Source organism: Chiroxiphia lanceolata, chromosome 4 (assembly GCF_009829145.1).
Source record: "Chiroxiphia lanceolata isolate bChiLan1 chromosome 4, bChiLan1.pri, whole genome shotgun sequence".
In the NCBI taxonomy this organism is placed as follows: domain Eukaryota; kingdom Metazoa; phylum Chordata; class Aves; order Passeriformes; family Pipridae; genus Chiroxiphia; species Chiroxiphia lanceolata.
In genome coordinates, this window is record NC_045640.1 from 67180367 (window position 1) to 67252455 (window position 72089).

The 72089-nt window shown below is 40.2% G+C and overlaps 1 protein-coding gene across 3 annotated transcripts; it reads right to left on the reverse strand.

The window, feature by feature from the left end:
• Positions 1–20665: 20665 nt before the first annotated feature.
• On the reverse strand, positions 20666–58046 carry PCDH10 (protocadherin 10). 3 transcript variants are annotated; one of them, XM_032684937.1, is made up of 7 exons: positions 54394–58046; positions 52794–52852; positions 52112–52218; positions 42958–43263; positions 29783–29878; positions 27782–27856; positions 23885–25492 (listed from the first exon to the last, which is right to left on the reverse strand). In XM_032684937.1, the coding sequence occupies exons 1-6, from the start codon at positions 56989–56991 to the stop codon at positions 27822–27824; spliced, it is 3201 nt and encodes a 1066-aa protein (XP_032540828.1). In that variant the 5' UTR covers positions 56992–58046; the 3' UTR covers positions 23885–25492; positions 27782–27821. The 3 variants fall into 3 exon arrangements, with proteins under 3 accessions (XP_032540830.1, XP_032540828.1, XP_032540829.1); XM_032684938.1 differs by lacking the exon at positions 29783–29878; XM_032684939.1 differs by lacking the exons at positions 27782–27856; positions 29783–29878 and having other exon boundaries at positions 20666–25492.
• Between the last annotated feature and the right edge of the window lie 14043 nt (positions 58047–72089).

The window sequence follows — 72089 nt, forward strand, 5'->3', positions numbered from 1 at the left end:
TAATTCAAACTTATACCAGAAATGAAACACTGAACTTCAAATTTAATATACAAAGTAATAGTATGCAGGATCAGGTTCTTCAGATGTCTAGAGAGTTAAGAATAAACTGTGAATGAATATAAGACAACTTTTTTCTTACACTCTGAAATCCACATTATCTTACTGAATGACACAGAATACTCTTGTCACTCTCTTTCTGTTTTGCTATTTTGCTAGCACTGCTAGTTACAGTTTAGATTCAATATTGCAGGGAAGGAAGCTTACCACTTTTTTCCTCCTTTCAAGGAAAACACTATTCTTAAAGTTTAGTCCCTTCCATGTTAATCAAAATCCAGTTGACCAAATATAAAAAAAAAAAAAAGTGTTATCTTCTCATTTTTCATCCGGTATGTAATGCAACCCATGAAAAAGACTTTAGTATTTATCTGGTTAGCTTTCATGTTTTCTCCAATTCTTCCTAAAGTCAATCTGGAATAGTCACTGTGAAAAACTTCACTTTTAATGTTTTATAAATTTTATCTTTGTAAACTGAGAGTTTTAAAAGATTATATATCATAGAAAAGCCTTTTAAAAACAAACTCTTCAAACTACCACCATTAACTTTTACAGAAACTATGTATCAAGTCACCCAAAGTCTTGCTGGTACTGATGAGCTTCTCAGGTCCTCCTTGCTCATGGAATTAAACAATGTAAATGATCCACAGGCAGATGCTACTCGTTCACCTCACTAGTAGCAACAGAGGAAGAAACAGAATGTACTTCCCCATCTAGACTAACAATTTTCTTCCATCTGTCTCCTAGCTGTACAATAATTGCTAATCATATTTATTGCAAATCTCAGAAGTAATTCTTCACTGTCATGCCCAAATTTGTGCATGAAAAGTCAATTTGGTCATCAATTGAAACCCAGCTCACCCCAAGAAGCGCCGAAGAGCAATCACCACCCAGCCATGCACAAGTGTGAAATACTGAGGGAAGACAGGCTTTCAAAGGAGTGACAGATCTTGAAGGCAATGTCATCCCAGACAGACATGTGAGAGATTCAAAAAGAGGGCAGGGGATGATTTAACCCCCAGCAGTCACAGAGTAGCAGGTAGGGTTGCCTATTTTAGGGACTGATGAAACAGACTCCTCTAAGCCCATAATTCCTGGGTGAAAAGCATGTGGTTCCAAGAGAATCGAGATTCGGTGTGATGAGGAATGCTCCTAACAGCATCTGGAAGTCTGTCCTGTACTGTTCTGAATGCTGTACAATTCATAGCATGTAACCTAATTTATTAAGTAGCATTTTAGTCCAATTTCTTCAGGGAACAGTTATGAGTGAAACATCCTAAATCACGTAACTCACGCGCAAACACATGAACACTCTTTCAAATGGTTGTAGCCCAGGATCTGAATCACTAAGTACCACAGTTTACCGTGGTATCCTGAGATACCAAAAATCAACAAAACTAGTGGATCCCAACCTACAAAAGGATGAAGCTAAGTAAGTTGTAGGCATTTCACAACCTTGAATGCTTCTGGATAAGTCTGCAGAGGGTACCTTGTTAACCTACACAGCTGTGTTTCAAAGGAATGCTGGTTTGTGGATCAGTGGAGGCATGAACCTGCCTCTCGCCTCTCACTAGAGAAAGAGCTTTCATGTCAAAGATAATCTAGTCTTATGACTCAAAGTGGAAGGAAGGATGGTTTCTCAAAAGCAAATGAAGACAGGAGAGAGACAAAAGGAATTTAAGCAGAGGGGGTCAAGACTTCAGATTTAGATATGTTTATTGTTGCTAAAAAAACAGTAAGAAAGGATCAGATTGTAAGCTTGAGAGCTTACATATCTATTTCTTCTACCTAAAAAAAAAAAATCAGTCTAATATAAAATTACTGTGGTGTCATTTCAGTCACCAAAATCCAACGTTTGCTCATTTATTCTACTGCATCTGTAAGAAACAGGAAGAGGTTCAAGGGATGAAGAGCATCCCATGTGCTACAGGTCAGCATCTTAAGCCTCAGGTGCATTACAAAATTAATTACCTGCAGGCCTTGGGACTGAGCCCATTGGAGACATCACTCTGCAAGGGGCACTTACCAGCCCACCTGCTAGTATTTTCTTGTAAGAGGGCAAGCAATGAAGAGCTTCAGTCTTGGCATCTGCCTTCATTTATACACAGACAGCTCTCAAGCACTGATTTTCAAAGAAATAAATCACTGAAGAGTGAAATGCAGTACACTAGCCCACATAGCCATCAGTGTAGCATCCCCAAAATATAAATATAGTCTTAACCATCAAAAGGGTGGATAAGGGCTGCAATCATTAAATAGCTTCTTGAACTGTCCAATGGCATGTTTGTTTATGCACATTTGCCTCACAAAAGTAGTGGAGAAGATAAATATTAAGCAAGAAGTGAGCACTAGGGAAAATAATTTTCTCCCCAGCATGATTAAAGGCATTTTCACAGAAAAAGACTTTTAAGCAGCAGTTTTATTGTATGCAACCATGATAACCAGGTGCTTTAAAAACAGCAGTATGAAATGCAATTTCTTTCAAATTAAGTGAGGTTATTTTGATCAGACAAGTTCAGAAACCTTACCCTCTATGAATGGAAAAGAAACCTGTAGGCAATTTAAAAGTAGCCTTTTTCTTAAATAAAGAAAAACAAGACTTTTATGCACCAGAAGACATAACCCCCCCTACATAACAAGAATTAAATGTCCAAGTATCTCTAACTTAAATTTCAAAGTATGCATCTTTGCTATTGAAAGAAATTATCTCCCATTCCTCCATTCAAATTTCTTCTCCACTTTAAAGGAAAGAGATTAGGTTGAAACAAAATCCAGAACCATACTCAGACTTGAGCTCAACAAAACTTGGAGAGGGGGCTGCCTAAGCCTTTCATACTTCTTCAAAGAGAACAGGCTCAGAGACTCAAACAGTATTGTATCAGAATGCACCAAGATAACATTTTACAAGAGAGCACAAAAGCAGGAAAAAAATTAAATCCAGTGGGTTATCAGATTAACAAAGTGCTGAGGTGCTGGGAACATTTCTCTCCCTCTACTCACATCCCTGAAATAAGGGAAGGGTTCCCTCACAGTCCTGATTACTAGCCCAACAGCTTTCAGCCCTTTCTCAAGTTGAGCAGACATCAGACAACCCTCTCTTAGGTCTTTAAAATCTGTCCCTGCTCCTTAAGTTGGCCATGGCCAGCAGCTCCCTCCCAAAAGCAGGATTTCCTCTTGCTACCTGTCTCACTAGCTGACTACTTCACTGTTTACCAGAGCCTTCCCCAGTCTGAGCACATTAGGATAGGAGACATTTCTCCCTCTCTCTCTTGCCAGGGAAAGTAAAATATGTCCTAGAGTGCAGCAGCTTCCAGGACACCACACACAGTTTCCCTTCCCTGTGCAGCCACAACTTAATATTACATACACTTAATGTTACATTCAGCTTGCCTCATCAGCACAACATTTGTCATACACCCTGACTGCCCTACTTCAAACACCAAGACTTAACCTCTTTTCTGAAATTTTACCTCTTACAATTTACACCATCTGAACTCAATTATGCCAAGTTTGCATAATTGCCTAAATGAGAACCTTGTTTTCCAGATTTCCGATGTAATGAATAAATAAAAAATTGACACTGGCATCCTCTTTTCGGTCAGCATTCACTGTCAGTTAACTGCAGATGTCTGATGTTCATTCCATTCTGGAATCCAGTTTTTAACATGCTCTACATACTCCATAAAGACTCTGCAATGATTATTTAACTAAGCAGAACCTGTCAGGAGCCATACTGTGTGCAGATACCCATTTGTACATCTCAGTTGAAAGATCTCAAACAGGTCAGCCCAGGGTACTGCCCTGCAGAGACACCAGCTCAGGTCACAGAAATAAAACAGCAACTACAGCACAGGTTTGCATCTATCCCGGGGGACAAGGAGGAAAACTCATTTCTGAGGGTAGAATTTCATGCTGGAGACACCTGAGCTAGGCTCAAGGAATCCCTGCACTGCATTAGAGTGGACAGGGGCTATCACCCCTTTTGATTTTAGCCTGTTAAAGTACACACTGAATACAACAGCTGTTCTTCATGAGGTTATAGGACCAATGAGCTACCGAACATGGAAATGTTCCTTCTTAATTACTCATCTTAAAGCATATCAGCTAAACTTCTCCTAAAGTTAGTTTCTTAGTAATTTGTCTGCAGCAGGTATCGTGCTTCATGGTAAATCTATTCTTTGCTACATTATTGTCTGCACAACAATGGCTAGAGTGGCTAAGCTTGGATATTAGGAGAAATTTCTTCACAGAAAGGGGTGTCAAGCACTGGAATGGGCTGCCCAGGGAGGTGGTGCTGTCACCATCTCTGGAAGTGTTTCAGAAAAGACTGGATGTGGCACTTAGTGTCATGGGATAGTCAACATGGCGGTGCTCAGTCAAAGGCTGGACTCTATCTCAGAGGCTTTTTGCACCCTAATGGATTCTGTGATTCTGTGAACTTTCATTTGACTGGGTGAGCAAAGCTATGCATCTACTGGGAGCAAGGATTCGCTTTCAGAATGAAAACATACAATCTACTGCTTTCTCATTTCCATGAGGATTTTCATGTAATTTCCTGAAGTGATAGGCCAAGGACAACTTTTTTTATTTAATATAATTTCCTTGACTAAAAACAAAAGACAAGCAAAATAATTCTAAGATACGAGATCTTACCAGAAAAATCATATTTCTCACTAAGTTCTCTCTCTTTTCCTACTACTAGAAATTTATTGGTTACAGGGAAGAAAATGTATTGTTCAGACTGGTGTTCTTGTCACTATTTTTCATTGCAGAAGTACAGCTAGCAGCAGAGAAAAAAACTAGCACCTAAAAATGAAAGTGGAACATATGCCCAAACTTCAATATTCAAACTCGTGTCCAGTGCCCCAGAAATTAATAGGTCTTGATCTCAAGACCCCTTCAAAAAACTTAAAATATCCAAGTTTTCAGCTATGACTGCAATGTAAGAACTTCATTAAAACTTTCCTTGCCTTCACAAAACTTGAACTCTAGAAGCAGTTGCAAGATAACAATCATAGCAAAGAGAATCAGCAAAGGGTATAACTAAGTTCATTAAGTATTTCCAAGCCAAATAATTCAGTTCTCACTGCCAGTGAATTTGAATTAAGATATTTGACCTCATGAAGCTGATAATCTAGTGAAGAATTTGAATACAGAGAAAGAGGGGAAGGAAATAGGATTGTTCCTTCTTTACCTTATCTTTTTTCATTTCTATATTTGTGTATGTTTTATAATGTCCATAATGTATTAGCTCAGTAGTGCACATGCATAATTTATAAATACATACTTATATGTTGGGTTTGCTTTTTTCTTTCACTGTTACAGACACAAAAGCAAAAAAGTTTGTGGACTGCTCTAAACAGTTTATCCATCCAAGAGTAACATTATTAATGTCTGTAAAGTATTTAAAACCAATGTCAAACATCCAGAACTACCACAATTTTCTGTTCCATCTCCAAGTTATACCAAACAACAAACAATCCAATAACAGTACCAGTTAAACACATGTAGCTACAACCAAATCCTAGTGTGTGTTCAGTCTTCTCTTTGTTCCTTTGTAGCCTCTGAAATGAGAGGTTCAAGTTCATTTTCAAGTACTGGAGGAAAATGAAGGTTTTCAACTTGTCTATATATTAAAGTCTTCAAACTGGCTAGATCAAGGCAGAGGTTTTTCATGGAGGTCGAATGAAAAAGAAGGAGTGGATACTTCTAAAACTTGTATATGATCACCACCACTCTCCCATGGCAGAGCAAGTTTCTTAAGTTCTTAAATTTCAACCTGTATTTAGCCAAAGCAAACCTCCTACTTCTTCACCCTTTAAAAAAATAAAAAAGCTTTCATCAATATACACAGAGAATTTCAAGATTCTGAAAATATTACCTCCACAGTAGTTATTTTCTGCTCAGCTCTGTTTCATTATTCATTACGCCTCTATTTTTAGAGCCATACCAATAAGCAGAGCACAGAAGTTGGCTTCTGTCTATCAACCAAAAAAACACCCCAGTGCTGAGGTTCAATGCTTGATACTGCTTTGAAGGAAAACCCATCTGCAGTAACACTCCAGAATACCTCCATGTAGTGCTCCAAGCCTACAACAGTCCCCTGATTATGGCATCTCGCTGGAGTTTTGGTGTCTTCTGGGGGTTTAGTTGGGTTTTTGAAGCCTCAGGTAAGGGTGGGGCACCTTTGCGGTGCACAGGCACATAGCGCCGGCCACGCCCCCGCTGCTGACCCAGCCTCCTCAGCAGGGGAAACTCTAGCCCAGATGCCACCCATGAGCCCAGATTTCCTCTTACCACTCTCTAAACTGTTTTTATTGCCTTTGAACACTGACACATCACAAAAGAGCTCAGGCTTTCAGCCACAGCAACTCGGCTATGCTGCCCAACCCTGCAGCATCCGACAAGGCTCTGTTCTAGGGACCCCACCATGTGCCTTGCCCCAACCCCAACACCATCTCTCCCTGCCCACCACCAACTCTGCTCAGCTCTGCCAGACCCACCCACCTGACTGTGGCTTCAACTCCCCATCAGGCCTTTCCTTCTCCCCCATCTTTCCATCTCCCCTCACCTGCCCCTCCAGGGTGGCTCATCCCACACCTCCCCATTAAAGAGAGGGGTGGACCTGAAGACTTTTCAGAGGTAATAGAAATAGAGTCACCTAGAGTGAAGTTTTTAAAAAGCCCCAAACAGAAAAATTCACTAGATCAAGTTGCTCTAAGACCCATCCAAGCTGGCCTTGAACACTTCCATGTATGGGTCACCCGCAGCCTCTCTAGGCAACCTGTGCCAGTGCACACCAAATTCACTGCGAAGATTTTCTTCCTAATCTGATTTCCCTAAATTGTTACACTCACAGAGAAATCTTCCTAATCTAAGGCTACCCTCTTTCAGTTCAAAACCACTCCCCCTTTTCCTATCACTACATGCCCTTGTAAAAACTCCCTCTCCAGAACCCTTGTAGCCACTTTAGGTACTGAAAGGTGCTATAAGGTCTCCCCAGAGCCTTCTCTGCTCCAGGCTTAACAAACCCAACTCTCTCTGCCTATCATGAATAGGGGAAAAAAACCCGACCTTAACAATTCCATAGAGAATACATTTTAAACAAAAATGGAATATATATGCTCATAATCTAGCAGGCTGCATTAAAACATACACATGAGGAAACAATTTACTTATGAAGGAACCTGGGGTATTTCCATTCATGGGAAGAATTTTCATGGCTATTCAATAATGAGCAGGGAACTACTTTCACAATGTAATGCATTTATGCTGCTAAAATAGCAGGAATAGGGCATATAGGAGAAGAGGAAATGGCCTTAAGTTGCTCTAGGAGAGGTTTAGTTTGGGTATTAGGAAAACTTTCTTCACTGAAATGGCGATCAGGCATTGGAACAGGCTGCTCAGGGAAGTTGTGGAATCACCATCCCTGGAGGTGTTCAAAAAACATGTAGATGTGGCATTTGGGGACATGGTTTAGTGTTGGAAAATGTAAGTTGATAAGCTGCCTCCAGGCACTGTTCCTGTGTCACCCAAGACAGTCTCTATGGCTGAAAAGATCCTCCAATAACTTGTCAAGAGCTGGTGTTGCTGCACAAAGAACTGTTCATCTCTATATCTCATTTTAGATGGACATACATGCTACTTTCATATCCTCCAGCTCAGCCTAACATTTGCCCTTTCATGTTCTCATTTAAGCCACTAGGAATTCAAAGCTATTTCAAAGCATAATTATAGCAATCTGCATATAAACGGCTGTATGTCCTGCAGAGGGTTCAGCTGCATTAAAAAAAAAGCAAACTCCTTCACAGAAGAAAATTAGGAGTAAATCCCACAACTAAGATTCAGTAAAGTTAATACGTTTTTCACCCGATGTGAACACTCTGTGGATTTGCAAAGCCACCAGAAAATTGTCTAAGCCACTGCTCTGAGTCAGTCTGTGTACATGAAATAATTGTAGCTGCTACAAGGGACCCATGGCTTTAAAGCTTGCTGCAGGTTGGGGTGCACAGCCAGGGTCCCTTGTAGAGCCCAATAAACATTCCTTATGCTGAATATGAAGAGTTAACCTCAGGAAACTTATAAAAATGTTAAAAATCATCAGAGTGTTTTTGATTTACCTTACTCGGTTTATGGACTTGGCTTAAAATCTCTTTGACAGTTAAAAATATATATTATTTTAAATTTAAAGTTGAGCTACAAAGAGTCACAGAACTTGAGGAACATTACAATAAATTAAAATTGGAATATTTGCAACATAACCACATAGTACTGATTTTCTGGGATTATTTTCCAGAGGTGGTTTACCTACTACATGGCTTCTCCTTCTCCAAAACTCTAATTTTCCTGGGATTGTGTTTTCTGGAAATTATGCTTCTGGAGTTTATGTTTCTGAGATTATGTTTCAGAGGTGGTTTCCCTACCACATAGCTTTTCCTTCTCTCTAGTTTTCCAGTCTCCTTCCCCACGTCCCCCCTCCCAACTTCTCATAACATTCTCCTTTGTGCCAGTCACTTTTCAGTTCTCCTTAAGATCAGCCTCCTTCATCAACATCTTTCTTCATAAATTTGGACAGTCTGTAGAGATTGTTTTCAAAGGAGCATAAAGGCACTGGGAAAGCCATTCCAGTAGAGTTGCCTTTTGTCTCTCCCACTACCTTCTGCAAAAGCAGACAACCATTCCCATTCCACCCTCCCTCGGTGACATGCTGCAGACAAACCCATGCCTTTCTCTTTTTCTAGGAATAGCCTGGTACTCATTGTTTGGCTGAGAAAAGCCTCTGAAAAAGTTAAAACTAATACTAATAGTGACACCAAAGATTCAAGAACTTGCACTCTGGATATCTAGAAATGCAGAGATACATGACTTTTTTGTGAAGCTATGTTGTGAAGAGACTGGAATACAAGATTTCATTTTAATAATGGCAAGGGTACTGTAAAAACTTAGGGAAATCAGTTAAGAAAAAAAACCAGGAAATGTACAACTAACATTTCTGTATTTATAGTCCCTTAGTAATAAAAGGTATGATTGCTAACGTTTACCAACTTTGTTTTTTCTTTTCTTTGGGAAAGATATTGCATTAATTTCTAAACTGTAAGAAAGATTTTTCAATACAGGTTCAGCTCTGATAAATTTTTCTAGGTCAAACAACAGTATTAAAATTAATAACAATGCTACTTTAAAACATCCCTTTGACTATAGGCAATTCCAGTATGAGTATGTATAGGTGAACATGCATTACAAAAAATAAAAAGCTGGCAAAATGATTACAAGTAGAAAGAGGAGACTTCTCAGAAGTTTATGACAGGCAGCATTCAGTCCTGATCAAAAGTGTTTTCTTGCTTGTTATTTGCAAACGCCAGAATTTCCCTATATTTTAAAATCCCATATCTTTTAGAAAATGGATAACTTCAGGCTTTTAGCATAGAGACATTGAAGCATATGGTAATCCCAGTCCCAAACACTAAAATGTGCCTGTCTGTGCCAGCTCTTAATTACCAGCTCATTAACACTCAGGTGTCAATTGCTGGTGGCAAAGGCAATACTCAGTTGGCCTGGTTTCTGTCATGCACAATGTAATTAAATTGACCTCCGCAAAAGGAGCCCTGTAGTTGCCTGATACCACTTGGACACCCATTGCCGCACTAATCACAATCGTGTAATTTACTGAATCACACAGTGTAATGAGGGAAAGACTCTGGAGAGTACCAAATTGTACTTGCATATGTAATAATGACTTTAAGGACAATTAGGGAAATAGTCGCTGCTCTGTTTTCTTCCAAGCTAATAATAAACTGCAGTAACCGCTTGAGTTTCTGCTGTTTTAAAACTTTAGCTGCTATTTTCTATTTTAAAATAATGGTCAGAAGCAATTGACATGTTTAAAAAAATTAATTTTTCTGCTGGTTTTGGTTAGGGTAGAGCTAATTTTCTTTACAGTAGCTTGTATGGGGCTGTGTTTTTGGATTTGTGCTGTGAACAGTGTTGATAATTCAGGGATGTTTTCATTATAAGCAGCGCTTGCACAGAGATGGATATGCCACACAGAGATATAGAGTTATGTCCTGGTTCCAGTCAGGAGAAGGTTAATTTTTGCAGTAGCCAAGAGGGCATGGTCAGAACCCTCGGGTTATTCTATACCACCTCACATCATGTGTAGGGAGTGAGGAGGGAGGAAAGGGGTCACTTTCAGTCAGGCTGGTGGTGAAGCGGGAGGTCAGGGTAGCACCAGGTTCCGTGTGGTGAGCGATTGCCTGTGAATCATTCGCCTCTCTTGTGCACTTTGTTATTAATATTGCTGCTGTTACTGTTTGTTCTGCTTATTTCATTTGCCTTTTCCAGTAAATTGTTCCTATCTCAACCCATGATCTCTACCTTTTGTACCTCCAACTCTCCTTTCTGTCCTGCTGCATGGGGAAGGGAAGTGGGATTCGGGACTGAGTGAGCAGCGCATGGTTTGGAGTGTTTCAGTGGGAACACTGAATTAGGGAACACCATTGCTAAACCACTAGAAGCTATTAAAAAGCATCCAAAGAAGGGCAATGGAGATGGTGAAGGGTCTAGAAGGGAAGCCATACGAGGAACAGATGAGGTCACTTGGCTTATTCAGCCTGGAAAAGAGGAGACTAAGGAGACTGGAGAAGAAGTGACCTCAGAGCTGTTGACAGCTTTCTCACAAGAGGAAGTGGAGGGACAGGAACTGATCTCTTCTCTCTGGTGACCAGTGGCAGGACTGTTGTGACCCACCTCTAAGGTAGGGCAACCAGATTGATTGTTAAAGGATCTCTTGTGGTGGATTAAAGAGAAATTATGTTAAATAATTGGTATAACAACATATTTTATTAGAACAACTGCTTTGAAACCAAGAAAAAATGTAACAGATTGGAAAGGGAGTGTATAGACATCCTGGCATGTATGATCACCCTAAGAGAGGAAAATTGTAAAAGGAAAAACAGAGAAAGAGAGAGAGAAGAAGAAAGAGAGAAATATTACCACCCATGGCTCCAGCAGTGTGTGGATGATTGTTGTCCATGGTTGTGATACACAGTCCAGGTTCATTGGGGATGTACCAAAAATTGGGGTTTTTATAACCCTGTTGCTTCAAGTAAACAGCCCAATACCTCCTCTGGAAGAGTTCTGGGCATACACAGTGTTCTTGGAAGATTTTGGAAGTCTGGTGGCACTGGGGGGTGAGAGGGAGGGAGGGTATGTGTGTGTCTGTGTGTCCGGGTGTGCCTGGACAAAGTTTCTGAACAAAGTTCCTGAGTAAACTTGTGAGTTTTGTGGTTGCCAGTGGTGGCTCATGGTGCAGGAAGGAGACTGGCATCAGACCTGCTCCCTACCTCTGCAGGGTCTAGTTCTTAATGGGGGTTTCTTGTTTAGTTCAAAAAGAGCTTGTTTAAGGCAACGTTCAGCCACAAGGTCCAAGTGGACCCAAGGGAATGGCATGAAGCCATGTCAGGGAGGTTTAAGTTGTGTATTAGGAAAAGGTTCTTCACCCTAGAGTGTTTTGGCACTGGAGCAGGTGCCCCAGGGAAGTGGTCACAGCCCCAAGCCTGACAGAGTTCAAGAAGTGTTTTAGGTAATGCTCTCAGGCACATGGTGTGATTCCTGGAGTTGTCCTGTGGAAGGCCAGGATTTGGACTTTGATGATCCTTTTAGGTCCCTTCCAACTCAGGATATTCTATGATTCTATGATCTGATCTATGTGTATGAAAACACTACTCAGTTTAGCCAAGATTTAAAAAGTGCAGCTTTCTCTCACCAATGTACAGCCTCTGAACTCTTCAGAGAACTCTCTACCTTGGGACTTCAGAAGATGGGGCTCCCAAGATTGAGTTTATTGTATTGAAGTTTTGGTCCCTAAATGAAGTATCAACATTTGGAGTCTACATTATCTTGAGCTGCCTCTTGACCAGGTAAGGAGCACCAGAAGTCATTTCAGTGCTGCCTCAATTTCAACTTTCCCTGATACAATTCTCTCTTTCCCTGTATTATTTATCAACTTACCATATCTTAATGAGGTCACCTAATGTCGATGTCTAAACTTGGATGGGATCAGTCTAGGCTATGACATGCAACCACAATTCAAACCTGTGAAGTTCCAAAAGGTCGGACACACCTGAACTTGAACATTTTGTCTTCATTAGCTCTGAAGTCTGTGAGTCCCTGGACCGATCTCTGTTCTTACACAAGTACTGAAATCCCAGACTTAATATTTCTGTGGAGAAAAGCTCTAATCTTAAATTTTTTTCATCCCTGCTTACCATCTGCCACCAAGCCATCTTTTCAACCCACCTTTTATAAAGTAACACTGAACTTCAGTACCGCACAGATTAGGCTCCCACTTGTCATTGTTGGGTATTTTCCCCTGGGGTCCTCTGGTTGTCTAAATCCTGCTATTGACTTTAATAATTAAACTGTTACAAGTGGGTGCCCTCTGTGCTAATTTTTTACTAATACTGATAAATCAGATTTTTATTATCTGATGTCTGCACCCAACCATGAGAAAGAAATAATATTTTATTTTTGTACTGATTCATTGAATTAATTCCATTAATCAGGAAATCACATACAATATGAAGCAGAATTTTTATGATACGTGTAACTTTTTTATATATACTACAGAATGCCAAGTGTATTTTTATGGGGACATTGGATGGCAATACTTTGTAACTCACACTGAAATGTAAAAATCCAAGACTCTGCTGCAAGTATTTTGCATATAATAAAAATCTGTATCTTAGATTTTTCCTCTGCACTGATACCAGTGAGATATCTGAGCCCTGGGCTTGTGCACGATCAATTCAGTTGTCACGGTGAATGGTTAAAAAACCACCACCAAAGAGTGCAAGCCATCTGATGAATAGTTACTGAGCTGGGAGAAGAACAAAGGTGGGGGTTTTTTTAGAAAGTAAAAACTTTAGTTCTCTGAGAGCTAGATAAACAGATTTGCTGACAGCTTTATGCAAAACATGTAGAAGGAGCAAAATAATTTCTAGAGATGTTAAAAACTCTAAAGAATAGATGAAAGCATTTTGTCAATGATGTGTTTATTAAAGATTGTGAATTCTGGAGAAGTGATCCATCTAACAAAGAGAAAGCAATACTGTGCAAAGATTAGGAACAAAAGGGAAGGATCCTTCTTGCAGAGTGACAGGCCATCAAGGAAAGACACTTCCCAGTGAAGTGCTAACAGATGTATCAGATGAGACTCCATCAGTTGAAAGGTACCCAATCTACAAACAAGAGGAATTCAACGCTGTTTCATGCATAAGTTCCTACCTGCAAAACAGTGCTCAGCATGGATTGCATAAATATGCAGCTAAGGGAGGAAGAAAAATTCACTGTACCTTCCCAGCAGACATCTGTAAATGTGTCTTGTGTTTGTTGAACAAAGAAAGCTTAATGTTGAAGGAAAGATGATGGAAAAGCTGCATCCATAATTGTGGGAGAAAAGAAGTTGGGCTCTTATATAATGTAGTAACTTGCTTTGAAAAAAACACTGAGTAACCCTGACACCCTTTGACCCCCGGTTGCTCATAAATTTTTAAAATCATTCTCTGGAGATATCATCCTGGTTCTGGCCAGGTCAGGGCTAATTTTGCGATAGCCAGAAGGGGGCATGGTCAGGACCTGGAGGTTATTCTGTACCACTTAGTGTCATTTTCATGAGGGAAGGGCTCCCTTCCAGGTCAGGGTAGCGCAGCACAGTCGGGTATTGTCAGGCTCAGGTGGTACAGTGGTGAGCATTTGCAGGTGAATTGCTCACCTCTCTTCTACAGTTTTGTCATTAGTATTGTTGCTGTTGCTGTTCATTCTCTTACCTCATTGGTGTTTCCAATAAGTTGTTCTTATCTCAACCTGTAACCTTTACCTTTTGTGCCTCCAATTCTCCTCTCCAGCCTACCACAGGGGGAAGGGGAGGGGGAGAGGAGAGCAAGATAGGGGCACATGGTTTGGAGTGGTTTCAGTGGGAATACTAAATTGGAGAATACCATTCCTAAACAATGACAGCCAGGAAGTATTTTTAGATAAAAATTACATTCTACAACTAATTTCTTTTCGGTTTCCTAGTTGTGAAGGAGCCATTCTTTAGTCTGAGTATGGACCAAGGGACAGTTCCATAGGAATGGTCTGCTCCCTAGTTCATCCAAAGAAAGGTGACCAAACAGTGGCTCCATGCTGAAGTCTCAGGGAAGTGAGCTCACTGTGCTAAGAAGCAGATGGTGTTATCCCCCAAATAGGAGAGTTAGCCGCAACCTTCTGAAACTCCAAACTTCTGCTCATTGTTCATTGTAGTAGCTATTGTATGACATAAACACACAAAACCAAACCTAATAAAAATGCCTGACATTTAAAAGCACTTTCTATTCATTTTTTGAGAAGCAATACACACTGCAAATGCAGACAGAAGGACTGAGATATGTACAGGATCCGTATAAAGCACTTGCCCCATATTCCTTGTACAATATTGTTAGTTATTCATTCACCACCTGTACTGTCTATACCATTCCATTTCTATTTTGTTTTGCCTTCTTCCCTTAAGGAACCAGGCTCTCATTTTTGTCTATGTATGTTTATCCCCTCCAACACAGACTACCACTCTTTCTGATCATGGCAGCTGCTGGTGATTTCAATGGTGATACAAATGGCAGCCAGAAATCAGCAGGCTACAGGGTGGGGTTTTTTATGCCATTTTGTCTTTGATTCTGCCCACTCTGAGGGCAATAAAGAGAAAGATGGTACTGATATAATTCACAGTGATAAGCAGATTCTTCTAACTTGAATGAGCTTCTTGTGATCTTCCATATTATTTAAAGGTTCAAAGCCTACCGAGGTTTAGATCTTTTAAGAAAGCCATTTTCTCCCAATTTAGCCTCTGTATGTTGAATAAATGCAGGGGGAATACAACAGGGTGTTAAAATACAAGATCAGTCCAGAGAGGTATTCTCACAAGCAGCAAGACAGAACAGTCTGTGTTCTTTATTCTTTGAAAGCCCTAAGGGAAAACAAATCAGACATCTGGGAGCAGAGAGAGATCTTCACTTCTAGCAGTATAGACTGGAAGCAGTGTAGTCTCAATCGCTGCTGACAAATTGACAAACTTCTGGTACAATCAGAGTGATTAATTCAGATACACTTTTATATTAGCTCATTTCTTCTCTAAATTGTGAGCTCTGTGCTATGACTTTGAGAGGGACAAACCCATACATCACTTTTTAATTCAGTTTGCATTCATTGACTATTTATGTATATTCACTCGACTATAAAATTGTAGTTCTAGATAGATGTTTGGTATTTTGATTAATGGGTCAGTTTACCCTCTTTACAATGGCCCTGGCAGGGCAAGATGTTCACCTGTAGTAGCTTAACTACATACCTTTAAGCTCCTTGGTTTATTTAGACTAAACTGGAATGGAAGTAGGATTTTACCCGCACATCAACGAATGCTCAAAATTCGTCAAATTAATTTCTTTTCGTACATCTCTCATTATCTTACTTGTTAAAGGTACTGTCAGGCCAATTTAAGTGTCTTGGAGGAAGATTAAATAGGAGAAAGAGGGAGAGACAGAACTGTTATAGGTGCAAGGTTTTTCTTTGTAAGAGCAAGCCAAGACCAAGGAGATAAAACAAGGACCTTGAGTAACATTAGTGACAACATACGCACAAGAAATGTTCTTGTTTGATTTATTTGAAACAGGTATTATTTTGCAATCTAAATACTCTAATATTTCACAATAACATAACATCAAGCAAATTAAATTATCAAAACAAAACTGCATCTCAAAATGAAATATTCTTTTTCCATCCCCTTTGGAATCTCTCTTTTACAATGAAGGCATGTTGTGCCTGCATTAGTACAGTCTGTTAGGCAAACATGTATCGGTAATGGTATTCAAAGTGTTGATTCTGCAGCAAGGCAGGAGAATTGGGAACAATGACCTTCCTGACTGGTGTCAGGGGATGGGGGCTTCCCATGGGCATCAGGACAGGGCCCATCCCACTGTCCCCAGCAGAGAGTAGATGGAGACAGCCCCAGCCCCGGGCATTGAGCACCTCCCTGGGGCCAGGGCCAGGACAAAAGAGGGTTGAAACTTTGGCCCATGGGTAGAGATCACCATCAGGCCTGGTGAGGGGAACCAAGAGAGATGCAGCCCCAGGATGTTTGAGGCCATGGGAATCTGTAGGGTGGACAAATCCTCTTTTTCTACCAGCAGTTCCATATGCCACATTCTTATTTTGTGTCTTCCCTTTGTCTTTGCAGTGTATAATTCTAGTGTGCAAGTACTTGCTCCAGGGAAATGGTGAGGAAGTATTGTTTCCTGACTCAACTGGTATGGTAATTTTGTCATCAATAGGATGACTCAGGGAAGACTTACCTTCCAGAAATTTATCCAATTGTCCAGAATCTCTGAACTTTTCAACACCTTTTGGGTAAATATCAGGTAAGTCCTTCCCAGCTGCATTCTGTTAGTGTATGATTTTCAAACTGCCCTTACCACCATTATATCCAAATATTTTCTGATAAGACAGTCATCTATGTGACCAACATGTCAGGGGTTTTTGCTCTCCTGATCACTCCCTTTGGCAAGAGGGAGAACTCTCTAATGATTTTGTTCCATGCCTAGTGCCACTCTCTCTGTCTTGTACAAATACCTCCTGAGGAAAACTTTTTATGCAATATTAAACATTCACTAGAGAGCTAGAAAATGAGTCTGTATTTAATCAGCGATAAGACATGTAAGGTGTCATGTGGGCCCAGCTCCTGCACTGAGAGGTTTCAACGCTTTTGTAGACTGGAAGAGCAGAAAAGGAGATAATCCTCCAACTTGCAACTGCAAGAAACTCTTCTAAGGTGGATGTGGATGCAGAAATCATCTGAGATGGAAAGAACTGAATACAGATTTCTCACATCCTGAAAAAATATTCTAAAAGTCATATCATCTGCTCAGGAAACCTTAGGTATCTAGTCTTTGACATCTTAACAAACATCTTAACAAAACAAGATGGTATTTTTAGGTGTTTGCAGAAAACATGTATTAAACAGAAAACTGCCAAACAGTGCAATGCTGATAGAGGCCCTTTTTTTTTTGTGCCATACTGATCATTGTATTTGCTAATAATGTTGGCCACTGAGGACAAATGCTTCTTTAATATGATGAGATCTAAACCCAATTTCCTTTTCCCGACCCTCTCTAATCATCAAATCCAAAAGGATTTAGGCTCTGAGTGGAAAGATGAAGAGCTCTTCATTTTTCTCTTTGAAGATGTCCCATTTTGCAAAGAATAATTATGTATTCTTTTGACAGAGAGACCAAGGGCACCAAATTGCATATTGCTCTCTAGACTACTAGTTAGCTCATTAACCTGCATGTGGGGAGAGCTCAGCAGTGTAGCACCCATGTGATTTTACATTATTTTATTTTATAATCACTATTGTGGTGCTTTTTCTCTTATTATTTTGATTTAGGAACTGTGTTCTGTTCCCACCTCTGCAATAAACTGCATTATGAAATTTCTCAGTTATGCTTCAGGAAAATAAAGATAGTGATACAGGCATCTGTCATAACACTGAAGCGTATTTTGCCTACTAATAAAGGATATAAAAGTGCACAGAACAGCAGTCAATAGAAATCTATCTTTAAAATAAATGTTTTTTCAATTTCCATAGATTTTCCAGCGCTCAAGGTTGTATTTTGCATTAGAACATAAGATTTTTTTTTCCCCCTTGAAACTATAGATCTAGGAATATTAGCAATGTGTTCAGTAAAGTGGTAGATTTCACTCTGTGAATTAAACACCTAAAGAGTTTTCATGCAAATGGTGGTTTCAGTTTATACCAGATAGAATGGAAACAGGAAAGCAATCTCCTCAGTCCAGTAAAACATCATGCAGACTTCAAGTATTTTCTGTTACTGTATTTCATGTCCTTATTCCTGAGCAGTGGGAGGTCTGGAAATTATTTATATAAAAAAGAAAAAAAGGTAAACTACCTGATTTTGCCTGGATTTTTTTTCCCTAATAAGTGGTACTTTTTGGATTAGATTTACTAAACAGCACACAATTTTATTTCATTAATAATAAAATTAAAATAATTCCTGGAACACGGGAAGGGACAACTGGAATTAAAGTAGCAAAACTAAACCCAGGAGCCTTCATATTGGTTTCTATATGATAAGGGCTAATTGAACTCCACCTTTAATTATAAAGGTACAATTGGTGAGTCTGTTCCTAAACTATTCATAATGCCAGGAACCCCTCAAAAATAGCTGACATAAATGGTGAAAAGCATAATGAAGTATCACCATTAAAAAGTAGTATTTGGAGCAGAATACAATAATATATCTGGGAAGGAACTTTGTAAATTGTGAAGGACAAGGAATGTTCCAGGATGTTTGATTCTGGGGGCTCAGGACTGGCTCAGGACCAGTGCAGCCAAGGGTGGCCCTGTCCTGCTGGGGCCATGGTTGGAGGCTCCCTGGCATGGAGCTGCGAGATGGCCATGGCCAGGCCTGACCCTGGTTCCCTTCACTGATCCTGATCCAGACCCCTACCCCGAGGCCAACAGCCCAGTTCAGCCTCACACCATCCATCCCTGTGTCCAGGGAGATGCTGGATGCCAGGGCTTCCCCCCCTTCCCACCCCCTGTGAATAGATCTAAAAAAGAATATGATACCTCAATTGCCATTATTTTTCAATTTAGCTGTGATTGATGTAATATAAACAAGCACTTGGAGTGCCAAGGAGCAGATTTATTTTTTGTTTTGGGTTTTTGTTTGCTTGTTTGTTTAATTTTTAACAGATCGTTTCCAGCAGCTCAGTGAGGTTTAATGATACTATTACAAGGTATATTGCATTTCCTCCCTAGATTATATTAATTACCTATCTTTTACTTCCAGCACTCTGTCTCTCTTCTCTTTCTTTGTTGACAGCCAGAATATAAATCAAACCAACCCTCTCTCAAAAACTGAATGGCTGTGAGCTCCAAGGACATCATTTAGCCGCATCTTCAGGGGGTTGAGCAGGAGAATGTTTGTTTGCATTCATCTTTTTTTTTTTTTGCAGACAGTGTAAGCAACAACAAATATATTGCTCTCACAGTGAAATCTTTCTCTTTTGTGATATCTATGTTCCTGAACAAAGCACTGTTTAAGCACCAATTAATGTCATCTATGAGACTAAGAAAAGCAGGGAACTCTCTTCTCTCTTCCTCTCTTTTTCTTCTTCGCATAGGAACAGTGCCACACGACTGCTTTTCCATCAGCAACCCATAAAGTTCAGTCCTAAATTATTCTACCTGTCCAGAAAAGCTGTAGTGATGGAATTACTAGGGTAATGGGGATGGAATTACTAGGTAATTCTGACATCAGGTTTCATGTTGGTCTTTTTTCCATGTTATTCTCAACAAATGAGAATACTCTCCCTCCACTGAGGTAAACATGCAAACCCTTCAGAGGACTGCTTTTAAACTCCAAGTAAAAGTCTAGACAAGAAAAGATGACAGGAAACATCTTTCAGTCTAGGTCTGAAAGGAGCTAATGTGCTTAGGACCTGTTTGTTACCTTCCAGAGCAAAACTTTCCAAACATTCATTGTTGAGGTTGGTATTTTCTTTGCTTGTTTTGCTCACATTTTCAACCAGTAGCTATGGCACTGTAAGAAGACTCTGCTCCAATGAATTTTTACTTTTCTGAACTTCTGCATAGTAAAGACATGAATCTATCTTTTCAGGACTGCATTTCTGTTTTTGCTTAATAAGAAAACCTGAACAGTGACATCATTTTACTTGTGTTATTTTGCTTTGAGATAAAATTTTCAGAAATGTCTGTTTTAAACTGACACACAGACATGTCCAAACTTCCAAACTTGATTGAGTAGCTTTTTAAAACAGACCTAGTAAAGTTTCCCTTTTTCTGATGTCAAATAATTTTATCGTAGGCTGCACTTGCTTAAAAATGCATAAAGAAACGAAAGCTTCCTTTGGCTCTCCTTCAGATCACTGCAGCTTGGGCCATTGCCTTTAATAGAATTAGGCTCTGATGCATATAAAATCCAGCTCAGTTTTGCAACCTGAACGTTTGGATCCAAGATTTCTAAAACTTAAGGTTGGTTTGGTTACGTTCCCTTTATCATGTTGCCATAAGGCTTTGTTATACAATACATTGCTCTTCGCTGTTAGTACAACTCAGAGATGGTTCTTCAAAATATGCTTCTAAGTTGAGCATCAAATAAACTTTAAAGTGCATGTGTTTGAAAGGATATGGTTTTCTTAATTGTTTGGCTTCAATGGTTTTTCCATATTGTATAATACACATCAATATCATAGTATATATTAACTTATTGTCTTAGTCGCTCTTCAGTAGGAATGGTAAATGTTATCTGAATCCTGTTTGCCATTTTTGGTATCTTCTGCTTGCCTAAAGTGGTTAACATCCAGAGGACACTTTAATCAGTGCTGACACAGAGAACTAGAGAGCTTTAGTACAGTGTGTTTCATCTTGACTCAGCAAGATTTTCAGCACTCATATTTATACAGTTTTTCGACAGGATGCTTCTTAAGTGAAGCATCTGCCTTCTGGAGAACTACACCCACAGAGATTTCATTTGTCTTGATGTCTGTTAATATCATGAACTTTATTAACAAATTCAAATTCAAAAACAATTCAAGAAAGCTGTCCAAGTTAGTTCTTGCTCATTTCTTACATATGAGGTTATCTACAAAAGCACAGATGCTCAACAATGGCTGTGTGTATTTGTTTATATATATGTATACATTTCTTAAAGACAAAATGAAATAAAGGAGCTCTTTAAGAAGAATTTGATCTCTGATTGTAGGGATCAGTGCAAAGGATTTAACTCACAGTTTAAGAATTTCTCATGGCACAGTATTATAATAAAATCCTACTGGCTGCCTTTTACATTACTGCAAATAGAATAAACAACTTTCTATTTTTTATAGACATCTGATGCTAATGTTTTGCAATCAAATTGCAATAACTAAATGTATATAAAAGATGCTTATTTTGGCCCCTATACCTACGTAGAGATTTTAATTCACAAGTCCAAATGCCATAAAACTCAAGACTTGAACATGGAACAATGGCAGGATAAGATCAACTTTCTCCATGTAAGACATACAAATATTTAACAGCCTTGCAAAATTGCAATGGCAATTTATCAGCCTAGGAAGACTATCTATCCACCCTTTACCCTGAGGAATGATATTACTTTAAAAAATAACAAAAAAAACCCTTCTATGAGCAGGTAACATTTTGGAAGTCAAAAACTGAGTTGTGTGCTTGGTTATGGGTCTAATGCATGAAGAAGGGGTCAAATGTAATTCTTGAATGCAAAAATCCATTATTACTGAGGAACAAGTCTAGTTTTATAGTACCAAACATGTGTTTCTGCCCTTCTATTTGCATTTACTGAAAGGAGCATATTTATGTAAGAAAAAAATCCTGTGGCAACTTACCAGAATTTGAATTATAATTATATGCACACACATATCTCCCCTCACAACTATATAGTGGCTATAATGTGGGAATCCTTACAAATTGTATTTATCTCTGTATTTTCATTTCACTTAATTTTGCAACAATACCAACAAAACATTACTACACCTTGTTCAAATAATTTGAGAATCTGTTCATGGAAATACTTCTTTTCTTTCCCTCAATAAGCAGATTAGTAAAAACTTGTATTAAATGATTGGAATTTTATTTCAGGTAGTGAAATGTTTTAATATTTCTAAGTTTTGGAAGAATCCATCCAGAAGAAACAAAAGTCTGGTTTTGAAGAATTTGAATAGGCAAGCTGCTTAGAAATCCATTGCTACATATCTAAATCAGGAATTCAAAAAAAGATTTACAGACCTGATTCTATTTCGTTATCCTTTATAAGACCCTGTCTTCTGTGCTTGAACTCTAATTTACTTCAGTAAAGAAAGACAGTTCTTCACACAGACAGCTTATTCTATTATGCTCATAAATTGTACATTTAAACATTAAATATTGCTTCTAATAGCTAATTGAAGGATAGAACATTCTTACCCCTACAGTTGTGCACAGATCACATCCTCCAAGCCTTAGCATGTCCTACTAGGACCATTACAGAACAAGACTGAGAGCCTAGTCCATGCTTTTTCTCTGAGGCAAGTTTAAATACCCTTATATCATCCCTGATAGGTATTTTTGAACTGTTTTTGGAAACTTTTCTTATCCCAGTTTTATGGGTATTGATATTTCCCCTTAATATCCAATCTAAATGTTTCCTGATTACTTCAGTTCACTGTTGTGTCCAATATACAAATCAGAATCCTTCAACATTTGCATCACAAACGCTTAAAGGAAGAGGAAAATACAAAAGCTGATGTTTAAAGGCATTTACATACCTATCTCTGCAGATAGGCACTAGTAGCGTGATGGAATACATGGGAGATGCTGAGCAAGACAATTTCAGTGAGAGGTGGCTGGATGCAACAGGTCTCTTCCCCACTAAAACAAAGAAATGGGAGAAATTGAGCCTCTGTACTGCCCAATTTGGTTTTTAATGTGTCCTAAGGCTTGTATCATTAAATGTCGCTGTACCAAAATTCACAGTGAGCTAGGGAAATCAGCAAAAGCTACATCTTTATTTCGAGAGCTCAGGCTGTAGCACCTAAAATCTTCCTTTTCCTTGACAGTTCTGCATCCTAGCATGATTCCCCCTGGGACTCTCTCAGAGAACTCAGAAGGATTTCTGTGTATACACGGACCAGTGCCTATGGTATTTAACATGAAATAAAAATAAAAAAGATAAATAAATGTGTGTGTACATCACACTGTTGATGGTAAGAGTTCACTTTTGGAAATTAATGACAGAGTATGATACAGTTGATTTTCCAGAAAAAACGGCATACAAAATGTGAAGGTAGTTTCATTAAATAAAAACACTTTGACTGTTAATGAAACAGAAACAAAAACCATTTCCTTTTTCTCCCAAAGACCATAATTTACAGCAAATATCCATATTAAAAAGTTACTTAGAAACAAAAAACAGTTTTAAGAAGGGCAAGGACTTTCTTACTTTAAAAGCAGAGACAAGAATATAAAAACTCCTTAAATGAAATACTTGTCACAAATTTCATTGCTTTTCTTCATAAAATTAACAATGCCTGTAGGTGACTACAAGTTCTGCTACCTACGGCTTGAGGAACAATTCACTGTTGTGTTTGCTCAATCAACAGCTATTGTTGCTGTTTGTTTGTTTGGGTTTTGTATAATATATACATTTTTAAAAGGATCCCATACAACAATTTGTAGTTATACAAATGTGCTAGATGTATACATTAAAAGTGTTCAACAAGCATATTTTTTTTTGTTTGGAGTATTAAATTAACCTTCAGGGTTTGGTCCACTGGTTGTACAAAGAACTCTTGTAATTTGATAAGGAATTTGTTTGGATCCAGAGCAGGGCAGTTTCCATACAGGTGATTTATATTCTCCTACCTAACAGAAACTGTCATTATAAATCACAAGAAAAACCAAAACCAACAAACAAAAGGAAGAAACCCAAACTCCATCACAACGTGGTAGTGGCTGCCTACACGTTCATCCTGTGGCAGCATTGGTGGGAACAGCAGAATTCCTATATAATGGTATGATCCAAATTCCACTGCAAACAATAGGACATTTTCTCTTGTCTTACTTAATATTGAATCATCACTAGGAATTGGTTCCAATTTGGCTAAACATTGGTTGATAACATAGTGTGCTCTCATTTGTTTTCAATATTTGGCATACGAAGATACGGTGGGGGGAAAAAACCACAATACAAAAAAAAAAACCAAAAGAAAAAACCATTTTACTAGATTTTTACATTTAGTAAATGGTACTTAAACTCCATGGACATGAAAGTAATTTTAAACTTTACCTTTGAAATTTTACTTTTTTTCAATATTTCATAGAAAAGAAACGCTCTAAGATACTGTTTCAGACCACAGAATTATTACAGAACATAAAGATTATATGCAAGGGCTTAATCCTTTTCCCAACAAAGACGGTGGCCAACACCATTTTTATTCCAGTGGGAGAGGGGTCAGCTGAGAATGTGCCATGTTCCTAATTGGAAATCTCCTTTGTGATAAAAGAGTCAATAGTTTGGCAAATACTTTGCCTTTGTAATTTCAATTCTATCAACAACTATTCCTAGCCACAAGAGAAATATTTTTAGGCAATATATTTGTATAGTTTCACAAAACTATGTCAAAGAGAGATGTGTGGGTGTTTGTGTATGTGTATGTATGTATGTATGTATGTATGAGTATTTATGAGCTTGGGATGATATTCTTAAAATACTTAACTTCACTTACATTATATCTTACATTGCAAAATGTACAGACACCCAGTGTTCTTTTTAACAACATATACAGGTGAATTTATAGAGCCTTGAAAAAGATTTTGTGATTCTAAATTAAAAACCATAGAAACATAATCAAAATAATGGAGAGTGATTTATACCTCTGATAGTACATAGCGCTCATTCGGGTAATATTGACAGCTGCATCTTTGGCATTGAAAATTCATTACAATTTTTAGACAAAATGTTGTTGCTTACAGCTTTTTTTTTTTTTAACAAGAAAAACAGGATTGACCAAAATACGAATATTGGGGAAGTACTATTAAAGGTTTATTTTATTTTTGTTTTTAGCAAGGATAGCTTAGGAACCCTGAATTATCTTCTCACTTTAGTGTATGGTGTAGACTGCATGAATCCATTTAAAAATCAACTAAGTTGTACCACGTTTTTCGGAAAATTATATATAATATAATATATATATATATTTTATATTTATTTAGAAGCTTTGAAATAGTACAGTAAACACTTTGCAACACGGTGTATAAACTACAGAATGTCTTTGATAATTTTGTGGGTCTTCAGATTAACAACATTTTTATGACCCACACGTGAAAAGAACATGATCACAATCTCTCTTGTAAAGTTGGAATAGTTTGGGGAACACTCGATCACACAAAAATAATATAAAACAGTCAAGTTTAAAACAGTGATATTGCATTTATAATGCACATCTCTTTTATCTGTACGATTGGCTTCTTGTGGTGAATATAAACATCTAAAGGGCTCAGTGACATTTTGGAGAGAGAAAGATATATAGTGCTGTAAACAGGCACACACTGATCAGAGAGGCAAGATCAGTTGCCTCTTAAGTTTCTACAGTTCTACACATTTCAACTCATTTCTCAGGCCTGCTGAGAGCAATTAGGTCCTATTGTTGGCCATGATGTCTCCAACAGCACACAAATCCTTCAGTTACACAGAACTGGATGGCCAAGATAATGAAGTTGAAAGTTGATGCTTTTTGTTGGTCGACTTTTGTGCAAATCATGCTGCTTCAGGTAAGTCCTGTAGAAGTGACTAGCATATCCTTTTCCGTGCTGCGGGAAAGAAAGAAAGACACTTCTGAGAGAAAAAAAAATTAAAAAATCAGTCTCCAACAGTTCTTAGAGGGTACGGAAACAATCAAAACTTGTCACAAACTGCCGCTTCAAATTCCCATTATAGCAAACAGTTTAATGTAGATTCACTTTTCAGAGAAAAGTCTTTTTGAGGCTTGATAGCCAGAATACCAAATTTCATAGGCTGTTTTATTATTCTGTCTAACATGTCATGGCAAGTATTCCAATGTGCCTGTATGGAATTGGTAGACTGACAAGGCAAATAGTCAGTTACAGGTTCAGTATTACTGGAATTTCACAGCCTAATTTTTCCCTAGTTCAGCTTATTATTTGAAGCAAGAGTTAGACTTCCCCCAAAGATTCAGAAGCTGGTTTTCCTTCTCTTTCAAAGTGAACCATTATCCTCATCACCAAATGACCTTTTAGTCTGGTTTGACAGACGAAAATATGGTGCATTAGTGCTACAATTCAAATTTCAGCATTTACTGTCAGGCTGGAAATTAACTCATGTTACATGGATGAAGGAGGTCAATGCATTAGCAAAGCCATATCCTAATCCACCAGCTGTGGTAGATATATTACCTCAAGACACTGGCTATTTTAATTGTAATTGGGAGCAAAGGTAAGAAATGATTTGTACTAGCATTCAGGAAGACCCTGGGTTAAATTCTGATCTCAGTCACACACAAAAACAAGGAATTAATTCACTTGCTGAAGTATTATTATTAGCAGCACCATCATAATCATTATTTAGTAAAGCTTGTAATGATAAAATCAGGTTTTACCTTAGCTCCAAATCAATTAAATCTCTACCTGAAATTACATATATTTCTGTGCATGAAGTTTACAACTAAAACAAAAAGGAATCTTATCTCCCAAATGAAACTTTGAATCAAGTCATCTGTAAATGCAGGTTGATGTCTGCATGTTGACACATAAACACATCCAGTCTCCATTCCATTTAACACAGAAATATATATTAGCTGCAGTTATTCCCTATATATTTATTCACTAGTAAAGGTATGAAATCTATCTACTGCATCACAGGGAAGTCAAGGCTACTTACAGGTGAATGTGACCATGGGTGTTGTATGTTCATCTAATCTAGCCTGCCTATACCATAGGATGCACACAGGAAAATGTTGAAATCATTTCTGTATAAACTCTCTTTTCAACACACAGACAATTGCCAGATGTGTTATTAGCATTAAAATTAAAACATCTAATATACAATGGTTTGGATGTTTCAATTCTGTGGCAAATTAATAGCAGACTTAGAAAGAATTGTTAAAAGCTTCCACTAGCTATTTTTTAAACATTGTAGTAAAGATTAATGAGATCAGAACCTTCATGATATTTTGATGCAGTATGCGATCAGATTAATCAAGTTTCTAGATACCTTTTAAAATATCTTTTTAAATATTACAAGAAACAACCATTCCACTAACAGTAATAAAAATAGCAAAACATATTGGATCTTTTAAACTTTTTTCCCGAAGTTCAGTAGTAATTTCAGTTCTCTTGTAAATATTTAAGCATAGTCGTCTAGATTGGTGTCTGCCACTGAGGAACTCGTGCTGCACTACAGACACAGGACTTCGATGGGAGAAAGATATACAGAGATACAGTTGGGGCAATCGCTGCTTTCATGCTGCACTACTGTCCCACTCCCATCTGACACAGTGCCTTGGTGGGGTTGATGTGGTACCACCTTGCAGATAATAGAGAGACTGAGTTACTGGCTGTGTCTGGCCTTTTGCCATGTAAATTGATGCATTTTAAAATTTTTAATTTTCAGTTAATATGCCTATATTACAAAACAATCAGGCCCTTTTATAGCAATAATTAAATGTTGTGCATTAGGTTGCAGAACACCTACAACTCTCCCTACCTACAAAAATCCTTTTCCCAAATCCTAAAATATCCTCTGCCAACACATAAAATGCACTGGATTTCAAAGGCAACCTTTGTACTTCATGGTTGTTTGGGGTTTTTTTCTGGTTTTGCACAGAAATTTATGTGCAAGCAAATCTCTCCATGTCTATCCCAGTTTCCGTCTTTTTACAGATGGGGAATATAAATCAGAGAGGTTAAATGGAAAGGAGGATGGACTTAGCTTAAAACAGAGGACAATGAAAATTCTGACATCTGTTTCTAGCTCTGTGTGTGTGCATGCATATGTAGTCATAAATAAACTTTTAATAAGAAACACTAAGCCTCTCTGTATCACAGCTTCTCCATCTGTAAAATGGGAATAATATTGCTTACCTATCTCCTAGAGGTGCAGGAAGGTTTAAATCACTATTCTTTATAATCCACTTTGAGATCCAGAGATGGCAAGTGCTATAGAAATGGAAGTATCAGAGTCAGTGTAAGAGCTGGAAAAAGAACACCATAATTTCTGGTGCCTAATATCTCCTCTGAGATCACAGCTCTCTCTTTCATCCCTATTTTATCTCGTGTTCTGAACTCTCAAACTAGTACACAGGGAACTTCAGGTCTGTGTGAGTACATGTACTCGTCAAAAAGAGGGCTTTAATAAGAAGCAGTTTCATAATTCTGCTAATGTAATTATACTATTTGTACATATATCCTAACAGTGTTCGATGTGAACAAGATTAAAGAATCACAAGTATTACAATTAAAGTTCTTAGGCTACAGGATTTGTGCTGTGCTGACTACTGATTCTTCCCCAAACACCTGCACAAGAATTTTGCGTGTTACACTAAGAGCACTTAATGCATAAAATTTATATGGAATAAAATAAAATAAAACCCAGCAAAAAATATTAAGATTCATTTGTTGCTCAGTACACACTAGTAAGCCTCCCATCCACAGTGAGCTAGTTCTGTGTAGACTGATAGGAGAAGACATGTAAAGACATCGGTGGTAGATGAACAGAAAAAGAAATGAAAAACATTAACATAAGAAGTAGGAGAGAAAATAAAATATGCAGTGATTATTCCTAGCTCAAGGATCAGAAATGAACAGAAAATACTGTAAAGTCCTAGTCTCTTTAGTAAATCTTCCCTTCACCCTGTTGTGAATCATCCTATTGCATCCAAACTTGATGTCGGATTACTACTTTATAGCCGTGAGTACAGGCAGGTACATTTCCTCTTTTGGCAAAGCCTAGAAGGGATTGCCTGTGCTTGGAACACCTTCAAACTCTGCAAATCAAATTTTTTTCCTGCTTAGCAGTGGTAGCTAATCTATTGAGGACAGAGAAAGGGTCCACTGCTTCTCTCCACAGCTGGCAACATAAGCAGCGAAAGAAAACACATCCTATATATTTTATAACTATTGTCACTTTCCTTCTGGACTATTTTTTAGAGTTCTATAAACTCCCACAGCATTGTATGTTACCAACTGGGAGTCTCCCCAAGTGCCAACAGCCTGAAGATCCAGATGAACCCCTAGATAATAAAATCTCCAAAGAATATCAAATGCCAGGCAGGTTGCTGCTGTCACAGAAATACTCCTGATCCCCCTTCACCTGGGAGAAAGATGACCTAAACCCCTCTCTTTTAAATGAAAAAAAAAAGCAATGCAACAGGAGAATGGTGGAAAAGCCAATATGTAAACTGTCATCTTGCTGTTTCAGATCCAAATTCTTTAAGTGCACACAACATCCAAACAATATTTTTCTTCATATAGGTTTTCACAAATGGGCTTCTACGCGAGCACTCAACTCATTGCCTTTTCTTGTGTGTCCCCTGTAAAAACTGTGTGCTCCACCACACCACCCACGCAGGTGTTCCCCACACAACACAGCAACTGACACAAGGAACACAGGAAGCTGTAACCTCCTGTGTTTCACTCAGAAACAGCTCAGCTAGTCTGGCTTCATTTGTAGTGACCAATAATTTAAAAAGGAGTTAATTACCTCCTAAGCATTACGGCAACGTTGGTTTTAAATGTGCATTATTAATTTTAACTATCTTTTCATTTTGATGGTTCGCTTTACAATCTATATGTTAACTGTAGTAGATGAAATATGGCTCTTCACTAAGTTCCATTAGCTTCAACAGAGGTATAAATGGACAATTCTAGTGACAACCAACAGACTACAAATTCAGCATTCCAGCTCTAACTCAGCCCAACTGATCAGAGACCAGGACCTAAGCACTGGTAGAAGGTATTCTCTATGAAATAACCTGCCTGTTCCAGTTAACTTGGAGCTCAAGTTCAGATATCAGCAGCTATATTTTTTGGAAAGAGGTCAACAAGTGAACGGGAATGCAGAGCAAACTGCCATAGCTCCCTCACCCTTCGTAGCGGTGCATCCAGGTAAAGGGTGAGACACACGGCTGGGGCTGGGGCTGGGGGATGTAGAGTGGGGATTACTCTGCTGCCACCCATGTTCTGTGGATAAAAAAGTATTCCAGTCATTGCAGGCGTCAATTCAGTATCTTTTGCAGTCCATTAAGTCTTTTTTTTTTTCTTTTTAAAATGAGCTGTTACTTAAAGAAGTTTGTTAAAGCATTGCAAATAATATTTTATGAAAATTCTATTAATAGCATTATAAATAGAGATTGTCTTATCCAGCCGAATAAACTTCAGTACACAAATATGAAAATAGCATTTTTCTCATATATCTTTTCCTCATGAATTAGTTTAAAGGGAACTTTTTTATTCTTTTCTTTCAAGGCTTTAGTGAAGAGATTTTGTGTTTCAAATCTTTGTATTCTGTAGAGCACATTTGGATAAAATAGCTCACATTCCAGATGCCCATGTTACATTTTATACAATTAATATGGGTTTTTTAAAAAGGAAGATGGAACATACTTACTTTTTTACTTGAAAATATGTATAAATAGTTAAATAAGATCAGCTCTTCCCTAATACCAGTGAGTCCATTGGCTCTGGTGACCACTGTTTGTGTGCTTTATGTATGTCTAAAGAGTCCTGAAGGTGTAAGGTAAGAATGAGACCACACCCTGTCTGTCCAATTCAGGCATGTGACAAGACAGGGAAGGCAGGAGAATCTCCCACACGTGAAACTGCCAGTTGCCCCAGGGCAGAATTTGTCCCTAATAATGATATGCCACTCAGTATGGCTGAAATGTTCCTTCTGGGATCTACAAAACCCAAGATATAAATATTGTTTCTAAAATAAACCAAGAGCATTTGGACTGATGGGTACAATTATCCAGATTTCATGTGAAACAAAAAACCCAATTGTGAGCATCAGGTCTTCAGGCTGTGAATAAATTAGAGTAGGACAAAATGGAAAAGTTTTTAATTGTTGCACTGAAACTTTTCTGGAGACAGGCTTGCTTTTAGCTGAATAAATAACCCCCACAGACCATTAAAATCTTTCCTTCCTTTGAGAGTACATCTCTACTTCTAGAACAGATATGATTATGCAACCCCCCCTTTTTTGTATAAAAAAACCAACATAACCACATATATTGTCCTTTTCTTTTGTCTTGCACTAAGCACATTTCCATGTTTATATTCACTTAAACCAGTCCAAGAAACAAGGATTTCCAACCATGCCAAAAGTTGACAGTGCTGGATGCTCCACTGGCCATAACCTAAAGAACATGACAAACAACATTACATACTCCAGGAAAAGTGGGTAAAATTGCACTTTGCACTTAAATACAAAACTGCCACTTTTCAAATTTGAACACCTTGATCTACACCAACAACTTAAACAGATTATCACTCTTTTTCGAAAAAAATTATTGACCAAATTGCTGACTTACACATACTGCCTATTAGCTTAATTTCAAGATTGGAAAATACATTATTAAAGGATATTTTGATGTTTGGAACATGTTTTGGTAACTATTTTCATATGGCAAGTGGGATGCCTGATGCAAATGCTGACATATTATGACAGTCACTGAAATAATGTTTCTCTGGTACTATTGAGTGCTCTGAGATTTATATGCTACGTGGACTTAGCTGATTCTCTGAAAAAAAAAACCCAAAACAAACAACTTTTCGGTTCTTTAGAATAACTATCCAAGTCTCAGTTTATGTAAGCACTAGATAAAATTTCTCTCTATTTAGGACTAGCCTTGAGCATAGTCTTAAGTTTAAGCACTGACCTTAATCAACATGTGCTTTACATTAAGCACATGACTAAGAAGGATTGTCTTTTGAATCAAGTCCTGCATTTTGTCATCGATGTTCTGTAGCACACAAGATACTGTTATGTGCATTTGATTTTCTGTTCTAAATGCTGACAATTTTCTTTTCCACCGTCAGCAACAGCCCGGTGGCACAGCAGATGTCAGATTTGATTTATCTCTGGTTGCCATTATTTACTACCGAAACAATGCTTTTTAGTTACTACAATTCAGCACAGAAAGTGCTAAGCTATATTCTATAATGTACCATAAAAATACAAAGACAGTTTTCCCAGAAGATACAGTGGGAATAAAGCATCTTTGTCTTTCTGTACTATCATAACCATATTATCTACCTGAAAATACTCAAGATAGTACATGACATCAACATTATAGTCAGAGAATCACGGAATATTTAATTTTGTAAGAGTTCTTATAATTATGTACTGTGTTAAGACCAATTAAATAACTCCTAAATTACTCCTGATGTATGTCAAACTTACACCACAGAACATATTCCCTAAGAGTATTTCCAAATTCTCCATCAACAACTTATTCTAATTGTATACATGTTCTAATAGCAAATTCACATTCTTCCCAATTTACCTATTACAAGCTGATAATTTCAGTACGATCCTTAGTAATACCAATATTTGATTCCTTTTTTTTTAATAAAATTTGCTTTTATGCTTGCATGCAACAATAATTTCTTCTCCCCGATCTTCTTTTCTTCTTCCTCTATGTGTTTTTGGGGTAGTTTTTTTCAAAATTCAGCATTTTTTATTGCACTCTCCCGAAATCTATAGTATATATCTCTTTAAGCTGACAAGCCCAAAAACTAACATGTCAGTTTGAGGATTAACCAATGCAGAATACACTACAGGCTGGCTACAATGTGACTTAAAATTTTCAGTGCCCTGGGGAGAAGAGGAGGGATATGAACACTTCTCTTAAATTGCTCTTAAGTGCCTAAGTTCCCTATAGATTCAAGGGAGAAGTAGACATGTAGATGGCCACATTTGGTGGCCTTTGGAGGTGCCTAAATTATTCATGCTGGATTTGGCCTGAAATAATTAAATTTACTTGTTCTTACATGAGATAACATGCAGTACAGCACTACATCAGCACCATACTGATGTTTTATGTTTGCCATGATGTTTTTTCCAACACTCCTCTCTCCTAGTAGGGATTAGGTGTCATTAGGACTGGACAGGTATGTTCTGACTCTTTTTATGAATGTTTTATTTTCTGTTTCTAAAGCACACTGCTTTTCATGACCAGCATACACTCTGATTTCAGAGTCCTTCCCAGTTCACCAAGATAACACACTTAAGTGTATCACATAACCTTCTCACAAGCCTTTCAAAACTTCCCTTTTTCAAAAACACATATTGGCTTGGTTTCTATCCATAAATGCAGTTTGCCCATCACCCTTCTTTGTCACTTAAGACTACCAGAATGGAATGATTTATATTCACATTATTAAAATTTCTCAGCCATATCAAGCAATATATTGGGGCCACAGAGTGTGATCATATCCAATGTGCTTTCAGGAATGGTCCCTGGCATCATGTCCCAGACTTGTTAGGGAAAAAAGTGGGTTGACAGAGGCTAAAGGCAGGCCAGAGAGTGTAAGAGTACAGACCATAACATTCCAGTGGGATCCTATTTAATTCAATAGAGCAGCCATAAAGAATATCGGAAGTACAAAGCACACTGTCCTTTATCTCGTGTAGAGCAGGAAAAAAGTTATTACTGCATCTCATTTGTAAGGTAGAACCCTTTTAGATCTCAGTTCCTATCAATGCCCACAGCTGTGTGCAGCTCCATTCAATTGTCATCTAAATTTCAATTGAGAATAGATGGATGTCAAATTAGAGCCCAAATAGGCAACTAAAAAAGTCACAAAGTGACAGAATTTTACTCTCACAAAAGATGAATCCACAATATCAGCATCTATAAAATTCCTTATGAATAAAGAAAGGTTGCATTCCAGCAGTTTCGTAATGAATCCTTTTCCAGGGCTGAATGCAGCCGTGATGCTGGAGGTGAAAAGATAAAGTCAGAAGACTCGGTTCACTTGGAAAAACAGGAGTCTGTCACCCCTGTAACTTCTTGGGTGAATCTACTCTGCATCCTCTATTTTTCCTTTCTAATCTACATTACTTCTGATAACCTGTGAAAGTGTCATGTAAAATAGCATCATTTACATATATGAAATAGATTCATGTGTATGCAAGAAATGCAGATTTACTCTTGAAATTCATACATGCATGTAACTTTCAGGCAGAATTTGGCAAGCAAGGTCTGAAAATTTGTCTCCCCTTTCTTCAACCAATAAAGAAATTGAAGAAAGAAATCAAATCACCTCAGAAGAGTTTGAATTTTCAGTGGATCCATATCATATTTAGTTCTTCCAACATTTCACTAGGTATTGAAGTTAAAAATAATATTCTAATTGTATCTTCTACTTCCTCTACAAGACGGTACCAATACATAATTTTTCACTCTTCTGCCCTCACCATACTATGTTTCTAAAACAAATACATTCACAGCTACTTCCCAGCAGCAATCATTCCACTGCTAGCACGGAACTGTAGATTCTCAGTGGCTGGTGCACAAATAGAGCTGTTTACAGGCTTGTCAGATAAACAGCAACACTGATCCCCACAGTGTGCTTGTCCTAACACCATGAACAGATGCAGCTCCCTCTCTTACTGGCTATTTGTTGCATTCTTTAAATGGTTTTTCCTATTTTTTCTACTTTGGTCAAGGGGAAAAAAATAAGAAAAAGAAAAGGAAGTCCTCAAAACTTATAGCAGCGGAAATGACTGTGGAAATTTAATTATTGTGTACAGCAAAAGAGCCAAAACAAGTATAATTTCCTCTGCTCTGTAAGCCAAGAAGTTCCTTGGATAGAGGCAAGCAGACAGGAAAAGACTTTGCTGTGCACAGACCCAAGATTAAGCACGTATTCAGTTCTCTAGCTCCTGACTGTCACAATAAGGAGGTTTGTATATTGAAGAACAGCATTTATTTATAATTAATAGAATTTGCCTATCAAAAATAAATAACTTTAGTGCCTTTGAAAATTTTAGCTGCAAACATCTCATTGCTTTCCAAAGAATCTTGTGTCCCTAAGTGGCTAAATTACTTTTGTCACAGGATTTAGATTTATAGGACAAGAGGTATTTTTGAATTTTAAATCAGTGTTACACAGTAATCTTAAAAATTACTTTAAAGTTTCAAGCAATCTTTTTGCTTCTTCATATTCCACTGGTAGGAATCCAGAAAATGGTAGTTCATCATTTAAAAAAAAACATCTCCACAGATGGTATGCTCACAGCAGACATAAGCACTCTCAAAATTGACATAAATGAATAAATATAGCACTAGTCTGAGATAGTTAAGATATACAAGACTTCTATGTGTTCCAGTCAGAACTGGCAAAAAACAGACTTTTACAGCTATTAGAAGAAAAGAAATAATTCAAATTGTATATTTTTAAGACAAACTAAAAATATAATTTTCTTTCAAATAAAAGTTACTCTTTTTTTTTAAACTTTTTCAATTATTTTCCTGCACTGTAGTAGCAAAAAGCTCTAAAGACATCAAAGATAAAAGATGTTATGTAAATGTGAAAGTGGGCACAATTTTTAGACAGTATTTTGTACAGTACTGGGTACTGTTAATTCTGTCCAAGGCCACGGTTATACAGAAACTGAAGCAAATAGTATTTAAATATAAGACCTGACACTTGTGCTTTAAAATTAAAAGAAGAATGCTTATTTCTTTTTCTTATATTATTTCCATAAAAATTGAATAAAATAATGCAATTTATAGGTTTTATTGGGCTACAGCCAAGTTATCTTTGCATATTTATATATTCCTTTCTAATTTGGCTTTCTGAACTATCCATTTGCTTTCTATTGCTGCAGTAATGCTCTGTGTGTGTTCTCCCCTTGAGCAAGAGCTGCAAGAGGAATACATTTGGATGAAGAATGCAAACCAGTCGTGAATGTGAGATAAAAATACCTTTCAGAGGTTATGCAATAAACACCGAACAGTGAATCATCAGAAGTGGTTTATTAAAAATCATAGAGTACCTACAATCATGAGGAAAAATACATCACAGTCTTGCTCTCCCCCTGTTGTATTTTAATTAGTGTAACTGTTTTATTTCAGGTTTGGGTTTGGTTTTTTGGTAAACTTTATTTACCTAATATTTACCTAACACAGACGATGTATCTGAAGTAGCAAAACTGAGGTATGAGTGAATAAATCTCAGCGTTTCAAATAAAGCAAAAATGGGAATGCTCTATCAGACTTCTTAGAAAAGGAAAAGTTTTCAATTAGGTTTCTTAGCATTATTAGACGGTGGTTTTTCAACTCAGCCTCCACTTCTGCTGAGCAATTTTGTACATGCAAAGTCATTCTCATCTGTGCAGAAATGAGAGCTGTATCCTGTACCAGAGATAAATTCCTGAATGTAAGTGAGGAGTTTCACTCTCTGTGGCAGGATATGCAGGCTATCCACACGATTTTAACATTCTTTCTAACTACAAAACTATTCACAAAAGAACAACTCTTTGACTGTGCACATACCATTTGTTCATTCATGTCAATAAAAATTTTGTTTCACTACAATTTCTTTTTTTCTTTAATCCAGCATTGTAATGTTTTTTTCTTCTTAGCCCAAGAACTGTAATATGTACAAGCAATTTATTGGTGCTAATTTCTTTGCCTTTACTTCTGTGCCTTTATACTTCCAAGTCTGTGTGAAAACCACAAATTGAATTAAAAAATGATTAATGAAGGGATCAGACAATTCACAAATCTATACCTGATTTGTATTAGAAATCAAGTAGGCTAATTCTAAAAGTAAAAATGTAGACAGGCCTCATTTTAAAAAATTAATCAAGTGTCCCATTCAAAATAACTGTTATTGATGTTTATGCAAATGGAATACTATAATGTCCATTACAGCTGTGATAGAACACAACACAAAAGACCACCCAAACAATTTCCAGAAATTACATATAACTAAAAAAAAAAAACCCAAGAAAATTCTTCTTCCATCATACTGAATGCACAAAATTGTTATTTCCTTCTCTTTCTTGTTTTTAAGTTGTTTCAAGACAGTAAAGACTTCTTGCTTAAAATATTTTTTCATATATTCATGTCAAATATCAGCAGAAAATGTTCTGTTACCTATCCTGGCATGCAGAAATAGGCCTTTATGATCTTAACCAGATCAAAATACACAATAAATATTTACATGCATTTTTTTATTCCTTTGATAAATAATCAAAGGATTGTGAGACACTTCTTGTCCTGGCACAAAGACATGAACATTTTTCTCCTCTAGGTCATTTATTCTAATCTAATTCAGGGAGATGTATAATGATCTAAGTTAAACTGTGCTCTGTGCTACCTCTGTGGCAGATTATCTGAAATAAAATGATTGTCCGATTCCTAAACATTCAACCATGCGAAGACTTCCAAAAGCTTTTTCATTTTATTTGTAAACCAACTTGACTTAGTTAGGTCAAGTTGAGCAGGTGACAAGTATTTTGTAGAACAAAAGCATCGGGTTACATCTGGTTCCTTTCACAGAAACACGGGGACTTGTGCTCAGACTCAGCTGCGTTCAGACCTTCATGGTACCTCCACTGCGGAGTCAGTGGCAATCCAGGATAAGAAGCAGAGGTATGGAATGAGACCAAGCTCACCTTTGATTTCTTTGGATGATACTAACTAGTCTCATCCAAATCATTTGACTCTGCACCTATCCAAGGGAGTGCTGATGCTTAGTAACCAGGCCACACAAATCAAAATGTCCAAACAAACTGATTTTTTTGCCCCCTTCCAATTCACTTTGGTCAGGTACCAGCTCTTTGGGGAAGACAGCAGCTTTTTATTCTCTGTGTCCTACCTACCATGATAAAATCCTGGTTCATACATAAAGTATGTTGATGGTGTTGGCAATAATTACCATGATAATAATACAGTTCCATCAGTGAGAGTGAAGACTCTTGGGTGTATGTAGAAAGTGTTGCAGAGCTAATTAGGGGGCTACTTTATAACACAATTATTATTATTCCAGAATGTCCCTTTGTATAAACACTGTTATTCCTTGCAGTAAATTGTGCCATTATGTAGTTTATTTTAACCTGCTTTCAAAGTACATTAAGTATTGCCAAAGTAATTTTGTTTTAGAGTACAGTAAGCGTTTCTATATGGGAAGTTAACATATTATGGCAATTTTTGGCTAGTTTTAGTATACTTAAAAAAATCCTAACTTTTTAACAGGAAGAAAAATTATTCTATCACTAGAATAGGAACTTTAGGAAAGCTCTAAAGTTTTACAAAAGAACTCTCCATCTAGAATAAACCAGTTACATTTAAAAAAAGAAAAGCTATTTCTTAGCAATTATAGATCAAAATACTCCTGAGGTGGATGTAATGTTGCTGTTTCCACTGTTACTGTCTCAGGACATGGTGCAAAGTATTAGAAATAGAGCAGAATCAGACTGATCAGGTATTCATTGTGAAGATAGTCTCTGTTAGATATCCTACAGAATGTGGTACAACAGAGTTTGAATCTTGGATTAGGGGTTTTGATCACTATAGTAATATTAATTATAAAAATAATGGATAATATAACCACCACTGAATGAAAAATTAGATAGAAATTGTCAGAATCTATTTTAAATATATAGGAATTGTTTAAAAGCTACATTTTATTTTCCTCATCAGTGTTATTCCACTTATTTTATTTCTCCAATCAAATTCCGAATCCCTTTCATGTTTTATGAACATTCAAGTCATTATGAAAATTTCTTAACTGTCTGCAGAAAGGCAATGTTCAAACCACATGGATGAAGAAGAAGTAGTAAGTGCTAGTTACACAGTAAGAAGAATATGCAAGTTAGAAGAATCCTGGAGTCACTCTATGAGAAAACTGTTTTCAAAAACACTACAGTTTACTGATCCCATCACAATTTCATAACTTGTGCTCATTATAATTAAACATATATAAATATGTTTCTATATTTATATATAAACATTTATATATATATAAATATGTTTATTCTTCAAAATATACTATTTGAGTACAAGGAGATCTACTTTCAGTGTACTCTGCTCAGTATAATAATGCAGAAATTGTATATTCATGAGTGAATCCAATGGCTTAGACCAGCATGGTGAAAATTTGATAATGGAACATAAAGAAACCCTTTCAGGTATGAGGGTTTATATATTTTTCTACATTATAATTTGTAATATAGCTGCTGCTGTTTTCACTTAACCAAGCAATGACCAAAACCTCCAGCAACAAAGAACCAAATACCCAAATGCTCACCATTAAGCCTTTAGTTTCAGTCATGCCACAAAGTTTGACAGGTTGCTGTATTATTTGTGTCAAAAGGGTATCACTGTATCAAACGTGTATGATCTGATCAGATCATGACCTACTTGTCCTTCAGCTGTTTTGCTGCCTTGCTGCTCTCTCCTTATTGAGAACAGCACATGAAAGCACCCAGTTCACCTTCTCTGTTTTCATGCAGCTTCCTTTACCTCATGTCCCTATCACAGCTTGTCTAAATCTATTAGTACTAAGCTTTTAATATGACTTTGCACAGAAATATCTTCAGTATTGTTGCCGTTATGCCATGTGTTTCTATGGAATGAACAGCCTGTCTAGAGCAACACAGTGACATGTTCTGTGTAAAGAGTTTTGTAATACTTTTTTTAGTGTATTTTCAATTCAACTCCTTTTTACATCTTGGCATCTTATTTCCTTCCTGCTGGCTTTGTACATTGGGGGACACTTCTCAGGGAATTATTCCACGGTCTTTTTCCTCAAGATGAGTTCAAATTTCTCATGATTATATAAATCACATTTATTTATCTAAGTTTCTGTATTGAATATACTCATTTGAACGCAGTGCAGGAATCACCAAGCAGACACACTGCTATGGCACCTTGAAAGCTCCACGTAGATCTACCAGTTAATATTTGCAGCTATTCACTAACAGCACAGCTCCAGTGAGTGAGTTGGCTCAGCTATTTCACTGTGCTGATATGGCTCTGCAGCTTCCCATTCCAAAGCAAGCTAGCTGGGAAGTAGACGGGGTTTTCTGGACCACACCTCACTGCACAACATGGGTATATGTGTAGTCTATTAGAGACTCAATGGACCTAAACCACTTCATGTCATCTGGAAACACCACCCCCTTTTTCTCATTGCTCTTTCTAGATAATTAATTTTTTTAAACTCCATAGATCTCTGCATAAACACTTGGGGAACTTGGTTTCTGCTGAAATGTTCCATTTATCCTTATGATTTTTTCCTCTTAGGCACAGAGAGTCTAGTAATGCTTTGCCCTGTGACAACATGATTACTTTAGGAGCTTCTACTACACAGAAGCTGTGAAAAGGCACTTTTTTTGACAGTTCAAATACACTTTATTGATTAATTCTCACTCTTATCAAAATTCTAATAGATTGACAATCTTTCTTGTATGACTTTCCTGGACAGATGCCAGCTACTTTGTTCCTAAAACCCCTAAGTTACAAATTTATGTACTATGCTGAGGCTTCTCACTGGTCTCTAATTTACAAGATAAACACAACTTCTGACATTCTTTGGTTACTAGCTTTTGTTAGAAACTCAAAATTAAATAAACACATAATCCACTAACTTCTTCCTATTTGTTTTAGCCAATTTTTTAACAACATCCTCTTCATTACTCAGTCTGGCACATTTATTTGAAACAGTTACCTGGGATGGGTGCCTTCCTAAATACACCTGTCTGTCTTTCTCTGTCCCTCCTCGGTAAATATAAATGAGAAGAAACAGTTTAGAATCTCTGCCACATCCTTGTCCTCACTAACTGCAGCTCAAGAGACCCACCAATTCTCTCCTTGCTTCCTACACCTGACATCTTAGAAGTTGTCTATATTTCTTTGCATGCCTTTGGCTATTTGCTCTAAGAAGTCCCTCTTATGTTCACTAATTACTACCCTAAACTTTACTTGCTAGAATTTATGCTCTTTTCTGATGATTTTGTTTTAGAATCTTTCTTTTTTGAGACCTTTTTAGTTCAAATAGTTTTTTTGCATTCTGCAATATATTTTTCTTCTTTGCTACTCATTTTTCATGTTGACATTTTCATACGTTATAACTTTTTATACAGTATTTTTGCTGAATATGAGGGTTCTGTTTCATACATTTTAATCATATCTTTCAAAAAATCATTCTATTGACAAAATGACTTTGATATGGTCTTCTGTGTTAAGAAGCTGAAATTATTTTTATTTTTAATTGCAGTTTTTAATTGCAATTACCCAGTGGCTCAACTAAAGTTCCTTCCTGGATCAACTTCCTCTTATGCATTTCTCTTGCTTTATTCATTGAATAAATTATTAATTATAAATTATTTACTCCTTGCTACAAGTACTGCAGTCACTTTTTGTTGCTCCTTTTCTTTGCTATACAAATATAATCTAAATTAGAGAAAATACTAAATAAGGGAAAATAACCCAGAAAAGCATTACTCTTGTTTTGTAAAAGTTTTAACTTTGAGGATCGGGGGGAAAAAAGCAAAACTAAATCTGGATTCTCAAGTGTGGATTATGTAATAACAGTCGTTTATATATGGTTACTCCTGACATTTTACTTCCATTTTTTTAAGCCCTTGTACCAGTAAAAGTGTAAAATATAGACTGATGTCTATATGTAAAGACATTGTTCAACAAAACTATTCATGTTAGTGTAACAAAATTTAAAATCCCCAAACTATCAACAAAAGAAATATGTCATTGTTATTTGAAATAAAACTCTGAAGCCTACAACAAACCAGAACAGAATTACTATTGTGGCATCACCAGATAACAATAATCATGTCAATGTCCATACCGCACTAGAACTTGGTTGTTATAGGACCATTTAAGGATGTACCAACTTGTTAAATTAAAGTTAAATTTTTTACTGAGGTAACAGTGATGAAATCAGTACTGCTAAATTACGGCTTAGTGCCAAAGAATGTTTTGTAGAAGTAAATGATGGAAGACCAGTTTGGGAAAGACAGACTCATGAGTTGTTAGGTCATACCGAAATCTCACATTGGACTTTAGAATATGACCAGATGACTGACACCTGATATTTTACCTACACAAAATAAGCTGATCTTCTCAGGACAGGTTTTGCAGGAACGGCTTTCACATATCAGAACTGGTAGTTGAATTTAGAAGTTTTCAGTAAAGCAAATCTAAAGACTGAAGATGTAAAAAGACCTCTCTTGAAGAACTGAAATACCAGGACAGTTAATTAAGAAGGGAGAACTGAGCTGTCTATGCTGAGAATGATCTGTAGCAAAGATCTTCACACGTCAGGACTGCCAGCGTAGCACCCCTCTGAACAGCTGAATGCTTTACAAAAATAAATAAATTATTAGCATTCAGAGAGATTCTTTTTTTTTATTCCAAATCTGCTGTCCTAAAAGACCTTTGTTGCTTTAAAAAGGGTTGGTAATGCAATGTTAATGTCTTTGGCTTATTTGGACGAGATAAACATCATAAACTCTTGAAGCAAAGGAGATTACGGTCTCTAATAAAATAGAGAAGGCAGCTAAACAGAATGAAAAGACATATTAGATCAAAGTGTTACTCAAGGGCTCTACAACTGGCTCAGACTCCAAAAGGAATTATGAAGGTCTTTTTGAGATCTATCACACTCTTTCATATCACCTAACATAGTTGAAAGGCGACTAAAGAAAGAGGCAAGATTTTGGAAGGAGACAGAAGGCACAGAGGAGCACTGACAAGAGTCAATACTATGTAGGCAGAAAGATGATCAGACTTAGGGTAAAAGTTTGTATCTTCTTCTTTCTAAGCCCTTAAACTATGTAAATAGCTACTTCAAAATAATACACGTACTGTTTATTCACCAGATACTTCTCAATCATAAAAAAAAGCTCCCAGGAAAGTTATCTCAATTTAATCCTAGTCTTATGAAAACGTTAGCCTGGCAATGCCAATTTTTAAACCATCTATCCAAGAAAACTTTGAAAATAATCCAGCATTAGAAAACAAATTTGAGCAACTCTCCCACTAATATCAGCTCGTACTTTTGCTGTTGAAAGTCGTGTCGTACTAAAAACAATCAAGGTTTTATCTTTTTTTAAAAAGCATTGAACAATGCCTTCTTCAGTGGTGCCTGAATCCAAGAGAAGCCATTTTTCCCCACTGCTCCTAAAATTGTGCCTGTATTATTCCTACCATGAATAGCAGAAAGAGCTAGTCTTTATTCCCGCAAAGGGAACACTTTCATACAGCTTTTTGAATGGTACTTACTCAAATATGGTGGTTTGTAAGGCGCTCGTGTATTAGACAGCAGTCCATCCAACTCCTTCCTCTCCAGACTGTTGTGAAGGGCCTTCTCTTTGCCAAAGGTGGAGAAGGACCTTTCTGCCCCCGGCTGGGCTTCTGGTGTTTCAAACACTTCAGTGTCTGGAACGGAGTCCATGCCAGGTACGTGCAGATTGCTGCGGTAATCTGCAGCTTGGCGTCCATCAGATGGGACAAAGGAAGGCATCCAGCACCGATCTGAGTGGCCCAGTGCTTTACATTCCTCCGTGCAATTGGAGAAGAGATCCATGCCTGCAAGCATGAAAGAAAAAGAAACTACAGATATAAGCTTCAGCATCACGAACAGCTGCTGACAGATTACGCCAAGGAAAGAGAAGTGGAAAGGGAAAAGGTGTAAGAACTTCATCCACTAGTTTCATCTCCTCAACGTCAACTACAAAAAAATCTGATTGTCTGGTCTTCAGAAGTCAAAGGCATCCTTTAACAAGTGTAACTAAATGCCAGAATGTCACACACAAAAAAAAATACCACAATAAGAACAGCATTGGTGGTTCTATCTCATAAAATCCCTTGCAGATCTCGCTGTTTAGAACCCATTCATACAAGGTTCGATTCCACTTGTAGGTGGATGTCTGTGGTTCGCCGGTTGAAAATACTTGTTTAAGAACATGAAGGAATTGTTTCTCTAACAATATCTCTGCAAATCTATCTCTGACCAAAGAAATTAAGTGTCCAGATTGAGGAATCTCGGATTTCATTTATGAAAATGAACCATTAATGAGTCCTGTAAAGGAACTATCTGTGCTATACTGGTATACAGATAGAGCCCACTGATATTAAAACCAGATGTTACAAAGCAAGAATCCAGCTTTCAAGTGATCGGCATAGCTTCTTTAATCAGACGTTAATCAAATCTCTTTCAGAGATAGTTTTCATTGCTACTGCAGCAGTCCTTATTATCACCAAGTCAGCCAAGAAATGGGACAGGATCCTATAATAAAATACTGCAATTAGCAGTACAAAGGTATCTGAGGTGGCTGTGGAAACTATCGAAAAGATTGTTAGTACTTCCCCTCTATAAACAAACACTTGTCTGTGCCAACATGGAACCGTTTGCTTACAAATCCTTTAATGCTACTAAGATTTCAAATGACAAGCTATGCTGCTGCTGTCTCCTTTCAGACTGGCCTTCCAAAGGAACAATTCCTGGCTAAGAGTTAAGTTGTTAGATTATACTTGTTTTGAGAGGACTGGTGTATGAAAGCATAGGCATAGAGGAAAATAAATAAATCTCAAGTTGGTTTGTCCTGCTTTTGTCTAGGATAGAGTTCATTTTCTTCCCAGTAGCTGTTACAGTGTTGTGTTTTGGGTTTAATACGATGTTTAACATTGATGTTTCAGTTGTTGCTCAGCAGCGCTTAGCCTAACTCAGGGACATTGCCCCTGCTCTGCCAGTGAGGAAACACACAAGAAGCTGTGAGGGAGGATGCCAGGACAACTGACCCAAGCTGGCCAAAGAGCTGTTCCATACCACAGAGTATCACGCTCAGTACATAAACTGGGGAGCTGCCAGCAAGGCGTCGATCGCTGCTCAGGGCTGAGCATCGGTCAGTGGGTGGTGAGTGACTGCAGTGTGCATCACATCACTTCTCTGTCTTCGGTTTCATTCTTCTCTCTCTCTCTTTTTTGTTACTGTTATTATTACATTCACTTTATTTAAATTATTATACTATTCTTATCTCAGCCTGCAAGGTTTATTTTTTTCCGATTCTCCTTCCCACCCCACTGGGGTGAGGGGACTGAGAAAGAAGCTCTGGGGTGCTTAGTTGATGTTTGGGTTACACCAACACGATGTTCAATATCTTAAAGGAAATCAGAACAGTAAAGAAACATCTTTTTCTTGTATTTATAAGGAGAACTGAGTGTCTTAGGTGCATGTCAAAACTGAACTAAATCTGTTATAAACATTGCATTTACAAGCATTGCATTAGAATTACAAAAAATGACACTACTTGTAACAGAAATAGGAAAAAACTTTGAACAGTTGTAATAAGATTCATGTAATGTAGCTCATTCACCAGCCAACTGGATTAGCTTGATTTCCAATGTGAGGATTAGTATTAAGAATTCTACCACTGTTTTGAGCTATAATTTGACTTATATTAGTAATATTTATGTAATACCTCACACTACAAAAACCAATCTTTTCAGCAAGGAAGAATCATTATGAGCAACCAACAAGTGCTTGAGTACTAGAGGCAATCATTTAAACAGAAAAAAAACATGAGGAAATGAAAAAAAGCTTTTTATCTCAGATTAATCTCATTTTATAATGACTTTTTAATTTGAAATTAAGCAATATACAATGCCAAGTCCAGTTTAGATTAGAACCTTGCATTGATAATTGGCTTGCAGAAGTCTGAAAACAAATTACTGATCAGTGAACTGTTGAAGAATGCAAATGTGAACTGCAGATATGATTAAGGAATCAGATGAAGATCATCAGGCAAGGAGAAAAATAGTCTAAATATAAATTCTGTAGTGGTATTAGCTATAAAAGACTGAAAAGAAATATTTAGATGCAGTTTTCCAGAAAGAAATTAGTATCTAACAATGTCTATAAAACCGTGTGTGTGTGTCTTCTATATTGAAATGTCTGAAGAAAAATATTTCTTATGCAAGAAAAGACACATTTTATGAATCTAACTTTTTGCCATTCCAAAGATTTAAGGGACAATAAACACAAAATGGTTATTTCAATTTACAGACTTCCTAGCAAAGTTACATGTAATCAACAAATAGCCCTACATTTAATAGGAAATGATTAGTTACATTTTGCTAACAGTGTATCAGTGACCATATTCATTCAATCTATTCTGAAAGACAGCAGGAGAAAGAAAAACTTAAGGATAAATATTAAATTATATACTTTATTCAGTGGGGAGGGAGAGATTACAATAATATTGTTTTAAATATATATATTCAAATATAGACTCTTTTCTTCCCTTTATGGATCTTTATTTCCCCTGGAAAATTACCCTCCATTTTACTATTTTCTTCTCACATCAACTACTATACTGCAAAATGTCTCTACCCAAATATTATTTTTTTTGTTCCCTTTTGAATACTGTTTGTCTACTGCAGTGTACTGAACAGTATTATATAACAGCTTATTACAAAAGAGATGTTATAGCCACCATAAATCAGGATTTTAAATAAACAAAGTAATGAATGTAGGAGATATAAAATGTAAGCCTGTACAGCAAACTTTCTCCCCCTTGAAGATGAGACCTTGTAAAAAGGAAAAAAGATTATATACATTTGAATTTTAATATACACTCCTGGAACACACAGCTAGAATGTAAATGCTTGTTTAGGATGGGAACAAAATGTACAGAAAGGTAAGGGTTAGGAATTGCTCCAGCTTCAATCAGTCACAACATTCCCTAAGAGTTTAGCTGAACGGGTAGAGAACCAAGCCCTTGGGTTTAGTATTTTGACAGAAAAGAAATTCAAATTAGAAGCCTAGTTTCAAAATCCCTGGGCACCCATGTCTATTTACACTGCCTGTGGTATGAATGCTGCCTATTCCTCCTCTACCCTTTTCCTGTGGGTCATAGCATAGAATTCTCTGGTTCTAATTGAAAAACATTTAACACAGGGCTGGGGGCAGGTAAAGGCAGTTTGCTATTTTCCAAGAAGGAAGGAGGACATATCATGGTAAATGAAGTAAGACACTCAGCACAGAACTCCTTCATACACCAAGAATTATGTTCTTGATTTATAACAAAAAGAAATGTTCAGCAGTATAACACTTCCATCTCAACTCCCTCATAAAGGTAGTTAAATATGTGATCCTTCTGAACTAAACTATCCATCATAATTGAAAATCCACAATAAAGAAAAATGCTTTCTATTTTTCACTTAGTGATCCTAAGTTGGACCTTGCAGATAAACTGAGATTTTAAAGGTGACTCTGAAATATGAATTTCAAATGCCCTTTGTGGATACAAACAGATAGAATGGAGCACTGAAGTTCTGAAAATGATAAGCATTGCACTATTCCAAATACAGCATACATACAGAAACTGATGGCAAAGGCCACTAGCTCATTCCTATTTGTTCAAGTCTTATTACCAGATGGGCCAATGGCCAATACGGGCTTTCACACAACCTTAACTTTGTAGATTCTGAAGGAAAACAAACCCAAGGCCCTCACTCAAAAGCTGCTAAAAACTAGGGAAGGAGTTATATATTGTTTGATGTCTGCATCTGAATTACCTGAACTCAGGTGCTTTGAATCACACACTTGGTAGCACTGCATTTTGGAAGCAAATTCCCAAATTGCTTCCTTTTCATATTTCAAAACGAGGAAATCAAAATTTCTATGTGCATGAGTTTTAATTGGTTTGAAAGACCATTTCGGTCAAAGCAAAAATTAGGCCTAAACACAATTATAAATAATGTTTCCTTTCTTAGTTTAATTAAAGGAGAAGAACCATACACCAAGCCTTTAGAGCAACAAGTGAATATATTCTTATGTATTACTGAGTAAATGATGTAATAAAACAGAAAAATACAAATTGAATGTTAACAAAGTATTTTTCCAATACCATTATTGAAAGGCATTTTTTTTCCCCAAAGTGTGTAATTTTTTCAGAACTTTGCCTTTTACTTGGAATTAAATGGCATTTCCCATTTCTTCTCTGCTAGTTATATGTAAGATAGGTGTGATGCAGGGAACCAGGCCTCCTTTCCTGAGCTCCATTACCAGGACAACTGGTTAGATTATCACTGAGAAAGTTACTCGTTTCCCTATGATTCGTGTTTTGTGTTGGTAAATACGGATAATGATATTAACCTCCTTAGAGGAAGACTTTATCTACTGAAGAACTGGACTTCATGAAACAGTTATTATCATTCCTTCTTGCTAAATAATTGGTGCACTGCCTTGAATAAAACTGACTTAATCTGCATGAGAACATGAATAAAGACTCAAATATCTTCAATATTCAGCTCTTCCAAATCTCAGCTTCAAAGCCCTATCTGGACCACTGAGATGTGAACATTATTAAGCATGCAGACCAAGGAATAAGAGAAAAAAAAGAAATAGAAACAACCCTCAGCTTGAGTCAAAGCACTTTTCTAAGCCATTTTCATGTTCACTCTCACTTTATCCGAGATAGACTCTTTGCCCAAATGATCTTCAAAACAGGATTTAGCTGTCACTCTGCATAGACTTAGAAGGAATATTGGTTTTCTCTTTGCCTTTATCACTAAAGTTCTTCCTCTCACTTCTCAGATTCTTCTCTTTATGGACCCTGAAATATCATAGCTCTTCTGCAATAATGTATACAAACCCTCTTGGCATTTACCTAATCTGTACTGAAAAGGTGTGAGGCAATGTTTCACCTTGCGCCTTTGTATCAGATCCCTACCAATTTCCTGATTTTAGGTCTCAGCTGGTCACCAATGCAAACCACTGCACAGAGGAGATGATCAAAAAAAGCTGATGCATTTTATAGTACATACATGTTCAGTACATCTACTTGGCTTCACATCTTGGACATTCCTTCCTGAAGTGCATCTGAGACATCGTGCCAATTCAGTGAAAAAAAGGATAATATTGTGAAGAGCTCTGCTTGAGAAAGCTGAGTAGCTAGTGAGCAACCATATGAAATAACATGATGGCATGAGTCCAGATCTTACAGGACAGGTGTCTAATCATACAATTTAAGCGTACACACATGCAGAGTATTAATTGGCACCCAAGCCGGCAATTTCACGAGGGAGGCCAAGAATTCAATCAACCATGGGAAATAAACTAACCTCATGCTTAGAAATTACTCCTACAGAACACGACTGAAATACAGTGTGTTAATAATAGGTAGTAGCGTTGTGTTAGTTGCGTTTCTTCTATAACAAGTAGCAGGTTTTGTCTCAGCAGTTTTCAAAGAAGAGCACAAATCATTAGAACACGCACTTGGAGTTTTTGAGACACTCCCCCCCTTTGTTTGCCACAAACTTCCTGCACTTCTTCACCTTTGGAAAGTTACTTTCCAAAAAGCTCAGATTCTTATCCCAGTCTTTGAAATAACTACTCAATCCACAAAAATAAGGCTCTTGAGCCTCCCACTACTTGCCATTCCCTGCCAAAAGCAGATGGTAGTACTTTAGTACTTTGTCAATGTTAAGGTAGGTAAGAAGATAATTATGAGGCATTCATGGAATACTTTAATGAGAACAATATGAATCCCTTTCATACTTTCTAGTACGCTTAAAGACATGATTAAACCAGTATTAAGAAAACATATTTTGTGAAAAGGTGAACTAGAATCTTATTTCAAAATACAATAAAATATTTTATGATACGTAGAACATCTTAGTTCATAATTTTCACTACGTAATTGTGCAAGATAAAACTATGACGGGGTGATATGTTTTCATCCTGCATCTTTTCCTTCCCAATTAATAACTGACCACAACTTTTGACAGTCAGCTTGGACAGCAATGGACAACTACAGAATAGCTACTTTTGTGCCACAGGACTGTTCATGGCTGATAGAAGTCATGTACAGAACTGTAAAAAGATGTTTTCCCAGCAGAACATGCTGTTGACTGAAACTTGTAGGGTATGAGTTTTGTTTCTCAGTGTGAATTGCGTACTAAATATTTTTAGATGTTTTTGACAATAAATATAATGCTGCACAATATCTGGTAATATCATGAAAAAAACCAGCCCAAACTCCTGCCATGTTATCAATCAGTGTGTTTTCCTTCAGTAATTTAGACAGAATTGATTACAGAGCATCAGAACAACCGAAAAACTGAGAAGGCATTCGCTCTGGTATTTCCTCTACCCATTTAAGGTCAAACAAGATTTATACCCTTTTTTTCCCCATAAAACTCATCACCAAAAGCTAATAGCAAGAGTAAACTTTTTATATCAAAATGTTGTCATCTCTTTGCAAGAAGACAGCACAAATCAGCCCAAAACTTACAGGAGAAGTAAAAAATATGTATGTAGAAGATTAAAGCAGTTTCTAAAGAGATTTATATTTAAATATTTATTTGGAAGTAGCATTAAAAAAATGGTGCATGCAAATTATTCTCAAATCACAGCACCAACATATGAAATTGGAAGTTCTGTGTATTCTGAGGTTTCAGTTCAAACTGTTGATTGTGAGTAGACCAAACCCAATCTGCAGCTTTCATTATTTCCCTTGTCATCGCCATTGGAGACACAGAAGTTCATAAATCACATCAGATTCTTAAATTATTTAACATTATTTAAAAGTATAGAATAGATTTTCCCCCTATTTGATAAAATAGAAATGAAGAAGAATTTACCCTGCTAAGGACCAATGCCAAGTTTGACAAGTGTTCATCTCTGAGATAGACTACTTTTAAAATGGAGAGAAAGAATAAAGAGCAGAAGCACAACAATAACAGCACTGAATGCATCTAAAAGAAAATAGCTTTCAGTTGATGTGCAACTCTATGATTATATTCCCACCATCAGTCAAATCCAGCCCCTTCCGCAGATGTTTATTCTTTTCTCTCCTGTTTGGTTATTATGGTTCATTATGTTGAGGGACTAAGCTGATTGAAATGTTCATGGAGATGACTGCTGCAGTAAAATGCGTAAAAGAGAAAAAAAACCAGGAATGTAGGGAGGGCAAGAGGAGAGGGAGCTTTTTATAACTCGATAGCACTGATTGCTGCATCAGAAACAGTGCAAAGAAAGAGTGGGGGAGGCTAAATACATGGCTTTTTAAAACAACAATAAATCATACGCCATATATAGGCCAAAAATGAAAGAGGCTCTGTGTTCAGATGTAAACTTCTGGCAAGATCTGGTTTGTTGTCAGGTTCCCAGACATAAAATAGACACTCTGTTCACTTAGCATGAAGCCCTGCAAGAAGCAGGGAGCTCCGGAGACTCTTGGCTCTTCTCAAGTCTCATTAGGTCTGCATATTAATGACTTGCAGCAATAGAAAGGGGCCCTGTGGCAGCCTCCTCTTCCCCTGGTGCCTGGGTTTCCCATCGTTAAGGGCACAGTGACTACAGCAGCAAGGAAACAGGGGATGTTAACAGAGCCTGGTGAGGTAGCACTGCTGTGACAATACTGGGTCCCCTGCCCTGGTATCTTATAAGATGGGGGGTCAGTAAAAACAAAAAAAGGACAACTGGCAGTATTTTGTATGACACATTTGCAGCAAATCCTTATACATGACAGAGCACAGAGGAAACAAGGGGAAAGAAATCACTGTATTGAACTAAGATGTACCAGACCTGTGGAGGTTGTGGTAGGGAAGAAAGCACAGCATTTGTGGCTAAAATGCAGTGTGAGGGTGAGCGTGAATTCTAACGCACAGGCTCTGAACAAATGTTCCTTTCAGAAGCAAACTGACAGTATGAGAGCAAAGACAGCAAGCCCTGCACATGGGAATAACACTGCAACGTATATATTTTCTAGATGATTCACATCATAAGTCTTTTAAAGCCTTTCTTTACTGTCAGGAGGGAAGAAATGTATTTAGTAATACCTTAGCCTTATTAACATGGAGATCACTTGCACTATATGGTGCCTCAATTTGAATTAAAAAACAATCCTCCAAAAATGCTAAGGTATTACATATTCAGAGCACCCAATGTGTCTCCACTGATCCCCAGCAAAAAACCCTCACTGTCTGGCTGTCATTCAATCACTGGGTTCTTTCTTTCCCTTGGGAACTCCCCCTTCACTTCCCACTGCCATGCCAGCTGAAGTGCCTACTAAACAAAATTACTTAATGCTTTGAAATTCTGCAAATCTGCCAGCGAAAAAAATGCACTATGAAATGTACCAACAACTGTGTTTTAATGTGCAGGAAGTTTTGCTACAGCGAATGATGCAGTATAACATACCAACCCCCACCCACAATCGAATAGAATAAACTCTACCCCATGAACAAATGAGGTCCAAAACTGCCTCCTTGTCCAGGTAACCGCAGCAGCTAGCTGACTTAAACCCAGCCTCTCACACAATATGTTCACCTTATTTATGTCTCTCTGGTATTATATTCCTATAAGTAACTGTTCCTTCTAGTCTCTCTACTTAAAGACCTACTATTTCCATTCTCTTATCAGACTTACCAGAGGATTGACCTCGATTAGTGGCATCATGATCACTGTCTCCTTGCTCACTGTCTCCATGACCACTGTCCTTAGAGCTTACTATGTCTGCTTCCTGGAATGCAGAACTAGACACAGAAACATCTTTACATTAGAATAAACATGAAAGAGGAACTCATAAAACATTCTTCCGCCATCACATGGTCAAACACGGTGCTGCATCCCCCCACCCTGCCTGCTGCACGGCTTCTGCAGAGGTGCTCTGCCCACCATAAACCAAACTAGGAATTTTCAGATCTTGGGGATGTGGTTGGACGGGACAGCAAGGCTTATTACTCCACCTGGGTTTCATGTAGTCGGTGTAAGTAATTTGGTAGCATTTACTTAAGCTGGATAGCTGAATTTTAACTCAGAGAGACAATATCTTCTGGAAGACCCTACAGAAGCATGTTCATGAGTATTTGAAGCACGTTTTAGACTAATACAAACTGAGATTTTGTTCTCTTTTCAGTCGGTTTTGAATCCAGTTCAGAAAAGCTGTAATTCAAACTCATTTAGCCGACTGTGTCTTATTTAATACATCTACTGACATTGGACTTCCCACTGCTTTACTACTCTGTTACATCTGCAGTAAACACATTTCTGCACCCCATTCAGACTTGCTAAAGCATGTGTGAGGAAACCAAGGCTAAGGAGCTCCTACCTGTTTACTCGTCGGGGTCTGTCAACTAGATAACTGAGCTCAGCACGCTGATGTTTCGTCTAGGAAAAAAGAAAATATTGGGAAAGATTTTTAACTCTTGATAGTTCTGTAACCAACCAAGGGAGCTGCTCAGCATATTCACTATAAATGGTAATGCTTAGCTGCAAGTAGGCCTACACGATCTGTTTCTAGGATGCAAGGAGAAAAAACCCAGCTCTTAGTCATACAGATGGGAAGGCACGAGGGATTTTTCTGGGGTTTTTTGGGATGACATTCTGACGCTTTCTCACAGTGTACACTGTTGAGCATCACAAGGACTCCCACAAAAAATTAACATAACTATTTCTAGACTTGTGGACTACTTAGTCTGAGAAAAAAACCTTATTGTAATCTAGTTCTCAGCCTGTTTTTAATTTCAGTGTATAAAAATAGGGAAAGATGGTACTGTTATTGTACCCAAAGGAAAAAAATACATTGAGATACCCTCAAGTCATTAAAAAGACAGCAGAAGACAGAATTTTATAGACATTTCTAGGCAAGGTCAATCTTACAATCCAATATTAGAAATTTTACTGCAAAACATAACTCTTTAGAACATACATTCAAACCACCTTTTCCAGACTGGATAGCATTCAAGTTTCAGTTAAGAGAGAATGTAATGTTTTTACTAGTGCATAAGCAGAGAGGTACTGAGAAAAAGTATAAGCTAACCCAGTACAAAACGATTAATGGGAGAGTAACATGGGGGAATATATACTTTGATAGAAATTCTCTACACACCAGGTAACACAATATAAGAAACGTGTTTGACAGGAAGGGACATTAGATCTCAGCACATAATTTTATTGAAACTCTTGCTGCTTTCCTTTGCAAGTTCAGCTTTGGTGTCATAAAGAGCTGTGTAGACAGAGTAAAGAAAAGTCAATTAATAAACCCTAATTCACAAATTAATTAAAGCTTCTGCTAACTGTAGAGATTGTCACAATCCCAGAGGGGGTTTCCCCCAAAGCCTTACTTGCACATGTGAAGATTTCAGGAAGGAAAAAAGACATGAGTTTAACGCGTTTCTTCAGAACATGCTGTGATTACACCCCACCTCACTCCAGTCCTGACAGCTGCAGAGACTCTGCGAAGAGCCGTAATCCCCACCCCCCTCAACCCACAGGCGATCTGCTCGCAGCTAACGCTGGCTCAAGGGGGATCTCCGTGCCCCGGCCGGGGCCAGATTCCTTTAGAGGCAGAAGGATGGGGGCGGGGCGGGAAGGCAGCAGGGGGGACATGCTTGGCTGCAACAACTGCTGAGCCCAGGTGGGAGGGAGCCGGCGGGGCGGGGGGGGTCTACCACGCACTCCCCTCTGAGACCGAAGGGCTAAAGCTTCCCGAATAGGAGAGGGCAAAGAGGGGAGTGAAAACAGATGGATGGATTAAAGCGGAAGGGAAGAGGATGGGGAATGCAAAACGTCTTTCCCGCCAGGGGAGGAGAAGCGAGAGCTTCAGGAAAGCGGCCCGGGGCTTGGAGAAGGAAGTCTGGGGATGGCTAGAGGATGAAGCCTAGCGGGAGGCGGGAGGTGTGTGGGGTGGCGAGGGGTGCCGTCCTTACCTCGCTAGACAAGATGCTGCCGTTGGAGATGATGTCGGGCTGCTGGTCGGCGTAGCCTGTGACGATGGCCCCGCAGGGGTTGTGCTCGGCGTCGGTGCTGCGAGAGGGGCTGCAGGGCTTGAGGAACATCAAGTCGGTCTTGGCGGACTCAGGGGTGAGGCAGACTTGGTAGCAGTAGTTCTGGTTGTGGTGATGGGAGCCGAAGCTGCCCGACTCCTCCACCGGCACCTGCGCCGGGTTACTGGGCACGTTGGAGCTCTGAACCAGCATGATGTCCGACTTGCTGAGCTTCTTCTTGCGGGCCCGCGCCTGCCGGCTGCAGCAAGGGCAGCAGCAGCAGCAGCCTAAGCAGCAGTCGCTGGCCAGGCAAGTGTAGATATTGAGCTTCTTCTCCTTCTGGCAGCGCACGGCCAGGACGATCATGGCCAGCAGGAAGATAAAGGAGACGGAGCCCAGGGCGATGATGAGGATAAGGGTGAGGTCAAGCGAGGTATCCCCCCCGGAGCGGCTGGGGCGATGCTCTCCAGAGCCGCCGCCGCCACCGCCCCCCGAGCCCGTCCCCGCGCCCGGGCCGCCGCCGCCGGGCCGCTCGCCCGCCCCGTCCACCAGCACAATCTGGACGGCGGCGGTGGAGGAGAGCGGCGGCTGCCCGTGGTCGCGTACCTCGATGACCAGCTCGTAGGGGCGCTGCGGGTCGCGCTTGGCCGGAACCCTGCGGGCCGTCCGCAGCTCCCCGGAGCGCCAGTCCATGCGGAACAGCCCGGCCTCGTTGCCCCGCGCGATGCTGTAGGTGAGGCGGGCGTTCTCCCCGTCGTCCGCGTCCACCGCCGCCACTCGGCTCACCAGGTATCCCGGCTCGGCGCCGCGGGGCAGCGCCTCCCGCGCCGGGGTGCCATTGCGGCCGGGCAGGGGGCTGACGATGGCGGGGGCGTTGTCGTTCTGGTCCACCACGATGATGTGGACGGTGGCGTTGCCGGCCAGCGGCTGCGGCTCCTCGCCGGCGTCCCGGGCCTCCACTTGGAAGCTGAACTCCTTGAGCTGCTCGTAGTCGAAGGAGCGGAGGGCGTAGAGGAAGCCGTTCTCGGAGTTGATGGAGACGTAGGTGAAGACGGACATGCCCTGGATCTGGCTCTCCAGGATGGAGTAGGCGAGCCTGGCGTTGGCGCCCTGGTCGCGGTCGGTGGCGCTGACGGCGTAGATGTAGGCACCGGGCACGTTGTTCTCGCTCACGTACACCTGGTACACGGGCTGGCTGAAGCGCGGCGCGTTGTCGTTCACGTCGCTCACCCGCACCTGGATGGACTTGCTGGTGCTGAGCGGCGGCTCGCCGCGGTCCCGGGCCACCACCGTGAGGGTGTAGGCGTCGCCGCCCGGCTGCTCGCGGTCCAGCGGCCCCTCGGTGACGATGGTGTAGTAGTTCTTGAAGGAGCTCTTGAGGCGGAAGGGCGCATCGCCCTGCAGCAGCTCGCACTGCACCTGCCCGTTCTCCTCCGAGTCGCGGTCCGAGACGCTGAAAAGGGCCACCACGGTGCCCGGCGCCGCCGCCTCGCTCACCGCCTCCTTGACAGTGGAGAAGCTGATCTCGGGCGCGTTATCGTTGGCGTCCAGCACCCGCACCAGCACCTTGCAGTGGGCCGGAACGGCGTTGGGCCCCAGGTCCTTGGCTTGCACGTACACCTGGTACACGCTGCTCTCCTCGTAGTCCAGCTCACCGCTCACCTCCAGCCGCCCGGTGCGCGGCGCGATGCCGAAGAGCTCCCGGGCGCGGGCCGAGATGTGGCTGCTGAAGGAGTAGATGACTTCGCCGTTCTGGCCCTCGTCGGGGTCCGTGGCGTTGAGTTGCAGCACCAGGGTGCCCGGCGGGGAGTTCTCCGGCAGCGACACAGTGTAGACGGGCTGCTCGAAGGCGGGGACGTTGTCGTTGGAGTCCAGCACCCTGACGGTGAGCAGGGCGGTGCCGGTGCGCTGCTGGGGCTGCCCGCCGTCCACCGCCGTCAGCACGTAGCGGTGCACCGCCTGCTGCTCCCGGTCCAGCGGCTGGTCCAGCACCAGCTCGGCGAAGCGGTTGCCGTCCCCTTGCGTCTGCACGTCGAGGGAGAAGTAGCTGTTGGGAGTGATCTCGTAGGTGCGCAGGGAGTTGGTGCCCACGTCGGGGTCGAAGGCGCTCTCCAGCGGGAAGCGGGTGCCCGGTGTGGCGCTCTCCGAGATCTCCACGGTGAGGTCGGGCTCCGGGAAGGAGGGCGGGTTGTCGTTGATGTCCAGCACCTCGATCTCCACCCGGAACAGCTCGAGGGGGTTCTCCAGGAAGACCTCCAGGTGCAGCAGGCAGGAGGGGCTCTGCTTACAGATCTGCTCCCGGTCGATCTTCTCGTTCACGTAGAGCACCCCGGTTTCCAGGTTGAGCTCCAGGTAAGGGCTGCGGGAGTTGGGCGCCGTCTGGAAGCGCCGAGCCGAAAGTTTTGTAATGTCCAAGCCCAGGTCCTCGGCGATATTCCCCACGAACGTGCCATGCTCCTGCTCTTCCTGCACCGTGTAATGGAGTTGGCAAAGGGCCCCCTCCACCATCCAGAGCAAGGCAAAGAGGAATAGCACAATCATCTCCAAACGGGGAAAGAGATCCCCCCTCCCCGACACCACCTCTTCCTCCTCTTCCAAAAGCCACCACCACCTCCTCCTCCTCCGAAAATACACTCTACAGTGTGTGTGTGCGCGTCTGTGTGTGTCTGTGTGCGCGTCTGTGTGTGTGTGTCCGCGCCTGCAAGCGTGTGGAGAGAGCGGGATCAGGGGAGGGGGGAAGAAAAGGGAGGGGGGAGGTTGATTTGGGGGGAGGGAGTGTGCTAGATACTATTTCTTCTGATTCATGTTAGGATTTTTCTCTCCCCCATCTCCCTCCTTTTTGTCATGGGTATTATTATTTCACACGCTGACCAAATGAAGAAGACAGGCGTCCCCACTTCATCTGTGATCTTCGAAATAAATGACCAACTAATAATAGGTATTAGCTGGCTGTAGCTAGAGATACACAGTAGCCCGCTTTTATTTATTCCGAGAGTCTTGGCACTGCACCGCGGCAGCAGCAGTGGCGGTGGAGGCAGCAGCAGCAGCAAATCCCAAGGAAGAAATTTTTATATTTCAAGATTGTCCTCGGTTTGTCTTCCTGGTGGGAGCTGGAGGGGTAGATGCTGCTGGAACAGCCGGTGGACATGCCCTCTTTAGATGGAAGAAAAAGGCAGGAAACCGCGAAATTGAAAAAAAAATTAACTGCAAAAAGATTTCATATCAAAAAAAAAAAAAAAAGGCAGAGAACAGCTTTGCTACCCAAAAGTTTCATTCCCTGATTCTAGGATTTCCTCTTTTTCTTTTTCCTTTTTTTTTTTTTTTAATGTGAGGATTTCAGATTTTTCTCTCTTCTATTAAAGGTCTTTCATTTTCTTCTTTTATTGGTATTAGTATGTTCATCATCATCACTCTGCTTTTATGGATGTGTCGATCAGGGTGGGTTTTCTTTTTTCGTGTCTTGCTGCTTTCGCATCTAGTGCCTGTCTCTGTGTCTGTCTCTGCTGCTGCCGCTCGCCTCGCGTCCCGGCTCCGCTGCTGCTCCCGTTCCCGCTCCCGGCTCCTCTGATCTGTGCCGGCGGTTTCTGAGCCGGCACCGCTCGGCTCCGCTGCTTTTGCGCAGCGCGAGGCCCCTGCCAACCAATCGGCTGCCAGCACCGCCCCCTGGGGCGGTGTCCCATTGGCTGCGGCGCGCGTCAGGCAGGTTGCGTCACGGCCGGGCGGGCGCGCGGGCACAGCTCGGGCGGCGCGTCCCGGGGATGCCGCTCTCCCTCATCCTTCGCTCCCCCATCCCTCACTCCCTCAGTCCCTGCCCGCTGCCCTCCGACGGTGGCTGGCTGTTTCCCTCCTCTCCCCCCCGCCCCTTCGCAGCCGCTGGACCGGGAGATCGCCGCTCGCCACCGGCGCGCACACACACACGGGTAAACGTAAACAACCCTGCTCCTCGGAGAGGGAGTTTCCACTCGCCGCCTCCAACTTTCCTTTCCAGTAGCGTTTTTAGAAAAGGCATAAACAAGGGGAGAAACTTGGGATTACTGTTGTTCCTTTCCCCTCCCTTTGGCTAACTGGTTCGTTTGGTAATGGAGAGAGCGTAACTTTCCGTCGTTCGTGCGCACGGTGTTTCCAGCTCCGGCCAATTTATAGTATCACAAGCCTGAGCCGATATTTTCCGATTTCCATTTTGGAATTTGCTCTAATGTAAGAGGAGACCGTCGGGTACGTGGGAAGAGGGAAACTGGGAATACTGTGTGTCACTGGGTACTCCGGGTGGCGTGTGGAGGGGCATCCCTGGGGTGGGGGCTGGCAGGGAGAACCGGAGGAATCCAAGGGAAACGCTCCAGTACGGGCTGTCGGTGCTGGCTGAGAGTTCCACGTCAGGCTACGGAATGATTAAAGTAGGAGTGAAAATAATTGAATGTTGTAATTCTTGTGAAAAAAAAATTCTTTTTTCACCAAAAAATGTTACTGTTTTTGAAGAGCAACACGAAGAAGGGACGAGCAGCTCCTGCTCTGACCCCATCGTTAACCCATCAGTCAACAGCGGCTTCCTCCACACATCTCGATGAACTACACGCTCAGGCGCGCTTTTCCCGCAGAAACGCAGGAATCCACACTAAGGCGGCGAGGCGCCGGCACAGGTTTCCCGGAGAAGCTGTGGATGCCCCATCCCTGGAAGTGTCTAAGGCCAGGCTGGACGGGGCTCTGAGCAACCTGTTCTAATGGGAGGTGTCCCTGCCTGTGGCAGGGGAGTGGGAAGCAGATGGTCTTCACGGTTCCAACCATTCCATGATTCCCAAGCCCGGATCCCTCCGTGGGGTCCCACCCCCACCCCGGGCCGTGGCCGCGGCCGCACTCGCGGGCGGTTGGCGCCCCCCAGCGGCCGCAGCGCCGCACTGCGCCCGGGCGGCGCCGCCCCCGCCCCGCGGGGGGACAGCGGGGCCCGGCCCCGCCGTGGGGTCCCCGCGGCCGCCGCCCGGCACCGGCCCCTGGCCCTGCCCTGCCTGCCCGACAGTCCCCCGGTGCTGTCGGCACCGGCGCTGCGGCGGCGCTGCGGCTCGGCGTGGCGGCAGGCGGTGCTGCCTGGCCGCTGGAGGGGGGAGCGAGGAAGCGGCAGCCGGCGCGGCGGGCAGGGAGATGCGGGCCCCCCCCCGCCCCTTCTGGCCCCCCAAATTACATCCTGTGGTCCCCGGCCCCCAGCACACCCTTCGGCGCTATGGCAGCGCGGGGCACAGCCGGCGGGGTCGGCTGCGGTGGGTGTTTTCCAGGGAAATGAATTTCGTCAGAACTCCCCGGCTGCTCCCGCTGGATGCGGACGGGGATCTCGCTGTGCTCCCTTTCCATGCAGAAGCGCCGCCGCCGCTCACTTGTCCGTGCGCTGCCGCCAGGCCTGGGCACGGACAGCGGGGATCATCCCCCTGCTTCCCGGGGGGCCGGGGGGGACCCATAAGGCACTGACCGCCACTCGGGGCAGCCCGACTCCAGCCCGCCCTCCCCTCCTCGCCGCCGGAGCTCCGGAAGCGGCACCTCGCTTGCCTTCGAGGAACGCGGGCGAAACCCGGGGACAGAGCCCGCCCGTGCCCGTTCCCGCGTCCGTGCCCGCCTCCGGGGTCGGAGGGAGCTCCGGAGGAAAGGGGGGCACATCCCTGGCCTCCCCACGCGCGCTCCAGGCGCGACACCCACGCGCGGCTCCTGCAGCGCCAGCGTGATCCGGGAGGCACATACACGCGAGGACACACAGATTTATACTGATACACGTCTGTAATCCCGGGGGGAGCCACCTCCCCCCTCTCCCTCCCCCTTCCCTCCCCGCGGAGCTGGCAGCCCCGGGGGCCCGCAGCCAGGGAATGCGATCTGCCCCCGCGATTCCAAGCGCAACCGGGTCTCCATTTTGGGTCTCCGAGCCGCGCCTGGGAAGCGGCGGGGATCCGCGGCCGTCCTCCCGCTAATGCCGAGTGACAAATCGCACTTAGGCGATACATGAACGAGAAAATGATTTATGGATTTTCACGACGGTCTGAGGCGATGAAGGCGACATGAATTATCCACCCTAATGTGCAATATATCATTTTCTAATAACACTGGGTTAGCCCTAACGCTGTGTGCTGCTGCCTTCGATAGCAGGTATCGATTTCATACACGGTCCGAGTTCTGGCTTTCCACCGGACACGCACCTCCTGCAGCACCAGCTGAGCTCTGTGTATTTACCTCTTCCTAAAGCCCGGGGCTATGGACGGACCCCTGACACTGTGGCCTTTAGTTTTTCCATCTGTCATCATTTAATTTGGCAATTTCTTCACCGAATGAAGACTAATCTTTCGCATCGCTGCATTTCACTCCGTGCTGTGATTTGGAGATGGAAATAGATGATGCCAGGTCTATAAATCCCTCGTGCTGATGGGGATGGCACCTGGGTAAGTCAAACCTTTTCCCTCTGCCAAAATCCTCCTTGGCACCCCAAGTACAACGGGGCATTTTCTAGAAAGGAAGACAGATGCTAAATCACACTCCTGCTCACCCAGAACTTTCCTGGCACCTCGATTTACCAAATCTCACAGATTATCTTAAAGATGAAAAACTTTGCATTTAATTCATACATGCTGGCAGAGTGAATCATTGACACAAAAAAACCTGAGTGCATGTGCATAAGAGGGGGAAGAGCTGCCAGATCTGGAGGGGGCTCAGCCCTAGATCCAGCCTGTGTTAGTGCCCCAAGGCCAGGGCATCCCCTCTCCCCCAGCCAAGTTCTTTTGCCCTTCATCACAGAGTAGCGATGAAGTCATAGTGACATAAGCTATGAACATTCCCAATTATTTCAACGGTTCCAAGTCTAAAATATCACTTTGACATTTAGAAGGACGAAGAAGTCCTGGCTTTACATGAAACAGTATGAAACAGATATAGGAAGGATGGAGGTAAATGATTAATGCATTAATTTGGGGGGGTTAAATAAGTGATTATTGGGGAAGAGGTGAGGAAATGCTTAATTTCTCATTAGCCAAGTGTAGTATTTCCATTGTTCAGATACAAAAGAAGCCACACAAGTAAGGAAACACACAAACGCTGTGTTCTGGAATAAACAATCACTATCCTAACCTGGAAAATCATATTTTAGGGTGTAGAAAGCTAATCCCCATTGTTTAAATAATCTAGTTCCATTTTAGGTATCAGTCTTGGTTTTAGGCTGAGGAACACTGTGGCTCTTTTAACTGTCTGGATGTTAAAAACACACCGAGAAATGGACTCCCCACCCCAGCCTCCTAGATTGTCATTACTTGGTTTAATATTAATTATCTAGGTTAAAAAAAAAGGTAAAAAAAAACCAGCCCGGTTCTCCCTCAAGAAAATAACAGTTCATGGTGCGGGAAAGATTACTGGAATCAATGATGGAAGTAGGATTGTAAATAAGAACTAAAAGATAACACAGTTAGAAAAAGCCTGCATGGCTAACAGAAAGATGTATATGTCCTACCGATGGGGCCATAGGATGAAATCCAACTTCAAAGAGAAGTCGATATGGAACAATTTCACAAATCAACTCAGAGGCCCAATTAAGGTTATCTGTATTAGAGGGAAAGGTTCACTGACACCACTCCCTCCATGGATTTCTCTCTTAATCGCCAATGAGGAGACAAAACAGGAAGCCTAGACAATTTGGTTAATCAATAAAAAAAGCCTGCCTTCATGTTTGCCTGAGGAGCACTCTGTGGGTCAGATCGATGTAGAAGCCACCAAAGTTCTTGCAGAGGTCACCAGTGATTAAGACATTTTCTGATGGCTTTTAAACAGCACTGGAGCCAAGCATCTGCCATGGGGTTGCAGATGTAAGCAGAACTGGGGATACGATGTTAATCATCATCCTCACGCTTACGGGAGTTCTCCTGGTGATAAAAACAACTCATCGTATTTATGACCTTAGACAGCTGTTTTAATAAGCCACGATAAAGTATGACTTTATTACATGCTCTGTATTCCTTTAGTGATCAGATATGATGGAGCCTCTCCAGAAGGTGCTGGGAGTCTTTCTGAGTAAGAGTTGCAGTGGATGCACTACAGTCCAGAACAGAATTACAGTGGATGCATGCTATAGGAATTTCTTAAGGACAGTCTTCTACCTCCTTTTCCTTGCCCCCAGGCATTCTGTAGAGATTTCAGGGTGACTACTCAAGCAGCAAGAGGCTGTTCAGTGTGAAACAGTAGATTGGTACAGTCTACTGCTATTATTCCACCTTCTCTAGCTTCAGAGTCTATCATAATGTTTATCACAAAATAAAAGAAATAAAAATCCCAGCCTGTTTCACTGACTCGTGGTTTTAGCTGATTCAAGTCTGCATTGAAATAAATACAAGAAAATTATTTTTCCACGGTTAAGCTCTGAACATTTTCTAGTAGTCAGGCCTTTTACTATATCCAGATCAGAGCAGCCAAGGTCCTGGTCACTTCAAAACACTTGTTTCTGTATGCATGGCTTTACAATAACCAACATTGGGCATGATTCCTGTAAGCTTGTCTCATGTCCCATTATTATTCATGTATTAATTAGTGACAAATCTGACAATCTTTAACTTCATGGTTATTGTCATGCTGCAGATACATTATGAACCAATGAAAATTACTTTATACAATGTGATCAGTCAAAAATACATATTCCTTTTATCTGTTTACTTGCAGACAAGAGGTGGCATCTGTATCTAACTTACATCAGAGAAGATATTTCTTAACAAAAGACTTTTCAATAAGGCAAATTACTTATCATCCAGGTAGAATTTTCAGAAAGGTAGTTTACTTCATCGATAGCAACCTGGTATTGAATCAGATGAAAAGCAAAATACAATCACATTGATCTGGACAAGCATCATCAAGCTACTATATTCTCTCTTTTTTTTTTTTTTTTTTAATGATATGGCTCAATCAGCTGCACCCATTTCTTTGAACTTCATCAAAATACAGTTGACCTGTATCTGACTGCAACAAATGCTGCTAAACTTGAATGATTACAAGAGCAAACGAGGACAAAACTACAGTGGAAAACTCCAGTTACTTGAAACTATTATTATACACTCAAAGCCATAGGTAGATGTAGATGCTCATGATAAAGAAAATTGCACTGCTGATCTTCTTTTCAACAGCAAGTTCAAGCCTTGAACTAAAGCTCAGTTTGTTTTGAGATTCAGCTTGAAAGCAGTAGTTCAAACATAAAACTTCTATTCTTCGACTTATATTACTGTATGTCTAGTGCTTGGCAGAATAAATACACCCACCCACCCCCACCCCCCAAACTAGATTGTTTATTCAGAAGAATTTGCATTCTTGGGCCTCAGTGTTCCATGTATATATAATTTCCAGCATAATTCTATCATCTGAGTCATCATGCCAACTACACAACAGATAACAATTAGGAAGGAAAAGGAGAAAGATGGCAAAAATGATGTTTTAATTATATAGTCACTTAGGAAGAGTACAGACAGCTGTGATTTTATACCTGTTCTAGGTGGAGCTACTTTCACTACCAATAGTTAAGACTGTATTTTTCTTTTTGAGTCTTCCCGTGGTAAGACCCTATTTCAAGTTTTTTCTCCTAAAATTGCATCTGGCTAGGGAAAACTTTTCCATAGTCTTACCCACCTCAATTTTAGTATTGAGGAAGTTCCAGTTGGAAAGCAATTTAGTCACTTATGAGGCAATGATCAAGGAAAACACTTTTTTTTTTTTTTGTCTATACTAAAAATATTGCAATATTCAATTCAGAAATTCTTCCACCTCCACATTTTGGAAGAGTGACTTTAGCAGATGGAGGTCTCAGGAGTGCTTGTTGCCATTCTCTGGAAGATACACCAAAGAAATAAGTCCTTGAAACTTCTTCCACAAAAGCTGTTCCTTGAAACGCTTTCACACTCTCAGAAACTTATAAGTTGGTCCTTGAAAAATCTGTACTCACAACTCTCACAACTGCTTAGTGGCTGGACTGCATGACAGAAACTGTGCAAGTTCATATGTTCCACACAATTGCTGTGGAGGATGAACACAATTTTTCTCAGAATAATTATTTCCAGGGTTCTGCAAGTCCTCTGCAGAGCTGGATATAGATTTAAAGCATGTGCACACTTATCCACACTTGCTACTCCCACTGGTGGTAAGGAAGCAAGAGAAAGTAGGAAAAGAAAAGCATATGTATAGAGCAACATAGAATAGCAGAAAAAGGAGGTCACAAGTACTAAAGAGTAGAGAAATGGCTATAAAGTATAAGTGCAGCAAAACAAATGGTAAGAGAGAAAAATTAAAAAGTATTTAGACTTAAAAGCAAAAGCAATCAGGCCGTAAGCACAAAGCTAAATACCATACCAGAGTTTTCAGCAGCTTCCTAAGTTCCTGCAGCCTAACAGCAACAAAGCTGTTAAGAGTTCCCTTTCCCCTTTTATCAGCAGGCTTTACATATGCATATAGAAAAGCTCCTAACTGCGAGCTGTTACTTAATTAGGTGAAGTAGGAGCAGTCTGTGCTATAGATTTCAATGGTCCACACTCTATTCATTATGCACGTTGGGGCCTGGTGCTGCTACAATTACAGTTTTTCAATTAAGAAATCAAACCATAAGACTGTCTCCCTCACCAGAAGCCGGTGCAGCAGTGGGATCTTCGGGGGCTGTGTCGGCCCCACCGCCGCTGCCTCACGCAGCTCCAAGGTTGCTCTGATCAGCAGGATCTCGCAGCTACGGGAGACAGGGACAATATGCCTCTCTCAGCAAAACTTTGGGAAAATGATTAGCAAAGTATGCAAGCTGCATAATCAGAATTAAGAAATATTGGATTTCAAAGTTCCCGACGTTGTTGCTTCCAGTGAGCCTACGTCGTGGTGATCTGTTACGAAAAGATCCCACATCTGCTGCCTGTCAGTCCTCCGATTTGTGCATTGGAACGAGGGACTCAAAGGGTACCAAATTTTTATTCTGGGACAAGATCTTTTCCAAGAAAGCTTTTGTTGCTTAATCAGTGCACACCATGAGCAGTGCCGCTGATGCTGAATCGGCGCTGGTTAATACCTGCAGCACTTTGGCTTCTGTTACAGTGCACAATGCATAAGGAAGGAAAGGAAAGACCCTGTAGTTAAGGATGCTGAATACACTATGCTATTGTGTGTTAATGTACGTAAAATATGCCCACATTCTTTCGTTTTAAGAAGGGCTAAAACAGTGTTGCCGAAGGTATTTTGTCATGAATGGATACAGCACTCGGGTATGATGAGAAAAGCTTCGGAGGTGATGATGATTTTATAGGAAGTGCAGGGTTGGCACAATATGCACTGAAGAAGTCTGCAGCCACATGTGACGGTCTCCTAACGTGCCCAAAACAAGCTGCTGAATCACACCTGCTTCCTTTAATACTGGTGTTTTCTCATTTTGCTGGCTTTACTATGCAAATCTTTTTGAAGTAATACATGCACATACAATCATATGCATATGCTTATATATAATTACATGAACCTTGATGTTGAGCTTGGAAAGAAATGACAGTACTGGAAGATGTGCGAGTGGGGGGAGAGAGGAATGCAGCTGCAACCAAGTTAAGCAGGAGCAGCGGCCAGTACAAACCCGATTCTGCCTCTAGCGAGAGTCCTTTAATTCAATGCGCTTCTAAGCTCTCGGGAGAGGCTGATCAACTCCGTCAGTCGAGACAGCAAAATGTTACCCCCGTGACCGGCAGGGTCACCCTGCCGCGGTGGAGCTCAGCACGGAGCTGGATGGCCTCGGCGGCTGCTCCTCCCGGCTGCCAAGGACCAGTGCAGGGCACTGCTGCCGCAGGGAGCGAGAGCATCTTTCCCCCAGCAGCAGCATTCCACGCTCCCGGAGAGCTGCGAGCTGCAGCAGCTGCTGCTGCTTGGAAGGGATGGTCCGGCAAATCCTGCAGCTGTGGGAGGCAGCAGCTGGACTGCAAGCAAGCCATATAATGACCACGCAAAAAGAGGAGCCATGCTCATTACAAATAAAAGCGGCGGTGCTGTTGGGTAGTAGTGTGGACTGCTGTGAGATCATGAGGGGAGTGTCTGTCTCCAGCAGGCAGAGAGCTGACTTAAAGAACTAATCAGTTTAGCGGAGAAAAATAGCACACGGGCGCTGTGATAACTCTATGTGAGCTAAGCACAAAAGTAAAGAGATTTTGCAGGAAAAGGCGGGAAAAGGAAGTGAAGACAGGAAGGAGTCAAGTTGTGGGAAGTGTTAAATGGAAGAATGAGCCATGTAAATGTGACTTACACTAGAGTGGGAAGATGTCAGAAACGTGGTAGGAAGGCTTGGATTTTCTTAGCTCTGAAAAGCATTTGCAAGTTTGCTGGTTTTCAGTAATCCTCATAGATTTCCCTGTAACTGTGCCAAACTTGGTCAAAGGGGACCATAGCTTCCTGTAAAAGGCAGTGTCAAGAGCAGAGTGGGAATATTTTGGAACAACTTACTGTTATTACTGGTTATGCTCTACTACTGGCTTTAATTGGAAAAGCTTCTTCTGGAAGAACATGTCAGGAAGTTGTCTGCAGCTCTGCCTTGCTGCTGTAATGCTGGGCACTAGGGATGTGGGGGGAGCACTTGTGTCCCCTAGTTTTCACTACTCTGTAGTTTCTAAGAATCTGGAGATGACCAGGAAACTAGCATTCAATTTGCTGGAAAGAAAGGATATATCCTTTTGACCAGTTGCCATATTTTGCTCAGTACAGAAATGAACAAAACACAATTAGGAAGGAAGAAATAGCCTTTATGGCATGATGAAAGTGCTGATAAATAGCTTCAGAAATGCGGTTCTTACTGCAAGCAAAGATAGAAAAGCCAAATAATAGTTGTATACATTGATTTTGCAATGTAACTATAGGCTTACAGGGCAGTATTGAAGAATATTAACTGAAAATCCTTGACCAGAATTCAGAAAATTATAGTGTCATCAGAAGTCCTTTATCTACAGAACTGTAATATAGGAAACTGTAATTTTTAATACCCCTTTTTTTAAATTTTCAGTAGGTAATAAATAACGACCTTGTGTTGTGGTCTCCATGGGAGGAGGGAGGATAATATCTGATTGGTACCCTAATCTGAGAAATCAAAAAAAAATGGGTCTAGGGGACAAGAAAAGTATATAACTGTGGGGTTTTTTTTTCCTGCCGAAATGAGCTTTCTGGGTAATAATGTGATTCTGAAAATTTCTAGAGGTGATTGCTGTAATAAAACAGTTTCCAGAGCTTATGTGCTTTTAGGGAATGGCAGAAATTGCCATTTGATGTAGTACCAAAGTTAGAAGACAGGATTGTGCTCTTGCTTTGCCCGTAGTGGCGATTTGGAAAAACTGCTTTACTTTTCCATGCCTCAGTCTTTGTATGTGTATAATGTGCATAATATTTCTCCCATATGACAAAAGTGAATTAAGTCCATGAGCAAGAAGGTTCTATACAGGAACTGGATTTCAGTACTGCACGAGTCTAATCCGAGAAGGTTTCTCTGTAAGCCTGCCTACTGAAATGTGCTTTGGGCATCCTAACAGCAGAAGTTTGGGAACTTTCTGTAGGAACTTGGTGTGGTTTGGCAGTATGAAAAATTCAGTGTTAGAGCTTCCAGTGCTGCATAAAAAATGCTGTGGCCATGCCAAAATACAGCCTAGTATAAATACATTTGGCTTATTCAAATGTCTTCAGAATATAGAGAGAAGTTAATTTTGTAGTGGCAAGTGTACTGCTTGTCCCCTGTATGCTGGATCGTTGGTAACATCTGTCTTGAGGTGGAGGAAGTTGCTCGATGTTCTATATTGCTTGATTTGTCTAATCCACTAGGTCTGGGATTGTCTGATTAGCTTGAACCTGATCCAGTTTATCCAGCTTGGTATTGCTGTGTGATGAGATAGCATGTATATGGTCTATCTACTCATGTATAGAAGATGCTAATCATATCTTAGTGATCTAAAAAGCCTAGCATAAATTTATTAAAATACCTGTGAAATTAGAATAGAGGTTTCCTCGGTACCATCTGGTTGCCAAGTGTGGCATTAGGAAGTAATAACTTTCAGTTTGTGAGAGCGGTGGAAAAAAAATCTACAAAGTAGTTTAACTTTTTTGGCTATAAAAGCATCGTGACCTCGGCATCTGTTCTAGGCCTACTTAAATAATTGGAGTTTTTGACACAGTTTCCTTTTATTTCGGGTATGATGGGTGCCTGCTTGTAGCCACAGCTTCATTTATCCTACAAATCCATGTATGCTTGTCAGCCAGTGGGCAGCCGTTCTTTGATCATGTTTTTTGATTTTTGTTTTTCTTTTTTGCTCTACAGGAGCAATAGAAATGTATTTTTGCTGGCACTCGCTGAAAAACAGTAGAAGCCTTGCCTGAAATTAGGAATGATCAGTATCCAACCAGCATAAGTTTTAGTTAAAATGTTTTAGAATCATGTTCCTGTTTTTTATCATTTGATGCTATATTCATTTTTTGGTCTTGGTCTACAATATATATATATATATATGCACATGCACGCAAACCTCCAAGTGGAAGTAAAACTGTCAGTTACAGAAGTCTGATCTTGCATTTAATGAACATATGAAATTGTGATGAAAAGCCTGTAGGTAAAATTGGGACATGGGTGAAATACAGAACCAGGACCCTGGAACTAGCAATAGAGAGCATTTTTTGGAAAGAAAAAGTATGTCCCACTATCCCCCCAGTTTTTGGCAAATAATTTCTGTTTCATCATCAAACTGAGGGATAAAGTAGTAGTCATTTTCACTGTGAATAATGATAAATCTCAGAATCAGAAACAACTTCTGTGCTTTGTTGTATCTTCCTTTCACTTCCTCAGACCAAATTAACTTGATTATATTGTGGAGCAAAATGCTGGAAATTTCCTTTTTAAAAAATATGGAAAGTAAAGTAAATAGAAAGCAAGCATTTGTTCCTTTTTACTGTGTTTTTATGGAGGTTATAACCAGAGTTGTTTTCTTCTAGCTTATGAACAGTTATGGAGTCAGTATGGACCAGATCCAAAGTTGTTCAAGCAAATAGTGAGATTTCCAGTGATTTCAGAAATTGCTGCTCTTTTGGTCAGAGCCTTAATCTTTTAGACAATCATGAGCTTAATAGGACTATTGTATACACAGTTCTTATGGAGTTCTCGTTTGGTTATGAAAGGAGAAGAAGGTGGAGATTTACTAAGTGGTTCTCTGTAAGTATTGTTTTACTTCATTGTCATTCTATTCCCTCTCCAGCTGCTTTTGTATATAAAAAGTGTAAGTAAATCCCCTTTAAAAGGTCTGTTGTTGTGTTAAGGTACTTAAAGTTTAATGTCTTTGTGTCAAAGAGCTTTTATGAAAGAAGATTTGTCCAGGCATATCCTGTAATAAACATCTGGAAACTGCAGGGGTTGGCTAATAGTGGCTATGTAGCTAGAATACAGTTTAACTAGCTGACTTTACATCAGGATTCATTTTCCCCCTTGGTTTGTTTGTTTTGTTGCCTTTTTTTTAATTATTTTTTGTCAATTCACTTCTTTATTTTGTAATCTCAATATTTATGTCCTATTGTGGTTAAATGGTCTTAAACAGTCTTCTGGTTGGTAGGTAGCACAAAACACCTCATCCTGGATTGATGCAGGGAGGGCTATGTGAAAGCAGATTACATCTCTGCATGATTAACACTGACTAAGTTTTTGAAGAGCAAAGTTTCTCATCTTTAAAGACAACTTCCTCTGGTACAAAATATATAGGAAAATGAGTATTTCTAGATTAGTCAAAAGAAAGAGCTGCCACTGAGGTAATAGGCATCATTTGTATGTGGGCCAGATGTTTAATTAGAATTTAGCGAAACAGAAAACTAGAGCTTGAGCCTATCTGATATAAACCAGAAGTGAAAGCCCTTAAACAGTTTGGGTTGGGGAGGGAATTCAAGGTTTTTAAGAAATTGAAAGGGAAAGACAGCAAATAATTTCAGTAGAAATAATGGAGATGAGGAAGAATTGCAGAAAATACCGTAAAAGAATAAAGAAATAGAAGTTTGCAAAAGCCTCAGAGGGAAAATTATGTAAGGAAAGTTCTAGCAAATAAGAAGTAGAATATGAAGTAGTAATTCCTTCATCGCATTTATAGTGCTGTGAATGAACAAGAAAAACCAAAATCCATATTTTGGATGTGATGATGCTGAAGGGTAACGAGCTATAATGGCAAGAGTCACCATCAAGGTTCTCAGATGACAATAGGAGGCTTTAGAAAATAATTTTAATTGTATGACTTAATTGGTAGTTCTTGGAGAATTATTATCACTGGCAGTCCAGGAGCAGATTAATTGAGTGGACGTGCAGAAATAAAAATTATCATCTCCCAAATTTAGCTGCACTTACCTAAAGCACAGCTTGAGTCTTACAGACAAAATGGGGCTAGGTCAGTCAGAGTGAACGTGAGTGGAGTGAGTCAGCCCTTGGGCAGAGGCACAAACCTAGATTCAGTCTTTTGAGCAATGGAAACAGCCTTTCCACATGGCACCAGAGCTTGCTGGAGTGACACCTAGAAAGGTTTACCAGGAGCACTGCACTGTCAGTGGTACCATGGAGATGGTGCTAACTGAGGACCCAGAGGAAGATGGTTCACCTCAGGACCTCGTTGTCTCTCAGAACTCCCCTCTGGTTATTCCCCGCAGGCCTTCCAGCAAAAGGAAGATTTTAATTGCTTTGAGGAAGAAGGAGAAAAATAGAGATGGAAATGAGAAATGTATGTGGCTACAGATGCTTGCAGGTATTCACTGTAAGTCCCTTTGTTCAAAAAGTCCTCAGCCCCATTTGACTCTGAAGGAGGAAAAAATATGCTTCTGAGATATTTAAAACTAATTTTGTTCTCATTTGTGTGAGAAGATAAATTGTGATACTTATGAAACTATTTAATTGTAAATGTGTATGCTAAAATATGTTTAGCATACAACATGGTCTAGATTTAGTCCTTGAAAGTTTAATTTTTTTGCTCTGTGCATTTCACTTGTACTTCCAGTCTGGAAAAAAAAAGCAGATTATGAAACTGCAGGCAATGTGTTACCTCTGTTTTTACTGAAGAGGCCTGCCTTAAGAGGCCACACTTCCTAAGCCCATAGACTGTCTTGTATCTCAAACTGCTAATAAATGCCAACTAATATTAGTTACAGTGTCGGTGTGTGGTTCACATTAAGAAGAGCAGGATTACTTTTAGAACTGGAGTGGGTGCAGTCTGTTGCAGCACTGTGAGCAGGTAGCAGGTCTTCTCAAATAATGGTCAGCCATAAATAAACTTTCTCGGACCAGAACGGTGCAGACTTGTGCATTTTGAGGTTAATCAGTGCTCACAAGGTGCCTCTCCTTCCATCATCAAGCTTTTAACAGAAAAGAGTGCAGGGAAGAGCCATGCATAGGCATCATCTAAGTTTGGGTTTTGTTTACCCTGTGCAACCTGTGGACTCATGCTTTTATCTTTGTCCCGAGTCCATAGTGAGAGAAGACTGCAGGAGACATTAGCACTACCCTTCTCCCTTCCACCCAGCGTAATTTGGATGGGATTATGGGAGTGCTCGGGTGAGTTCACTGCCCTGAGCATGTGGGGAGCTGGGATCCCTTGTGTCTGTTCTCTCCCTCTTCTGTTTTACTGATGTCCTCATAACCCATTTTCGCT

Excerpts from the sequence above, each read along its gene's own strand:
- PCDH10 (XM_032684937.1), bottom strand. The coding sequence starts at position 56,991 with ATGATTGTGCTATTCCTCTTTGCCTTGCTCTGGATGGTGGAGGGGGCC. Across the intron at positions 43,264-52,111 it reads TAATCGAGGTCAATCCTCTG|GCATGGATCTCTTCTCCAAT; the intron begins GTAAGTCTGATA and ends TCATGCTTGCAG. Across the intron at positions 27,857-29,782 it reads TGGATGCACCGCTACGAAGG|CACTTGCCATCTCTGGATCT; the intron begins GTGAGGGAGCTA and ends CCATTTCTATAG.